General features: G+C 35.0%; 2 protein-coding genes across 2 annotated transcripts; both read right to left on the bottom strand.

The window, feature by feature from the left end:
- Positions 1-36,588: 36,588 nt before the first annotated feature.
- On the bottom strand, positions 36,589-39,288 carry LOC145682329 (uncharacterized). Its single transcript, XM_081753904.1, has one exon. The coding sequence runs from the start codon at positions 39,286-39,288 to the stop codon at positions 36,589-36,591; it is 2,700 nt and encodes an 899-aa protein (XP_081610030.1).
- Positions 39,289-39,459: 171 nt separating this feature from the next.
- LOC145682328 (uncharacterized) lies at positions 39,460-41,793 on the bottom strand. The gene has a single exon (XM_081753903.1). The coding sequence runs from the start codon at positions 41,791-41,793 to the stop codon at positions 39,460-39,462; it is 2,334 nt and encodes a 777-aa protein (XP_081610029.1).
- Between the last annotated feature and the right edge of the window lie 30,296 nt (positions 41,794-72,089).

Genomic DNA, 72,089 nt, shown 5'->3' with positions numbered 1-72,089 from the left:
AAAGAATCCTTCTAGCCCCAACTATATTCGTAAGGTAAATGGGAAACTATTTAGATTAATAGCTAGCGGACTATCTGCCTCTGCAAGTACAACGTGGAAAACTGGAAACAAAGAATCCTTCTAGCCCCAACTATATTCGTAAGGTAAATGAGAAACTATTTTGATTAATAGCTAGCGGACTTACGACCTCTGCAAGTACAACGTGGAAAACTGGAAACAAAGAATCCTTCTAGCCCCAACTATATTCGTAAGGTAAATGGGAAACTATTTAGATTAATAGCTAGCGGACTTTCTACCTCTGCAAGTACAAGGTGGAAAACAGAAAACAAGGAATCCTTCAAGCCCCAACTATATTCGTAAGGTAAATGGGAAACTATTTAGATTAATAGCTAGCGGACTTTCTACCTCTGCAAGTACAACGTGGAAAACTGGAAACAAAGAATCCTTCTAGCCCCAACTATATTCGTAAGGTAAATGAGAAACTATTTAGATTAATAGCTAGCGGACTTACTACCTCTGCAAGTAGAAGGTGGAAAACTGAAAACAAGGAATCCTTCTAGCCCCAACTATATTCGTAAGGTAAATGGGAAACTATTTAGATTAATAGCTAGCGGACTTTCTGCCTCTGCAAGTACAACGTGGAAAACTGGAAACAAAGAATCCTTCTAGCCCCAACTATATTCGTAAGGTAAATGAGAAACTATTTAGATTAATAGCTAGCGGACTTTCTACCTCTGCAAGTACAACGTGGAAAACTGGAAACAAAGAATCCTTCTAGCCCCAACTATATTCGTAAGGTAAATGGGAAACTATTTAGATTAATAGCTAGCGGACTTTCTACCTCTGCAAGTAGAAGGTGGAAAACTGGAAACAAAGAATCCTTCTAGCCCCAACTATATTCGTAAGGTAAATGGGAAACTATTTAGATTAATAGCTAGCGGACTTTCTACCTCTGCAAGTAGAAGGTGGAAAACTGGAAACAAGGAATCCTTCTAGCCCCAACTATATTCGTAAGGTAAATGGGAAACTATTTAGATTAATAGCTAGCGGACTTACTACCTCTGCAAGTACAACGTGGAAAACTGGAAACAAAGAATCCTTCTAACCCCAACTATATTCGTAAGGTAAATGGGAAACTATTTAGATTAATAGCTAGCGGACTTACTACCTCTGCAAGTACAACGTGGAAAACTGGAAACAAAGAATCCTTCTAGCCCCAACTATATTCGTAAGGTAAATTGGAAACTATTTAGATTAATAGCTAGCGGACTTTCTGCCTCTGCAAGTACAACGTGGAAAACTGGAAACAAAGAATCCTTCTAGCCCCAACTATATTCGTAAGGTAAATGGGAAACTATTTAGATTAATAGCTAGCGGACTTTCTACCTCTGCAAGTACAAGGTGGAAAACAGAAAACAAGGAATCCTTCAAGCCCCAACTATATTCGTAAGGTAAATGGGAAACTATTTAGATTAATAGCTAGCGGACTTTCTACCTCTGCAAGTACAACGTGGAAAACTGAAAACAAGGAATCCTTCTAGCCCCAACTATATTCGTAAAGTAAATGGGAAACTATTTAGATTAATAGCTAGCGGACTTTCTACCTCTGCAAGTAGAAGGTGGAAAACTGAAAACAAGGAATCCTTCTAGCCCCAACTATATTCGTAAGGTAAATGGGAAACTATTTAGATTAATAGCTAACGGACTTTCTACCTCTGCAAGTAGAAGGTGGAAAACTGAAAACAAGGAATCCTTCTAGCCCCAACTATATTCGTAAAGTAAATGGGAAACTATTTAGATTAATAGCTAGCGGACTTTCTACCTCTGCAAGTACAACGTGGAAAACTGAAAACAAGGAATCCTTCTAGCCCCAACTATATTCGTAAAGTAAATGGGAAACTATTTAGATTAATAGCTAGCGGACTTTCTACCTCTGCAAGTACAACGTGGAAAACTGAAAACAAGGAATCCTTCTAGCCCCAAATATATTCGTAAGGTAAATGGGAAACTATTTAGATTAATAGCTAGCGGACTTTCTACCTCTGCAAGTAGAAGGTGGAAAACTGAAAACAAGGAATCCTTCTAGCCCCAACTATATTCGTAAGGTAAATGGGAAACTATTTAGATTAATAGCTAACGGACTTTCTACCTCTGCAAGTACAACGTGGAAAACTGGAAACAAAGAATCCTTCTAGCCCCAACTATATTCGTAAGGTAAATGAGAAACTATTTAGATTAATAGCTAGCGGACTTTCTACCTCTGCAAGTACAACGTGGAAAACTGGAAACAAAGAATCCTTCTAGCCCCAACTATATTCGTAAGGTAAATGAGAAACTATTTAGATTAATAGCTAGCGGACTTTCTACCTCTGCAAGTACAACGTGGAAAACTGGAAACAAAGAATCCTTCTAGCCCCAACTATATTCGTAAGGTAAAATGGAAACTATTTAGATTAATAGCTAGCGGACTTTCTACCTCTGCAAGTAGAAGGTGGAAAACTGAAAACAAGGAATCCTTCTAGCCCCAACTATATTCGTAAGGTAAATGGGAAACTATTTAGATTAATAGCTAGCGGACTTACTACCTCTGCAAGTACAACGTGGAAAACTGGAAACAAAGAATCCTTCTAGCCCCAACTATATTCGTAAGGTAAATGGGAAACTATTTAGATTAATAGCTAGCGGACTTACTACCTCTGCAAGTACAACGTGGAAAACTGGAAACAAAGAATCCTTCTAGCCCCAACTATATTCGTAAGGTAAATGGGAAACTATTTAGATTAATAGCTAGCGGACTTACTACCTCTGCAAGTACAACGTGGAAAACTGGAAACAAAGAATCCTTCTAGCCCCAACTATATTCGTAAAGTAAATGGGAAACTATTTAGATTAATAGCTAGCGGACTTTCTACCTCTGCAAGTAGAAGGTGGAAAACTGGAAACAAAGAATCCTTCTAGCCCCAACTATATTCGTAAGGTAAATGAGAAACTATTTAGATTAATAGCTAGCGGACTTTCTACCTCTGCAAGTACAACGTGGAAAACTGGAAACAAAGAATCCTTCTAGCCCCTACTATATTCGTAAGGTAAATGAGAAACTATTTAGATTAATAGCTAGCGGACTTTCTACCTCTGCAAGTAGAAGGTGGAAAACTGGAAACAAAGAATCCTTCTAGCCCCAACTATATTCGTAAGGTAAATGGGAAACTATTTAGATTAATAGCTAGCGGACTTTCTACCTCTGCAAGTAGAAGGTGGAAAACTGGAAACAAAGAATCCTTCTAGCCCCAACTATATTCGTAAGGTAAATGAGAAACTATTTAGATTAATAGCTAGCGGACTTTCTACCTCTGCAAGTACAAGGTGGAAAACTGGAAACAAAGAATCCTTCTAGCCCCAACTATATTCGTAAGGTAAATGGGAAACTATTTAGATTAATAGCTAGCGGACTTTCTACCTCTGCAAGTAGAAGGTGGAAAACTGGAAACAAAGAATCCTTCTAGCCCCAACTATATTCATAAGGTAAATGGGAAACTATTTAGATTAATAGCTAGCGGACTTACTACCTCTGCAAGTAGAAGGTGGAAAACTGGAAACAAAGAATCCTTCTAGCCCCAACTATATTCATAAGGTAAATGGGAAACTATTTAGATTAATAGCTAACGGACTTTCTACCTCTGCAAGTACAACGTGGAAAACTGGAAACAAAGAATCCTTCTAGCCCCAACTATATTCGTAAGGTAAATGGGAAACTATTTAGATTAATAGCTAGCGGACTTTCTACCTCTGCAAGTAGAAGGTGGAAAACTGGAAACAAAGAATCCTTCTAGCCCCAACTATATTCGTAAGGTAAATGAGAAACTATTTAGATTAATAGCTAGCGGACTTTCTACCTCTGCAAGTACAACGTGGAAAACTGGAAACAAAGAATCCTTCTAGCCCCAACTATATTCGTAAGGTAAATGGGAAACTATTTAGATTAATAGCTAGCGGACTTTCTACCTCTGCAAGTAGAAGGTGGAAAACTGGAAACAAAGAATCCTTCTAGCCCCAACTATATTCATAAGGTAAATGGGAAACTATTTAGATTAATAGCTAGCGGACTTACTACCTCTGCAAGTAGAAGGTGGAAAACTGGAAACAAAGAATCCTTCTAGCCCCAACTATATTCATAAGGTAAATGGGAAACTATTTAGATTAATAGCTAACGGACTTACTACCTCTGCAAGTAGAAGGTGGAAAACTGGAAACAAAGAATCCTTCTAGCCCCAACTATATTCATAAGGTAAATGGGAAACTATTTAGATTAATAGCTAGCGGACTTTCTACCTCTGCAAGTAGAAGGTGGAAAACTGGAAACAAAGAATCCTTCTAGCCCCAACTATATTCGTAAGGTAAATGAGAAACTATTTAGATTAATAGCTAGCGGACTTTCTACCTCTGCAAGTACAACGTGGAAAACTGGAAACAAAGAATCCTTCTAGCCCCTACTATATTCGTAAAGTAAATGGGAAACTATTTAGATTAATAGCTAGCGGACTTTCTACCTCTGCAAGTAGAAGGTGGAAAACTGGAAACAAAGAATCCTTCTAGCCCCAACTATATTCGTAAGGTAAATGAGAAACTATTTAGATTAATAGCTAGCGGACTTTCTACCTCTGCAAGTACAACGTGGAAAACTGGAAACAAAGAATCCTTCTAGCCCCTACTATATTCGTAAGGTAAATGAGAAACTATTTAGATTAATAGCTAGCGGACTTTCTACCTCTGCAAGTAGAAGGTGGAAAACTGGAAACAAAGAATCCTTCTAGCCCCAACTATATTCGTAAGGTAAATGGGAAACTATTTAGATTAATAGCTAGCGGACTTTCTACCTCTGCAAGTAGAAGGTGGAAAACTGGAAACAAAGAATCCTTCTAGCCCCAACTATATTCGTAAGGTAAATGAGAAACTATTTAGATTAATAGCTAGCGGACTTTCTACCTCTGCAAGTACAAGGTGGAAAACTGGAAACAAAGAATCCTTCTAGCCCCAACTATATTCGTAAGGTAAATGGGAAACTATTTAGATTAATAGCTAGCGGACTTTCTACCTCTGCAAGTAGAAGGTGGAAAACTGGAAACAAAGAATCCTTCTAGCCCCAACTATATTCATAAGGTAAATGGGAAACTATTTAGATTAATAGCTAGCGGACTTACTACCTCTGCAAGTAGAAGGTGGAAAACTGGAAACAAAGAATCCTTCTAGCCCCAACTATATTCATAAGGTAAATGGGAAACTATTTAGATTAATAGCTAACGGACTTTCTACCTCTGCAAGTACAACGTGGAAAACTGGAAACAAAGAATCCTTCTAGCCCCAACTATATTCGTAAGGTAAATGGGAAACTATTTAGATTAATAGCTAGCGGACTTTCTACCTCTGCAAGTAGAAGGTGGAAAACTGGAAACAAAGAATCCTTCTAGCCCCAACTATATTCGTAAGGTAAATGAGAAACTATTTAGATTAATAGCTAGCGGACTTTCTACCTCTGCAAGTACAACGTGGAAAACTGGAAACAAAGAATCCTTCTAGCCCCAACTATATTCGTAAGGTAAATGGGAAACTATTTAGATTAATAGCTAGCGGACTTTCTACCTCTGCAAGTAGAAGGTGGAAAACTGGAAACAAAGAATCCTTCTAGCCCCAACTATATTCATAAGGTAAATGGGAAACTATTTAGATTAATAGCTAGCGGACTTACTACCTCTGCAAGTAGAAGGTGGAAAACTGGAAACAAAGAATCCTTCTAGCCCCAACTATATTCATAAGGTAAATGGGAAACTATTTAGATTAATAGCTAACGGACTTACTACCTCTGCAAGTAGAAGGTGGAAAACTGGAAACAAAGAATCCTTCTAGCCCCAACTATATTCGTAAGGTAAATGAGAAACTATTTAGATTAATAGCTAGCGGACTTTCTACCTCTGCAAGTAGAAGGTGGAAAACTGGAAACAAAGAATCCTTCTAGCCCCAACTATATTCGTAAGGTAAATGAGAAACTATTTAGATTAATAGCTAGCGGACTTTCTACCTCTGCAAGTACAACGTGGAAAACTGGAAACAAAGAATCCTTCTAGCCCCAACTATATTCGTAAGGTAAATGAGAAACTATTTAGATTAATAGCTAGCGGACTTTCTACCTCAGCAAGTACAAGGTGGAAAACTGGAAACAAATAATCCTTCTAGCCCCAACTATATTCGTAAGGTAAATGAGAAACTATTTAGATTAATAGCTAGCGGACTTTCTACCTCTGCAAGTACAACGTGGAAAACTGAAAACAAGGAATCCTTCTAGCCCCAACTATATTCGTAAAGTAAATGGGAAACTATTTAGATTAATAGCTAGCGGACTTTCTACCTCTGCAAGTAGAAGGTGGAAAACTGAAAACAAGGAATCCTTCTAGCCCCAAATATATTCGTAAGGTAAATGGGAAACTATTTAGATTAATAGCTAGCGGACTTTCTACCTCTGCAAGTAGAAGGTGGAAAACTGGAAACAAAGAATCCTTCTAGCCCCAACTATATTCGTAAGGTAAATGAGAAACTATTTAGATTAATAGCTAGCGGACTTTCTACCTCTGCAAGTAGAAGGTGGAAAACTGAAAACAAGGAATCCTTCTAGCCCCAACTATATTCGTAAGGTAAATGGGAAACTATTTAGATTAATAGCTAGCGGACTTTCTACCTCTGCAAGTAGAAGGTGGAAAACTGGAAACAAAGAATCCTTCTAGCCCCAACTATATTCATAAGGTAAATGGGAAACTATTTAGATTAATAGCTAGCGGACTTACTACCTCTGCAAGTAGAAGGTGGAAAACTGGAAACAAAGAATCCTTCTAGCCCCAACTATATTCATAAGGTAAATGGGAAACTATTTAGATTAATAGCTAACGGACTTACTACCTCTGCAAGTAGAAGGTGGAAAACTGGAAACAAAGAATCCTTCTAGCCCCAACTATATTCGTAAGGTAAATGAGAAACTATTTAGATTAATAGCTAGCGGACTTTCTACCTCTGCAAGTAGAAGGTGGAAAACTGGAAACAAAGAATCCTTCTAGCCCCAACTATATTCGTAAGGTAAATGAGAAACTATTTAGATTAATAGCTAGCGGACTTTCTACCTCTGCAAGTACAACGTGGAAAACTGGAAACAAAGAATCCTTCTAGCCCCAACTATATTCGTAAGGTAAATGAGAAACTATTTAGATTAATAGCTAGCGGACTTTCTACCTCAGCAAGTACAAGGTGGAAAACTGGAAACAAATAATCCTTCTAGCCCCAACTATATTCGTAAGGTAAATGAGAAACTATTTAGATTAATAGCTAGCGGACTTTCTACCTCTGCAAGTACAACGTGGAAAACTGGAAACAAAGAATCCTTCTAGCCCCAACTATATTCGTAAGGTAAATGGGAAACTATTTAGATTAATAGCTAGCGGACTTTCTGCCTCTGCAAGTACAACGTGGAAAACTGGAAACAAATAATCCTTCTAGCCCCAACTATATTCGTAAGGTAAATGAGAAACTATTTAGATTAATAGCTAGCGGACTTTCTACCTCTGCAAGTACAACGTGGAAAACTGGAAACAAAGAATCCTTCTAGCCCCAACTATATTCGTAAGGTAAATGGGAAACTATTTAGATTAATAGCTAGCGGACTTTCTACCTCTGCAAGTACAACGTGGAAAACTGAAAACAAAGAATCCTTTAGCCCCAACTATATTCATAAGGTAAATGGGAAACTATTTAGATTAATAGCTAACGGACTTTCTACCTCTGCAAGTACAACGTGGAAAACTGGAAACAAAGAATCCTTCTAGCCCCAACTATATTCGTAAGGTAAATGGGAAACTATTTAGATTAATAGCTAACGGACTTACTACCTCTGCAAGTAGAAGGTGGAAAACTGGAAACAAAGAATCCTTCTAGCCCCAACTATATTCATAAGGTAAATGGGAAACTATTTAGATTAATAGCTAACGGACTTTCTACCTCTGCAAGTACAACGTGGAAAACTGGAAACAAAGAATCCTTCTAGCCTCAACTATATTCGTAAGGTAAATGGGAAACTATTTAGATTAATAGCTAACGGACTTTATACCTCTGCAAGTACAACGTGGAAAACTGGAAACAAAGAATCCTTCTAGCCCCAACTATATTCGTAAGGTAAATGGGAAACTATTTAGATTAATAGCTAGCGGACTTTCTACCTCTGCAAGTAGAAGGTGGAAAACTGGAAACAAAGAATCCTTCTAGCCCCAACTATATTCGTAAGGTAAATGAGAAACTATTTAGATTAATAGCTAGCGGACTTTCTACCTCTGCAAGTACAACGTGGAAAACTGGAAACAAAGAATCCTTCTAGCCCCAACTATATTCGTAAGGTAAATGGGAAACTATTTAGAAAACTCTTAATTAGTCGCATGCGGAATTTTGTTCCGCACTTTTACATTTTTCTTTTTGTTTTCCTTACTTTCGATCGTTTGCTTTTGAAGTTTTGTCTAACTGTCTTTTAAAGTTTCATGATTAAACAACAATACATATTTGAATTGTTACCCAAACCACTAGTGAATATTTTGTTATTTATTTTGGAGTGATGCATTTTGCGGAGCGAATTTCCGCGCGAGACTAAATAAGTTACCCTTTTTTCTCCTACAAATTTTACGCTTTCTTCCAGTTTATTGTTTTTAGCCGATCACAATTAAGCGATTTGGAGACTACAAAACATATCACAAGCAAGCGCGACCACCACTATTTTTTAAAATTTATTTTACAAAAATATATTTTCAGGTGCAGTTCATTTGTAAGCAACTGAACTTATAAGCGGTTCATGTGTGCATTGTGCGCTCTGAAATTAAATACATAGAGAAGAGAGTCAGTCTTTTCTTTCAAAATGGATCATCATAAACGTAATATGGACAGAATTAGAAACATATTATATTACAAACATGTCTTATCAGGTTTAGCTATGCGTCTTATTATTCTTATTATTTGAGAAAAAGCAGAATAGTTTATTCATTGTTTAGGTATTTCTGTCTAACGTATTTTAATATTAGTTTAGGTTTTCAATGCCATAAAATAAATTAGGACGCCTATTAAAACAAATATTTTAACCAAAATTAAATAAAAATTAAAAAAAAACAAATATTACACGAGTTTTACTATGTAGTTATTATGCGGAACAAAATTCCGCACGCGACTAATTAAGTAACTGTTTTCACGCGACTAGTTAAGGGTTAATAGCTAACGGACTTTCTACCTCTGCAAGTACAACGTGGAAAACTGGAAACAAAGAATCCTTCTAGCCCCAACTATATTCGTAAGGTAAATGGGAAACTATTTAGATTAATAGCTAGCGGACTTTCTGCCTCTGCAAGTACAACGTGGAAAACTGGAAACAAAGAATCCTTCTAGCCCCAACTATATTCGTAAGGTAAATGGGAAACTATTTAGATTAATAGCTAGCGGACTTTCTGCCTCTGCAAGTACAACGTGGAAAACTGAAAACAAGGAATCCTTCTAGCCCCAACTATATTCGTAAAGTAAATGGGAAACTATTTAGATTAATAGCTAGCGGACTTTCTACCTCTGCAAGTAGAAGGTGGAAAACTGAAAACAAGGAATCCTTCTAGCCCCAACTATATTCGTAAGGTAAATGGGAAACTATTTAGATTAATAGCTAACGGACTTTCTACCTCTGCAAGTACAACGTGGAAAACTGGAAACAAAGAATCCTTCTAGCCCCAACTATATTCGTAAGGTAAATGGGAAACTATTTAGATTAATAGCTAGCGGACTTTCTGCCTCTGCAAGTACAACGTGGAAAACTGGAAACAAAGAATCCTTCTAGCCCCAACTATATTCGTAAGGTAAATGGGAAACTATTTAGATTAATAGCTAGCGGACTTACTACCTCTGCAAGTGCAACGTGGAAAACTGGAAACAAAGAATCCTTCTAGCCCCAACTATATTCGTAAGGTAAATGGGAAACTATTTAGATTAATAGATAGCGGACTTTCTGCCTCTGCAAGTACAACGTGGAAAACTGGAAACAAAGAATCCTTCTAGCCCCAACTATATTCGTAAGGTAAATGAGAAACTATTTAGATTAATAGCTAGCGGACTTTCTACCTCTGCAAGTACAACGTGGAAAACTGGAAACAAAGAATCCTTCTAGCCCCAACTATATTCGTAAGGTAAATGGGAAACTATTTAGATTAATAGCTAGCGGACTTTCTACCTCTGCAAGTAGAAGGTGGAAAACTGGAAACAAAGAATCCTTCTAGCCCCAACTATATTCATAAGGTAAATGGGAAACTATTTAGATTAATAGCTAGCGGACTTACTACCTCTGCAAGTAGAAGGTGGAAAACTGGAAACAAAGAATCCTTCTAGCCCCAACTATATTCGTAAGGTAAATGGGAAACTATTTAGATTAATAGCTAGCGGACTTTCTACCTCTGCAAGTAGAAGGTGGAAAACTGGAAACAAAGAATCCTTCTAGCCCCAACTATATTCATAAGGTAAATGGGAAACTATTTAGATTAATAGCTAGCGGACTTACTACCTCTGCAAGTAGAAGGTGGAAAACTGGAAACAAAGAATCCTTCTAGCCCCAACTATATTCATAAGGTAAATGGGAAACTATTTAGATTAATAGCTAACGGACTTTCTACCTCTGCAAGTACAACGTGGAAAACTGGAAACAAAGAATCCTTCTAGCCCCAACTATATTCGTAAGGTAAATGGGAAACTATTTAGATTAATAGCTAGCGGACTTTCTACCTCTGCAAGTAGAAGGTGGAAAACTGGAAACAAAGAATCCTTCTAGCCCCAACTATATTCGTAAGGTAAATGAGAAACTATTTAGATTAATAGCTAGCGGACTTTCTACCTCTGCAAGTACAACGTGGAAAACTGGAAACAAAGAATCCTTCTAGCCCCAACTATATTCGTAAGGTAAATGGGAAACTATTTAGATTAATAGCTAGCGGACTTTCTACCTCTGCAAGTAGAAGGTGGAAAACTGGAAACAAAGAATCCTTCTAGCCCCAACTATATTCATAAGGTAAATGGGAAACTATTTAGATTAATAGCTAGCGGACTTACTACCTCTGCAAGTAGAAGGTGGAAAACTGGAAACAAAGAATCCTTCTAGCCCCAACTATATTCATAAGGTAAATGGGAAACTATTTAGATTAATAGCTAACGGACTTACTACCTCTGCAAGTAGAAGGTGGAAAACTGGAAACAAAGAATCCTTCTAGCCCCAACTATATTCGTAAGGTAAATGAGAAACTATTTAGATTAATAGCTAGCGGACTTTCTACCTCTGCAAGTAGAAGGTGGAAAACTGGAAACAAAGAATCCTTCTAGCCCCAACTATATTCGTAAGGTAAATGAGAAACTATTTAGATTAATAGCTAGCGGACTTTCTACCTCTGCAAGTACAACGTGGAAAACTGGAAACAAAGAATCCTTCTAGCCCCAACTATATTCGTAAGGTAAATGAGAAACTATTTAGATTAATAGCTAGCGGACTTTCTACCTCAGCAAGTACAAGGTGGAAAACTGGAAACAAATAATCCTTCTAGCCCCAACTATATTCGTAAGGTAAATGAGAAACTATTTAGATTAATAGCTAGCGGACTTTCTACCTCTGCAAGTACAACGTGGAAAACTGAAAACAAGGAATCCTTCTAGCCCCAACTATATTCGTAAAGTAAATGGGAAACTATTTAGATTAATAGCTAGCGGACTTTCTACCTCTGCAAGTAGAAGGTGGAAAACTGAAAACAAGGAATCCTTCTAGCCCCAAATATATTCGTAAGGTAAATGGGAAACTATTTAGATTAATAGCTAGCGGACTTTCTACCTCTGCAAGTAGAAGGTGGAAAACTGGAAACAAAGAATCCTTCTAGCCCCAACTATATTCGTAAGGTAAATGAGAAACTATTTAGATTAATAGCTAGCGGACTTTCTACCTCTGCAAGTAGAAGGTGGAAAACTGAAAACAAGGAATCCTTCTAGCCCCAACTATATTCGTAAGGTAAATGGGAAACTATTTAGATTAATAGCTAGCGGACTTTCTACCTCTGCAAGTAGAAGGTGGAAAACTGGAAACAAAGAATCCTTCTAGCCCCAACTATATTCATAAGGTAAATGGGAAACTATTTAGATTAATAGCTAGCGGACTTACTACCTCTGCAAGTAGAAGGTGGAAAACTGGAAACAAAGAATCCTTCTAGCCCCAACTATATTCATAAGGTAAATGGGAAACTATTTAGATTAATAGCTAACGGACTTACTACCTCTGCAAGTAGAAGGTGGAAAACTGGAAACAAAGAATCCTTCTAGCCCCAACTATATTCGTAAGGTAAATGAGAAACTATTTAGATTAATAGCTAGCGGACTTTCTACCTCTGCAAGTAGAAGGTGGAAAACTGGAAACAAAGAATCCTTCTAGCCCCAACTATATTCGTAAGGTAAATGAGAAACTATTTAGATTAATAGCTAGCGGACTTTCTACCTCTGCAAGTACAACGTGGAAAACTGGAAACAAAGAATCCTTCTAGCCCCAACTATATTCGTAAGGTAAATGAGAAACTATTTAGATTAATAGCTAGCGGACTTTCTACCTCAGCAAGTACAAGGTGGAAAACTGGAAACAAATAATCCTTCTAGCCCCAACTATATTCGTAAGGTAAATGAGAAACTATTTAGATTAATAGCTAGCGGACTTTCTACCTCTGCAAGTACAACGTGGAAAACTGGAAACAAAGAATCCTTCTAGCCCCAACTATATTCGTAAGGTAAATGGGAAACTATTTAGATTAATAGCTAGCGGACTTTCTGCCTCTGCAAGTACAACGTGGAAAACTGGAAACAAATAATCCTTCTAGCCCCAACTATATTCGTAAGGTAAATGAGAAACTATTTAGATTAATAGCTAGCGGACTTTCTACCTCTGCAAGTACAACGTGGAAAACTGGAAACAAAGAATCCTTCTAGCCCCAACTATATTCGTAAGGTAAATGGGAAACTATTTAGATTAATAGCTAGCGGACTTTCTACCTCTGCAAGTACAACGTGGAAAACTGAAAACAAAGAATCCTTTAGCCCCAACTATATTCATAAGGTAAATGGGAAACTATTTAGATTAATAGCTAACGGACTTTCTACCTCTGCAAGTACAACGTGGAAAACTGGAAACAAAGAATCCTTCTAGCCCCAACTATATTCGTAAGGTAAATGGGAAACTATTTAGATTAATAGCTAACGGACTTACTACCTCTGCAAGTAGAAGGTGGAAAACTGGAAACAAAGAATCCTTCTAGCCCCAACTATATTCATAAGGTAAATGGGAAACTATTTAGATTAATAGCTAACGGACTTTCTACCTCTGCAAGTACAACGTGGAAAACTGGAAACAAAGAATCCTTCTAGCCTCAACTATATTCGTAAGGTAAATGGGAAACTATTTAGATTAATAGCTAACGGACTTTCTACCTCTGCAAGTACAACGTGGAAAACTGGAAACAAAGAATCCTTCTAGCCCCAACTATATTCGTAAGGTAAATGGGAAACTATTTAGATTAATAGCTAGCGGACTTTCTACCTCTGCAAGTAGAAGGTGGAAAACTGGAAACAAAGAATCCTTCTAGCCCCAACTATATTCGTAAGGTAAATGAGAAACTATTTAGATTAATAGCTAGCGGACTTTCTACCTCTGCAAGTACAACGTGGAAAACTGGAAACAAAGAATCCTTCTAGCCCCAACTATATTCGTAAGGTAAATGGGAAACTATTTAGAAAACTCTTAATTAGTCGCATGCGGAATTTTGTTCCGCACTTTTACATTTTTCTTTTTGTTTTCCTTACTTTCGATCGTTTGCTTTTGAAGTTTTGTCTAACTGTCTTTTAAAGTTTCATGATTAAACAACAATACATATTTGAATTGTTACCCAAACCACTAGTGAATATTTTGTTATTTATTTTGGAGTGATGCATTTTGCGGAGCGAATTTCCGCGCGAGACTAAATAAGTTACCCTTTTTTCTCCTACAAATTTTACGCTTTCTTCCAGTTTATTGTTTTTAGCCGATCACAATTAAGCGATTTGGAGACTACAAAACATATCACAAGCAAGCGCGACCACCACTATTTTTTAAAATTTATTTTACAAAAATATATTTTCAGGTGCAGTTCATTTGTAAGCAACTGAACTTATAAGCGGTTCATGTGTGCATTGTGCGCTCTGAAATTAAATACATAGAGAAGAGAGTCAGTCTTTTCTTTCAAAATGGATCATCATAAACGTAATATGGACAGAATTAGAAACATATTATATTACAAACATGTCTTATCAGGTTTAGCTATGCGTCTTATTATTCTTATTATTTGAGAAAAAGCAGAATAGTTTATTCATTGTTTAGGTATTTCTGTCTAACGTATTTTAATATTAGTTTAGGTTTTCAATGCCATAAAATAAATTAGGACGCCTATTAAAACAAATATTTTAACCAAAATTAAATAAAAATTAAAAAAAACAAATATTACACGAGTTTTACTATGTAGTTATTATGCGGAACAAAATTCCGCACGCGACTAATTAAGTAACTGTTTTCACGCGACTAGTTAAGGGTTAATAGCTAACGGACTTTCTACCTCTGCAAGTACAACGTGGAAAACTGGAAACAAAGAATCCTTCTAGCCCCAACTATATTCGTAAGGTAAATGGGAAACTATTTAGATTAATAGCTAGCGGACTTTCTGCCTCTGCAAGTACAACGTGGAAAACTGGAAACAAAGAATCCTTCTAGCCCCAACTATATTCGTAAGGTAAATGGGAAACTATTTAGATTAATAGCTAGCGGACTTTCTGCCTCTGCAAGTACAACGTGGAAAACTGAAAACAAGGAATCCTTCTAGCCCCAACTATATTCGTAAAGTAAATGGGAAACTATTTAGATTAATAGCTAGCGGACTTTCTACCTCTGCAAGTAGAAGGTGGAAAACTGAAAACAAGGAATCCTTCTAGCCCCAACTATATTCGTAAGGTAAATGGGAAACTATTTAGATTAATAGCTAACGGACTTTCTACCTCTGCAAGTACAACGTGGAAAACTGGAAACAAAGAATCCTTCTAGCCCCAACTATATTCGTAAGGTAAATGGGAAACTATTTAGATTAATAGCTAGCGGACTTTCTGCCTCTGCAAGTACAACGTGGAAAACTGGAAACAAAGAATCCTTCTAGCCCCAACTATATTCGTAAGGTAAATGGGAAACTATTTAGATTAATAGCTAGCGGACTTACTACCTCTGCAAGTGCAACGTGGAAAACTGGAAACAAAGAATCCTTCTAGCCCCAACTATATTCGTAAGGTAAATGGGAAACTATTTAGATTAATAGATAGCGGACTTTCTGCCTCTGCAAGTACAACGTGGAAAACTGGAAACAAAGAATCCTTCTAGCCCCAACTATATTCGTAAGGTAAATGAGAAACTATTTAGATTAATAGCTAGCGGACTTACTACCTCTGCAAGTACAACGTGGAAAACTGGAAACAAAGAATCCTTCTAGCCCCAACTATATTCGTAAGGTAAATGGGAAACTATTTAGATTAATAGCTAGCGGACTTTCTGCCTCTGCAAGTACAACGTGGAAAACTGGAAACAAAGAATCCTTCTAGCCCCAACTATATTCGTAAGGTAAATGGGAAACTATTTAGATTAATAGCTAACGGACTTTCTACCTCTGCAAGTAGAAGGTGGAAAACTGGAAACAAAGAATCCTTCTAGCCCCAACTATATTCGTAAGGTAAATGGGAAACTATTTAGATTAATAGCTAGCGGACTTTCTGCCTCTGCAAGTACAACGTGGAAAACTGGAAACAAAGAATCCTTCTAGCCCCAACTATATTCGTAAGGTAAATGGGAAACTATTTAGATTAATAGCTAGCGGACTTTCTACCTCTGCAAGTAGAAGGTGGAAAACTGGAAACAAGGAATCCTTCTAGCCCCAACTATATTCGTAAGGTAAATGGGAAACTATTTAGATTAATAGCTAGCGGACTTATTACCTCTGCAAGTACAACGTGGAAAACTGGAAACAAAGAATCCTTCTAACCCCAACTATATTCGTAAGGTAAATGGGAAACTATTTAGATTAATAGCTAGCGGACTTACTACCTCTGCAAGTACAACGTGGAAAACTGGAAACAAAGAATCCTTCTAGCCCCAACTATATTCGTAAGGCAAATTGGAAAGTATTTAGATTAATAGCTAGCGGACTTTCTGCCTCTGCAAGTACAACTTGGAAAACTGGAAACAAAGAATCCTTCTAGCCCCAACTATATTCGTAAGGTAAATGGGAAACTATTTAGATTAATAGCTAGCGGACTTTCTACCTCTGCAAGTACAAGGTGGAAAACTGGAAACAGGGAATCCTTCTAGCCCCAACTATATTCGTAAGGTAAATGGGAAACTATTTAGATTAATAGCTAGCGGACTTATTACCTCTGCAAGTACAACGTGGAAAACTGGAAACAAAGAATCCTTCTAACCCCAACTATATTCGTAAGGTAAATGGGAAACTATTTAGATTAATAGCTAGCGGACTTACTACCTCTGCAAGTACAACGTGGAAAACTGGAAACAAAGAATCCTTCTAGCCCCAACTATATTCGTAAGGTAAATGGGAAACTATTTAGATTAATAGCTAGCGGACTTTCTACCTCTGCAAGTACAAGGTGGAAAACTGAAAACAAGGAATCCTTCAAGCCCCAACTATATTCGTAAGGTAAATGGGAAACTATTTAGATTAATAGCTAGCGGACTTTCTACCTCTGCAAGTACAACGTGGAAAACTGAAAACAAGGAATCCTTCTAGCCCCAACTATATTCGTAAAGTAAATGGGAAACTATTTAGATTAATAGCTAGCGGACTTTCTACCTCTGCAAGTAGAAGGTGGAAAACTGAAAACAAGGAATCCTTCTAGCCCCAACTATATTCGTAAGGTAAATGGGAAACTATTTAGATTAATAGCTAACGGACTTTCTACCTCTGCAAGTAGAAGATGGAAAACTGAAAACAAGGAATCCTTCTAGCCCCAACTATATTCGTAAAGTAAATGGGAAACTATTTAGATTAATAGCTAGCGGACTTTCTACCTCTGCAAGTACAACGTGGAAAACTGAAAACAAGGAATCCTTCTAGCCTCAACTATATTCGTAAAGTAAATGGGAAACTATTTAGATTAATAGCTAGCGGACTTTCTACCTCTGCAAGTAGAAGGTGGAAAACTGAAAACAAGGAATCCTTCTAGCCCCAACTATATTCGTAAAGTAAATGGGAAACTATTTAGATTAATAGCTAGCGGACTTTCTACCTCTGCAAGTAGAAGGTGGAAAACTGAAAACAAGGAATCCTTCTAGCCCCAACTATATTCGTAAGGTAAATGGGAAACTATTTAGATTAATAGCTAACGGACTTTCTACCTCTGCAAGTACAACGTGGAAAACTGGAAACAAAGAATCCTTCTAGCCCCAACTATATTCGTAAGGTAAATGAGAAACTATTTAGATTAATAGCTAGCGGACTTTCTACCTCTGCAAGTACAACGTGGAAAACTGGAAACAAAGAAGATTACTTCACACAAGACTTCAAACAAATTCGAGAAGATCAAGAAGAGTTACAATCAAGAGTAGAAGAGATAGAACAACAAATGGTGCAATTACGATTGTACAATCAAGAACTAGAAAGCAAAGTTGATTATCTTAAAACAGTTGCAGCACCATATACAGAAGATCCAGGAAAGATACATAGGCTATTCATTATCAAGAAAAACCTTACTAAAGAACAACTTGAAAATATACTCTTTTACTATGACGAAGAAGAACGAGATCAAAAAGAAAGAATAGAACGATATAAGTATTGGGTTGGAAGAGTACAAACATGCAATTACGAAAGTAGGATTAAACAACTGAAACTTAAGTATCCAAGTATGAGTATTCTGCTTAACGTCAACGATCCAAACTCTATCAACTTATACAACAGAGCTAAAGAACGCTATGATGTTAAGATAACTTGGCACGGTTCGCATATGGACACAGATTTAAGTGATATAGATCTTGTTGACAGGTTTATTCAGTTAAAAGACATTTAAGTATAAAAATACGAGAAACTAAATATACCATTGCTTTTATGGGTTAGCCCATCAAAGTACGAAGCGTTGTATTAGAACAAACAAACCCCTAAAGCCGGTGCGGGATATCTAGCGCCGGCTACGAAGTAACTGGGGATAATAAAGATGGGTTAACAAAGAAAATAACTGGTCAATACGTAACTAAGGAATTAATTCTTATACTACGATCAAAAAATAAGCAACTCCTCATATCTAATAGCACACATTTCCAGCGCTGGAATTCCAGCTGTAGAAATTATTAGAAATTAACAACACAACGGGAAAAAGCAATGGAGCACTTTTGCTCTGTTGCTCTACATAAAAATTAAGTGGAGCAGATATGCTCCGGTAAAAATAAAGATTTTCTATATAATAAATATGAGTACTATGGATAGTTCTCTTAGTTTAAACAGTATTTGTTACGAACAGATCAAGGACAACTATTGGTATGGTCTGTTTGGTGATTTCAAGTTGATTATAGATAAGAGTACAGGATATTTCAATGCTACCAAGTTGTGTCAAGATGGTGGAAAGAAATTTTATAAATGGTTAGAAAATAAACAATCTAAAGAGTTAATTTCTTATATAAAATCATCGCAACGAATTCGTGGGGACGACTTTAAGATTGTTAAAGGTGGACAATTAGGTATTATACGAGGAACATATGTTCCGAAAGAGTTAATACTTGATATAGCAAGATGGGTTTCACCAGATTTTTATATTAAATGTAATGAAATTATTATTAATTACTTCACTCAGGAATTTAGACAGTATCAACAAGACAATGAAGAGTTGCAAAAAAGAGTAGAAGAAATAGATCAAACAATGGAGAGATTGAGAATTCAAAACGAGAGCTTAAAAGAAATTGCAGCACCATATACAGATGATGTTTCAAAAGATAATTGTCTAATCATATATAAGAAGAACAAACCTAATGATCCTTTCCCTTATTATGCTATCAGATGTCAAAAGAGAAGTCTATATAAGCCTCTTAATGAAGCAGAAGAAAAATATCCGAATCATGTAATAATATATGAAAAGTTTAGAGATCCTAACAGTATTAAGCTATTCAACCTAATGCAGCAAGAACTAGATATTCGTAAAGGTAAGGGTAATGAGTTTTGGACGTCCTTATCAGAAGAAGAATTGGTTAAAGAAATTGATTGCTTGTATGATAGGTTATTATCTGATAATTAAAGTTACAACAAGGGGACCACCAGCACTGGACCCCTTTCAAACATATATTTCCAGGGCCGAATTTTTGTTGGTTTTGTATATAATAAATATGGAGAAAGAATTTGATTTATTACATGATAGACTTAACCTTATTCATGAAGATCTTAAACTCTTAGCAGCACTACTAGAGAAGCAAATACTGTTAAAGAAGAAAGAATAGCACAACAAAAAACATCTGATTTGAGTAGTGATGATGAATATAAAAATGGTAGTGATGATTATGATGATGATGATGATGATGATGATGAGTAAATTTACAAAAATGATTTAATTTTAAATGTGTATATGTGACTTTGATGGGTTAATCCCATGAAAGTCGTGTTCTAATACAACGCATAATATGTAGACAATGGCAGGAGTGTACAATGTTAAGCGTTGTACTAGGACAAATGAAAATGAACTGAAATAACCCGGTGAAGATAAAAATTGAAGATTTTCTATAGTATAAATAAGATGAGTAATTATAACAAATTTACTGTAATAGAGCTAAGACGACAATGTAAAGAGAGGGGAATCAGAAGATATTCCCGATTAAGAAAAGCAGAACTGATAGACCTTCTTAAACAACATAACGATGAACGAAGCAGAAGGCAGATTAGAAATATATTCCCATTTAAAGAAGAAGTATTTGAAAGACGAAAACCGAAAAGACCTGAGCTAAAAGTTGAATTGAAAGAAACATCATTGAAATTTAGATTACAGACATTTAGAATAGAAAACATTGATGGATATAAAGATCCTTTGAAATTCTTAAATGCAAGTAGTAGGATTGTTAAAAATAAAATCAAGGACAGTTTTAAACTTTTCAATGCGCTTAAAGATAATATGTCATTTATTTGTAAATTTAAAAAAGAAAATACGATACAAGAACATAATTTTAAAACTTCAAATGAAATAATACTCGAATTTACAGATTTAGATGACTTTTGTAAAAAAGCTTCATACAAACTCATAAGAGAAATGGAAGAGTTTCAAAGTAAAGGATCTGGATGGATGTTACATTCTATAGACTTTTTAGAATTAAGAGTTAATAAGTATGTATCAATGAGAGGTTCTTCTTACATAGAACTTCCATACATGATTAAGAAGAGTAGAGCATTTGTTAATATAAAGAATAATGATCAAAAGTGTTTCCTATACTCAGTCATATCTGCATTATATCCAGTTAAACATTGGCAGCATGGAGACAGGGTCTCTACATATAAAAAACATGAAGATAAGTTTAAAGATGTTTTTAAAGATATCCCATTTCCTGTACAAATTACTGATATAGCCAAGTTTGAAAAGAGAACTGATATTTCCATTAGTGTATTTAGTTTTGATCATAACTATTCAATTTTTCCACTTCGAATCGCACAAGAAAAGAAAGAAAAACATATTCATCTGTTATATCTTAAAAGTGAAAAGAAAACTCATTTTTGTTGGATTAAAGACTTGTGGAAGCTTGTAGGCAGTCAAATAACTAAAGATGGTCATAAAAGATTCCTATGTGAACGATGTTTAGCTAAGCATTTTCAATCAGAAGAGTTATTAAAAGAGCATGAAAAATACTGTGGATTATATTCAGCTGCAAAAATCGTTTTACCAAAAGAATGGAATAAGGTACTTGAATTTATTAATCATAAACGATCTTTGAGAATTTCATTTACAATTATTGCTGACTTTGAATCACTATTAAAGGAAATTATTACATGCCAACCTGATCCAGAAAGATCTTATTCAAACGCATATCAAGAACATAAACCAATTAGTTTTACATACTATGTCAAAAGCTCTTTAGATTCTTATAAAAGCAAACCAGTAGAATATATAGGAGATAATGTATCAGATGTATTTGTAGAAAAATTAAAAGAAGAAGCTAATAAAATTGCAAAGATTTATGATACTTATAAACCTATGAATCGCTTTACAGAAGAAGATAGAAATATATTTGAATCATCTGAAAAATGTCATATTTGTGAAAGAACTTTTGAAGAACTTCCACGCTCATTAGAAAAGAAAATAGAGAGGTTAAATATTTTAACTAGTTATTTAAAAAAGAAAATCGAAGAAGGTTATAAACATCTAGAAGAGAAATTGTATATGAAAAAAGATGATGATGATATTGATGATATAGATGACATGTTAATGGATATAAAAGAGCAAAAGGAGGATATAGAAGTTATACTTGATGATTGTACTAAAGAATTGAAAAAGACTATAAACAATATAAAATCATGTATAACCAAAGTTGCTGATCATGATCATTTAACTGGAAAATTTAGAGGAGCTGCTCATTCTTATTGTAACATAAAATATACAAACCCAAGATTTATTCCTGTGTTCATTCATAACTTATCTGGATACGATGCACATCTATTTATAAAAAGTTTAGGAGGCGGAAAATTAGAAGAAAAGATAACTATAATACCTAACACAGAAGAAAAGTATATTACATTCTCTAAAACGATAAGATACAAGAATAAAGAAAATAAAGAACGATCAATCCAATTAAGATTTGTAGATTCGTTTAGATTTTTATCAAGAAGTCTAGCTGAATTAGCAAAAAATTTAAAACCAGAACAATTTAGAGAAACATTAAAATTCTTTCCTAAAAATGTAATTGATTTAGTAAAAAGAAAAGGTATCTATCCATATGATTATTCTCATTCACCTGAAAAACTAGATGAACCTGTTCCACTATCTAGAGATAAGTTTAAGAATAGATTAACAGGAGAAGATATAAGTGACGAGGATTATAACCATCATCTATTAATCTGTAAGATATTCAATTTGAAAACCTTAAGAGAATATACTCAATTCTACAACAAAACAGATGTACTTCAATTAACAGACATTATTGAAAACTTTAGAGATACAGCTCTTAATACATATAAATTAGATCCTGCATGGTATTTCACAAGTCCAGGCTTCTTCTGGGATGCAATGTTAAAGATGACACAACAAAAATTAGAATTGTTAACTGATTATGATAAACTGCTCTTTATAGAAAAAGGTATAAGAGGTGGAATTTCTCAATGTTCAAATAGATATGCAGTAGCTAATAATAAGTATCTAGAAAATTATAATCCTAAAGAGAAAAGTTCTTACATAATGTACATGGATGCAAATAACGAATATGGATGGGCCATGAATCATCATATGCCTTATGGAGAATTCAAATGGAAAAAGGTTATTAATGGTCTAAATGATAAATACTGGATAAATAAAATATTAGAGACAGATGATGAGTCTAATACTGGATATATACTAGAAGTCGATTTAGAGTATCCAAAAGAACTTCATAATAAACATTCAGATTTGCCATTAGCTCCTGAAAATTATATAAACAACAAGAAACTTCCAAAATTATTAACAACACTTTACGATAAAGAAAACTATATATTGCATTATCAAAATTTAAAGTTCTATGTGTCACAAGGTCTCAAAATTAAAAAGATACATAAAATATTAGAATTTTAAACAATCAGGCTGGTTAAAGAAATATATAGAATTAAATACAGAACTTAGATCGCATGCAAGGAATGATTTTGAAAAAGACTTCTATAAACTAGCGAATAATGCAGTATTTGGAAAGACTATGAAAAACGTAAGGAAGAGAGTAGATATAAGACTAGCACATAATGTAAAATTAGCAGAAAAACTAATAGCTAAACCTACTTTTAAAGATAGAACTATATTTTCCGAAGATCTAGCTGCTATTCATATGTATAAGACAAAAATTACTTTTAACAAGCCTATCTATGTTGGGATGTCTGTTCTGGATATATCTAAAATTTGTCTATATGATTTCTATTACATTGTGTTGAAGAATAAATATGGAGATAAAGTCAAACTATTAATGAGTGACACAGACTCGGTTATAGCACATATAGAAACAGAAGATGTATATGAGGATATGAAAGCTATGTATGAGCATCTAGATACATCTGATTACAAAGATAATAACAAATATGGGATAAAACAAGTTAACAAGAAAGTATTAGGAAAATTCAAAGATGAACTGAAAGGTGAAATCATAGGAAAAGTCGTAGGTCTCAAATCAAAGATGTATTCAATACAAGCACCTCAAATAGACCTCGAAGATAAAGACTTTAAAAGTAAATTTGATAAAGACGAATGTTGTAAAAAGGCAAAAGGAATAAAATCGAATATTGTTAAATCAGAAATAACTTTCAAAGATTACGAAGATTGTGTCTTAAAAGATTATGAATTATATAAAATGCAAACTACTATTAGGAGTAAAAGACATAATGTATATTCAGTAGAAGAAAACAAGCTAGCATTAAGCTCTTACGATGATAAAAGATACATATTAGAAGATGGGATACATACTCTAGCTTGGGGCCATTATTCGATAGATTTAAGGAAAGAAGATTTACTAACAAAGCTAAAAGAACTAATGGATAGCTATATCAAAGGGAGACAAGAAAAAGAAAAGCGAAGAATAGAAAGTTTAAGAAATGTTTAGATATAAGTTTAGGTGTAAAATTCTTTTATGGTTATATATCATAAAAGTAGATTGAAGATGTATCCTGTATGGGGTCAATGTGGGGAAGATGTAATTTTCGATGTGTATAATTAGATTCTATGCTGGGGGATTTCATATATAAAAAAGCCTGGTTTGAGGGGTTGGCCCCAAACTGGTTTTATGAATACTACTTATTACGTCCGGTTTCAAAATTGATTTCGGTACAAGATAAAGAGTCAACGCTTTCAAGATGAGGTTTCTTATAAGTATTACAGTATGTCATGAATAGGTTCAATTTCGTCCCATAACTCTATTTTCAAAGCGAACTTTATTCATCTTAGTCATTTTAATTTCAACATTTATTGCCTTAGAAGGAAAGTGTAACAGATAACGGGAAGCGATTGTTTACAAACGATCCAGTATCTGTAGATAACGTACGTATCATGACTATGTATAACTCTGCCAAAACTGGCCGTTGTTAAAATTCACTGTTACCTCCGGTTTCACATTTTCTGCCTACTCCTATTGAAACCGGAGCTACTGGAAAAGAGCACTAGGTATTTCGGTTTAAATATTTGTCACCATAGAAAGGAAACCGTAACAGATAGCTACAAATGCTATTTTATAATCAGTTGAGGGTCCAAAGAGGACATACGAGAACCCACCACGCTAGCAAGATCGGAAGGGCTTGAAATTTAATAGTATATCTAGTTTCTATACTGACTTCTATACACTAAGGACAGAAAGAGTATGTTTTCTTTAATCGATTCACTTTGCAAATAATAGGTTCCATCTCCTCCGTTAAACCACTATTCAATCCTCAAGTTGTTCAAATGACGTTTTCTAGTTTCAACATTTATCATTTCTGATCGAAAACAAACAAACACCATGTGCTTTAGGTTTTTTCGGTATTCTCGCTTTTTTTCATTCCACCATTTCATTCCTTTCTCATCATGCCTTTGTCCTTATGCCTAGCCGGCATATTCGTGGGACGTAAAAGAAAAGACTTTATTTCATTTTATTTTGAATGATAAGGGGTCAGTGTTTAAACGTTACCTCTGGTAGTACATCGATTCCGTGGTACGATCCCAGCTGGAGCCAACGGAGCTTTGTGGTAGACAAACTTCGTGTGCGTGGGTATCCTCGGAGTTTTCAGATTTTCTTCATTTCAACATTTCATTCATTTATCATCATAACTGTCTCCTTTTACCTTGTCGGTATAACTGTGGGATATAAGACTGACATTTCCTTTCGTTTCTTACTTCAAAACGAAAATTTTAACAGATGGCGAAACGCAGTTTTCTGTAAAATATTCATCATTTATTGCAACATAATATGACTACCCACAGCAATCTACCGGAACCGGACGTGGTTAAAATTTACGATTACTTGCAGTTTCTTCATATTTTAGTACTGTTATTGTCATAGAACAAAAATGGTTGAGCATAACGAAAAGCAGTTTCCTGCTAAGGATTTAGCATCTCAATACAATATATACTGACTATCCTCAACAATCTCAAAATACGAAGTGGGACCGCGCTGGCTCTGTTGTAAAGCTTTCGCCTCTGGTGAATGGGGTCCTTGGTTCGATTCCAATACGCGCCAAGTAAGCTTTGTGGTGGACAAAAACCAAGTGTGTGGGTTTTCTAGGGTTCCTTTCTTTTTTCCATGTTCTTCATTCCACCATTTCTTTCATTTCTCATCATCGCTGTCTCCTTTAGTATAGCCGGCGTATGTATGGGACGGAAAACTTAATGAATTTTAAAATTGTAAATCGTTCACATTTACAATTACGTCCAATTTCAGTACTGATATTCTTAATGCAAAAACGCTAAAAGCTATTAATTTCGACATTGAAAGGATATGTTCATTTTCTCCGTTGAAATTAAATTCAAACTGGAAGTGATAAAAATTAACCGTATCTAGTTTCAGCATTTATCGCCACAGAGCAAACCTGTTAATAGATAGCGAGAAGTGTTGTTTTTTAAATTATTCAACATTTTAAAACAACATAACTACAGCACTATATGATAAATGGAAGTCTTAGATTTACCATTAAGATTTGAACTTAATTTCCGTAGAGTGAAAATGGTAATAGATAGGGATGTGGACTTTTTGTAGTCGAGTTATCTTGCCAACAAAACGTTCCATCTTTCCCGTTGAAGCTCTGTTCAAATCAGAGGTGGTTAAAATTACCAGTTTCCTATTTCAACTTAAAACGAAAATTTTTATAAATAGCGCACACTGGTCCAGAATCAAATTCTACGTGGCCCAAAACGAAAAAATAGAAATACAATTCGTAGTCGCACTTTGTGCTAGAAGTGTTTCTTTATTATATACCTGAATAATTCTGTACATTTTTAAGTTTTTTTTACCTTCGTCGGATGGCGCCACGGTCGCTGAAGGAAACAGTAACGGATGACGCGTTCGCTTAGTCATGATTTTCATAGTTGTTGTGACTTGTCGTTTACGAGTGGAGTGTAAGACTTTTGCGATTTTCTTTAGTTAATAATTTCCTAAAGCTTATAATTTGTGTAATTAGTTTGCTTTTTTGTCAAGTTGCTTTAAAGGGTGGCAGAGTGATGTAAAGCAGATTTCAAATGATAAGCGGCATGGCCTTGAGTTGGCTTCACGCGGCGTCCAATTGGCTTTGAGCGGTGTTGACAATTCGCGCGCGGCAAGCAGTTCTGCACGCTGACTTCTCGCGCTACTGCGAATCTTGACAATAGCAGAGGCGCTTATTAGAAATATTGTATTAGCACATTAACTGCTCACTTTACGAAGTAGAGAAAATAATTACGAACACATACGTAAAAACTACATCTTTTTATGACAACTGGTTGTCATGATACACGCTTTGAAAGGTTTCCATAGTAAAACGAGCGTTGAGTCCCGTCTAATTTCCAGTGGATTTTTCTTCGATTTGGAAATGGAACTCAACTTTTATTAAAGGATAATTAGGGGTGTAATCAACAGGTTGTTCTAGGGGAACATTACTTTCAGGGGGAGGAAAGCTTTTCACACATTAAAAACAGAACAAATGACCTCTTTCAGAATATGAAAGCATTTTAACTCACCATGTATACTATACACATATTATGTTTTCTCGATGCTACCTTAACAATTTGCCAGACGGATCCTGACAGTACTGAAGTTGAAAACCGGATTGTAAGAGATAAATCAATAAGCTATTCATAAGAAAACAAATGCTGTTTCTAGCAGTCTGTTTATCCGACTTTGTGTTTATGTAGGTTAAAATACTAAAGGGAAAAAAACTCGAAAAAATATCAACTCAGATATTACTATGCAATAATATAGTAGTGAGATCATACGGTGAGCGTCCAGTTAGGAAAATGAGAGTATAAAGCATATAATTAATTAGGTGTTTTAATTAGGCAAGGGCGCCGATCCTGGGGGAGCTGAGGGAGCCAGGGCCCCTCATTTTATTTGTAAATGTGCAATATTAGGCATAGTTTGAATGCAAATTGTCTTAAAATCATCATATATGCTTTCTGCATCTGAATGCACCTCCCCCAATTTACAGAGAAATCAGCGTCCTTGTAATTAGGTACAGAAACGGTATTGATGATGTTTTCTTTTTCTTTTTTTCAAAAATCGTAATTTATTATAAACGTTCCTAATTTGCATTAACCATTAAATAAGTTTGCTAAACTTATACCAGATGAATCTCATTTCGGGGCTGGAAATAGTTTGGAAAGTCAAGGCCCTCTTTTCCCCCGTTTCTACACCCTTGAGAATAGTAAGCGATCGAATTAAATAACAAGCCTCTGCAATCTGATTCATATATATATATATATATATATATATATATATATATATATATTCGATTCCCGGCGGGAGCTCATGTGGAAGAACAGAAGGTATGGGACATTCGTAATATTGTTTTGAAATTGCCTTCATACAAGATTCTTCCTTCTTCGACAGAAGAAACGCAGTATGATTTTTTTCTTCTTCGTTTCAATACCTTACGTATGTGTGGCCAATTACGTACTCCTTCTTTACTCCTCTAGCAGGGATGCAAAAGCACCAGGCGTCTGAGTGGTGTCATAAATTATTGTAACCCAAAACAAACTCGACCATATCGTGTTGCTTACGAATCAGATGGATTGTTGTTGTGAGACCTCCATCAAGTATAAGAGTATGTTATTATAGGAACAGACATGGAAGCAAAGGAGCTGTTGTAGGAACGCAACTTCTCTTCTAGCATAAACAGAATTCATCAGTGCCTGGGTTGCTTTCTTTCGTGGTAGTTCATTTGTTCTCCAAAATTATAGTTGACAATGTCTTTAAGGAAACCCAGTACAAGTGTGGAATTTTCTTTTTTTTTTAAAAAAAAAAAAAAAGTGCTACGAACTGAAGCTCGAAGAATTATTTTTTGTGTTTACAATTTTTGGAACTCATAATAAAAAAATTACAAGAGTCAGATTCAGACAATGGCGAAATATTAATTGACATAGACGATAGTGATAGTAGTGTTGAAGACGAACGGTTAGCAGTTCCACTGGAATAAGTTAATAGGTATGTTATTCAATTGCTATATATACTTTTAGGATACACAGCCAAAATCTTTGAGTTTGCTGGAATAGCATATTTACATTGTGAATAATGTTGCCAATGTATGTGTAATAATCTCAACTTGTGGAAGAGCGAGAAGGGAAAGGGGAGTCCGAAATACGGCAACACCGCGCGGTATATCGCACAGCATTGGCTACTGCCCGTGATGCTTTACATCTGAAAAACACTTTAAACATCTAGGGCCAATGCATTTTTTAAGAAATTGCTACTGGGTATCCAGGCACTAAAGGACCCTTGACACACAGCAAAATTCAAACGCACAAAGTTTTTAAAGTGCATTTTTGTATAATCTACACTTTTGAAATAATGACGTATAAAATGGCGTATTTGTCAGACTTCTGCTAACCACTTCATTTCCGATTCAACACATCGCCATCAACAGGAGCACTGCTTTTCCTATGAAAATAGAATGCATGCAGTGTATTGGGGATTTTGGCATTAGATACTGTTAGGACTAGTGATGGGTAAATTACCGGGAAGATATTTTTCGGGAATATTCCCGGGAAAATTCCCCAAAATGAGTATTTTCCGGAAGTTTATGTACAATCACAAAGAAAATTGCATTCTATTACTATATTATGATTTCAAAGATAAATTCGTTTTTATATCACAGTATGTTATTACTGTTGTCTCTATAGGAGTCTTTAAAATGTATATTCTGAAAGATTTTATGTTATTTTATTAATATTCTATTATATTTAGAAAGTACGGATAAATGATATTTATTTATAATATGTCCTATGAAAGTAAATATGTTTCAAAAATGGACACATTCATAGGAAGTCCAGGTACTTTTGAAAGGTTAAACAGTTTAAATTTACATGTAAATGGCTTTTCTAAACTTGACACTACTACTGATATTATAAACATATTACATTTTTAAATGTTATGAACAATTTTGTCAACATTTGCGCATAAATATGTATGTTCACAATATTTGCAAGATACTTTCTTATCTTTATAATTTGGCATGTAATATTGCCACACACGACCTTTCTTCCTGCCCATTTCTGGAAATTTCATGCGTTAATTCACATATAAGAGAAGTCTGAGTCCGAGTACCCCTTCAGAAATTCGAGTCAGAGAGAGGAGACAGACCGACGTCTATTACTAACGGTGGTTCAGGATTTATTAATAGTACTTCATCTCTATTTCTACATAATTCTACATCACTGTATAAAATGGTTCCTTTTCATCATTTGTAAATTAGTACTTTGCTACTTTTGGCTATTAGTTAGCATAGGGACGCCAGCTTTTTCTCACCTACTTTTTTGCGATATTCTATTCCTATGCGGTTGTTTTATGGTTTCATACGTTAAATTACGTTACCAACATTAAATTCAGACAGCATTACAGAGCGAGCGTTAGCGAGTGAAGGCGGGTTAGAGCCCCGCATGGCATATCGTTTTCTATCTTCGTTACCAAGTTTTCTATCTACAATTCACTTTCTTTTCTCACATAAATCACTTCCACTTGCTTTTACGGTTTGTACAAATCTCCTACTGCCCTAAAAAATGTGTTCGATACTTTCTTGACTACTTGAACACCACTATCAACTCATTTCTTCCGTAAATCATCCTACGTTTTGCTAGTTTTGGCCCTCAATACTAAACAATTACCTTACTTTTTAGTGCAAATGGAAATGGAACTTTAAAAAATCATATTATTAGTTATATAAAGTACAGTCAAAGAATTTTAAATTTTTTAACCTCCAAATTCTTTAAAACCTAAAAGTAAATCATAATATATTAAAGTAAAGTAATTAGTCATATGGTTCTTATAATTTGGGAGATAAAGTACACAAATGGAAATAAATTCCTTAGGGAAAAACCCGGGAATATTCCCATTTTTAAAATTCCTTCCCACCAGGAATATTCCCACTGCCCATCGCTAGTTAGGACAGTCCATTAATTATGTAACGCTACAGAGCATGAGAAAGGTTTACAATTTGTTACTCTTTATAACATAAGGGATTCTTTTTAACAATTTAACTGTCGACATTTCGTACCATCTCACTGATCCCAAAGAAAAACGAAAATTGTCTGGCAATATTTAAGAAAACGCGCTGAAGAGAAAACAGAAAAATACACAATTCTGAGTATTAGAGGTTCTAATGTCTGAGAATCAGGGAAAAAATAGGAGGGGCTCAAAGGTAAGCAGCGAGAAATTTAGAAAAAAACTATTTTAGTAGGGGATTCTCTTAGGAATACTTCGTGTTTAGAAATCTCAAAGTTTTAAGGGCAGGGGCTTGAAGGTTATGAGTAACATTTGATTCGTTTTCTATAGAAATCCTAAAATTTCGGAGGAGCTCAGCCCTTTCCCCGCAGCCGTAAATCCGCCATTGAAACTAATTGTGGAACAAATTGGGTCAAAATTGTTAAAAATAGCGCTTTATACTTAATGGACAATCCAACTTTCTTACAAGTTTGTGCCATCTATTAATTATGTAAGAAAATTTGCCTGAACAAATCTCAATTACCGATATTGCCTATAACAGACACGAAATGTTTGGTTGTCATGAAATTTTAGGCCAGAATAAAGCAAGTAAGGTTAAAGAGAACAATTTTTGAGAAGACTGGAATTGGGCGATAATGAGAATTGGGAATCTCTGAAAAACGAACCAAACTGCGAATGCACGAGTGTAGCTTAAGAATAGCTTAAAGCTAGTCTCAACTGTCTCTAAAATACCAACTTCAAAATTATGTATGCATAGTCAATGTACTCAATATAACTCAACCTAAGCACAAAATCAAAGTTGTTTTTATGAAAGTTTATAACTTAATATGCGTCGCATCAAATGAATATAAACAATGTAGTGCATAGTAAATCGGTGTGATGGTAGGATGTGAGAAAAAAGTCAGTTATACTAAAGAATAAAATACAATCTGACTTTGAAGTTAAAATCGTCTGTGATCGCTTCTTCTCAATAAAACGGAAATGGATTCTAGGAAACTCGATATTGAATTGTCTCCAAAAAACATAAAAGCAGCAAACAAAACAAACAAGGAAGCATAACTAATTCTGTCGCTCTAGTTCCTTCCTATTAACAACCTCCTCCTCTTCAATAGATAGGTTAGCTTAGGCTCAAATATGTTCTAACACGTGGGCCTACCTTATAGATGACAGACGACAATCCTGGCTTTGACTTCACGTAGCTACATTAATCATTCGGCGTGAGTAAGTAATTTTCACTAAAAACCCATCGGCGTCGACACTCTGAATCAGCAGCTCCTTCTTGCTCTACATCTCGCCGTTTTTGATGTAAGTGGCTGTCGTCGCAACGCAAAGTGTTCCAAAAGTGTTGTAAAGGTTCTTTTCTCTATATTTTATCAGAAATAATGAGTCTTAATTGTAACGAAGCAAACCAGTATTGTAAGCTAAGGATAAGTAGTAATTCCATTTCATGAAAATTAAGTATCCAAATAGCGGCCATCGGCGTCGACACTCTGAATCAGCAGCTCCTTCTTGCTCTACATCTCGCCGTTTTTGATGTAAGTGGCTGTCGTCGCAACGCAAAGTGTTCCAAAAGTGTTGTAAAGGTTCTTTTCTCTATATTTTATCAGAAATAATGAGTCTTAATTGTAACGAAGCAAACCAGTATTGTAAGCTAAGGATAAGTAGTAATTCCATTTCATGAAAATTAAGTATCCAAATAGCAACTTCCTTTCTTCTGTTATTTTCTCTCAGAGACTATTCAAAAGGTACATAATCCTAACATCATTTGGACCGTTACTCATGTGAGAGTTCGGCTTCAACCTTTCTACCTCTTTAGTCCATTAACTTTCTCTAAATTAGAGTAGAATGAAAGTGCTAACATCTCGAGGTAGACCAATGCGTAGGCGAAACGAAGAAAAGATATTTTACACCTATATACAGAATACAAACTAATACATATATTCACAAAACCAAAGTATATTGAAGTAATTTTAAATTTACAGTAATTCAAGTAATTTATTGTTAAGTACTCTTCCAGTAGACCTAATTAAAAAAATATTAAGTGCACTGGGTATCCAAACTCCTGGGCCTGGGTATCCAAGTGCTGGGCCTAGGTATCCATTTGGATACAAAAAGGTAGCTTAAAAAATGCCCTGTCTAGAGCCGTATGCAGAGTCATTTTGAAGTATGATTAGCTCAATCCTAAGGGTATGACTAAGGTATTTTTTATCAAAAGTGTATTCAGAGTATCTTATTTGCACATAGTAGAGGACTCAGTTAGTAACACGATACTAATTAATTTAGAGCAGTCTGGACCCTAGTTTAGCCACAGTTTAGCATGGTAAATTGTATTCAAAATGGCGTGTGAAGTTGTGCTGCGTGAATAGAGCGGGAGCTGATGCAGAACAATTATACAAGATTGGTATTGATTTTTATGGTCAAGTGCTTCAAGAATTAATAAAAATGTTCAATTGCGCTGGTGGCAAAATGTATATATATATATATATAGGTTTCCCTGAAACAAACCACTAAATTGTAAACAAACGAGTTAGAACAATTTGCCCATTTGTTGTGACAGTCTACCAGATGTTAGCAATTTGTAATGATGGTAGTGTATTCTAGAAGGTGCTGGTCAGTTTTAGGCACATCACATCTTGCAAAACTTAGAGATTTGGTTTAGGTACACTGCATTTTCCAAATTTGCAGGTGATGTTGAACACTGAACGGGTAGAGGAACAATTTCTGCAAATGACATATAAATAATACAGTTGATTTTAAGTTCGGAAGTGTATGCCGCCGCATGGTAACTTTACTTTGGGCAAGGCAGTGATATCCTGTGAGTACATAGTATTTCCGAACGAGCGTTAGCGAGTGAAGGCGGGTTAGAGTCCTGGAGGGCACGTTGTTTTCTCTTTCCTTCTTGGGAACTGTAACTATAATTGCGAGAACCAGTTCAGATAACTTGGTTATTGTCACTGCCTTGCCTAAAGTAAAGACTTGCCGGTAGCATTACTAGTTTAAAATTAAAGTGCGGTGCAGTTTTACTATACGGATCCACATATTGTAAAATGTACAACAAAAAAAAAAAGAAAAATTGGGGAACTCTTTAACTTGCCCATTTTATGACGAGAACAGAATCTAAATCCCTGCGGGGCTTCTAATCCGTTCCTAATCCTACTCCTATTACTACTTATACTACGGTATGGATCCGTATAGTAAAACTGTACGTAAAGTGCTGTAATACGGTTAAGATAAGTAAGTGCATATAAAAAGGACGCGATTATTTGAGCAGACGGTTCTACCTAATTTTGACATATTTCGTACATTTTGACGTTAGGTTTGAACTTTGTATTTCTTTTAGCCAAGCATGAGCTGTATGAGAAACTCCATTACTACTTGGAGATTGTTTACAGGAGGGCTCAGAAAGTGTGGACATGCGACAAGAACTAGTGCATAAAATGAACCAACTTGTGGTAGGTAACCACTAAAATCTACGAGGTAAGAGTGCACTTTGTGTAGAACATCCATAAGAACCAATACTTAACCCTTAAATACTCCCGCGGGATGTACACTCCCCCCCCAACAGGTAAATTTTGTGTTGCTAGCCAGAAGTCATGAAGAAAAATGAAGTCTTTGATTTTTACGTCCCACTTTTATGACGGCTAAGCTAGAGGAGACGGTAATGGTGAGAAATGAAGAAAGTGGAAGGACATTGGAGAAGCCCGAAGAAACTCACCACGCACACGGTGTTTGTCCACCACAAATTTCACTTGGCGGGAGTTGGGATCGAGCCAGTTACCCCATGCACCAAGGTGAACGCTCTACCAGTGAGCCACTGCGGCTTTCCCCTGATGGAAGAATTGAACAAAATGTCTCAAAACGAGTACAAAAAATCCAATTGTAGCAAATACTTTTAAAAACTTGTCTAGAGTTATGCTACATTGTCTTAATTATGGGGGTCTGTTGAACCCCCGAGAGAGTACTGCTGTCACAAAAAAGGGTGCGTGTACTTACCGGTTAAAGAGCCCTGCGGGGCTTTCGCTCAGCTATGTTTTCTGAAATAAACAGTACTTGTGATCTTATATTTACAAGATTGGGAGAGAAACTAGATATCCAAAATCACTTCCTCTACACAAAGTGTACTCTTACCAACCACGAATAGTATCTAACCGAGTCAGAGCAGGAGCGCAGCACGGGGACCAAGCTTTAGTGTGGTGGTGCGCCCATAGGGAGCTGGCACGTCAGCGATGAGGGGATAGGCATAAACGAGGATGGTGCAAGAACACACACATATGACATTTTCACTCGCACTCAAAATTAATTTCAATATGCTGTGCACAGTGTTTACTTATATTCACAGCCCCATTCCAAAAAAAAAAAAAAGGTTCTTCTCGAGGGAACCCAAAAGGACTGTATTAGACATTATTTTCTGACATTGTAGTACTTTTGCACAGTATACAATAGCTGTAGTTTTATTTTACAAGTGAGCGTTACTTAGTGTCAAACCACTAGAAGCGTCATAGAAACTGTCACTGAGAAAACCCTCGTGCTTCCACTATCTACGCTTGCGCGCATACTCATCATCGCTGACACGTGTGCCCCGTACGAAGCACTCCAGCGCTTTCACGGGAGTGCAGCATAATCGCTCTGCCTTGATTCGATTCAATACTGTTGTAGTTTTTTATACGCCACCCAGCAATGAGTGGTTGTATTTTTTGCACTGTAGTTTTATGGCTTATGACCGGACGCTGTATTTATATGCAAATCGTGAAAGAATTGTAATTTTTAACAATTACATTTGGCAGCTCACTTGAAGTTCATCTAAAATAATGAGTGGGGTATTGTCATGTCAGCTAGCGCAAATATTAGGACAATGCACACTCCAGATGCGCATCGATTAATAGGGCCACTTTAAAAAGGTGTGGAGAGTAGGGTAGGGTAAAATAGACTAAGATATTGATAAGTAGAGTAGGGGGATTATGAACGGGTTAGCTTAAGGTTAGTGGAGTTTGGATCCATTTTCATAAAATTAATAGTGTAATTTCTCGATTCTGAGTGAGTATACTAGCTGAAGCGGGCATTGTAAAGTTAACCCAAGAAAACTTCTGAAATAATTATAACGTTTCAACATTTATTTCGAGTGGTGTCCATATACTTAGGCAATGCACTCCATTTTTCATATCGGTATGATACTGGTACCCAGTATGTCAATAACTAAAAAATTCAATACCGGCATTAGAAACATGGTTAGCACATGTAAGCATAAGGTTAAAAGAAGGGAGTACCACTTCTTTTTTTGGGCCATTGGTTATCCAGTTGTCACATTTTACAGTGCAGAAGCATTACAAAAAAAGTTATATTTTGTACATTTGTGCCTATTATTTCTTGTTTGTATAGTTTCACACGCCAGAATGAGATGTACTATTCGTTTTATTTTTATTAAAATTATTATCTAATTACCGATAACGAAGGCAGTAGTTAATCTATGAATATTAATTTTATTTAAATATTATTTGAAATCTAAGGTAATAAAATTGGACGGGTTGGTACTATGTCATGGTTTACATTTTATTCTACCTGTGCTGGCATACAACAGAAGATACTTTTACACAAATTAAAAACGTTAAATCAAGATACATATTATGGGATGTCATAAATTAGTTTCATTAAATTTAATTTGTAATTGCACCAATTACTTTCATTAATAACAAACGCGTTAAAGACAACATCCTCAAATTACTATTTTTGATTGAGAAGTAGAGAGGTTTTAAAAATTCATGTGATGTTAGTCAAAAAGACAATTAAAAGTTGTTGTTACAGTCTATAAAAGCAATTCGTGTTTAAGAATCAAACCACAACTTTCCATGTTTTGTTTATTTTCCATTAAACGTCACACATTACTATATCATTCTACAAACAAGACCAAAAACCATACAAATTGACTGAATGTCTTCAAAAATTACAAATGTTACCGGTACACAGAACTTCAACCTTTTCTCTAGCTTCTGCAGAACTACTACGTCTCATTACAGTCAAATGTTTTTTAAACTCTTCACAATGTTGGCAGATCAAACTCCACATCCTCCCACCTTTTGATTTATGACAAATAAATCAAAACAAAATCACACTAAGTATCGTACAGGTATCTTCACCTTTAGACGTTTCCTTGTTGTGACAACACGGTCACCCTTTTCTTCAATTTTACCTGAAGTCAAGTTTTTAGACGGACATTCCTCTTCATCTTTCGCTTGCACAACACTTCCTTCAGTTTGAACAAAACTCACTTCCAAGGGGTACAACCGCTGAACAGGTCTTATAATTTCTCCACTCTCAGTCTCAATCCTAGCCACTCTTACAATATCATCCTTCCCAGGGAACACCTTTGTAATTTTTCCTAAAGACCAGTCTAGTCTTCTCTTATTGTCACTTCCAACAAGTACAACGTCTCCTTCTTTTATTTCTCGACAAGTTTTCTTTCCGGTTTGCTTCAGTACTAACTGACTTAAATACTCACTACGAAATCTATCTCTCAATTGTGTTCTTATGTGCTGCAATCTTCTAAATCTTTTTGACTTGTCAATTGTCTCTATATGATCCAGATCAGGTACTCCTATCTCCAAATTATCTTGTAAAAACATAGCTGGAGTAATGGGTGTGAGATCATTTGAATCTTCTGACAAATAAGTCAACGGACGTGCATTGATAACTGCTTCTATGTCACACAACACTGTACTCAATTCTTCATAACTTAAAGACGCTCTACCCATCGTTCTACGAAGAAGCTTCTTGATCAATTTTATAATTCGCTCCCACCATCCACCCCACCAAGCAGCGGTAGGTGGAATGAACTTCCACTGAATTCTTTCTACTGATGAGTACAAAGAAATTTGTTCCCAGTCGATTAACTTAAAGAGATTATCTGCACCGACAAAATTCGTTCCATTATCAGAATAAATTACCTTTGGCCTTCCGCGCCTGTCAATAAATCTCCTAAATGCTGACAAAAAACTAGAGGTCGATAAAGACAGTACCAGTTCTAAATGCACCGCACGATAAACGGCACAAGTAAACAAGACAATCCAACATCTTTTCCCATATTGAAGGAAGAGAGGCCCAGCTAAATCTACTCCGGTTATTTCGAAAACTAATGCATCTTTAACTCTGTCTTCTGGCAAGGAAGCTGGTGTGACATTAATATTTTTTGCATCGTACCTTTTACATTTAACACATCTTCGAACAACAGAACTTATAGTTTTTCTCCCACGAAGAATCCAAAACTTTTCACGCAACTTTGTCAATAGTACTTGAACTCCAGCATGAGATGATTTCAAATGTTCCTTCAATATCAACATCTTCACAACTTCATGCTCAGGTGGTAATACAATAGAGCTCCGAAAATCATCTTCATCGAGTCTACGTGCAATTTTAGTCTTTAACCTAATCAAACCTTCACCATCAACAAAAGTATACAATTGTTTCAAACGATCTGGTTCACTAACAAAACATTCTTTCTGGATAGTTCTCATTATAACTTTCTCAGCTGATTCTATTTCAAATACCAATAGCTCACCGGTTGACCTTTCACTTTCTTTTGAACGACAATTATGGATAAAACGCAAGATCCATGCAACCATACGTATTAATTTCTCATAATTTGAAAAATATTGCATATACCACTTTGGCTCATTTGCAACACTTAATGAAACAACTGTTCTCAATTTTTCATTATTTACTTCAAGCGCATTTGGTTTCATATCAGTTTTCGGCCAGAATTCTTCCGTCTGCCGTAACCAGTCAGGTCCTTCCCACCATTTACTCTTCAGTAACGCTGCAGCATTGCAGCCTCTTGAGGGTAGGTCAGCTGCGTTCAAATTTTTCGGTACATGTCTCCAACACTTTACATCGGAGAGAGCTCGAATTTCCTTCACTCTATTCATTACAAACACTCCCCAAGGTTCATCATTTTTTATCCAGTAAAGCGCTACCAAAGAATCAGTCCAATAGAACACAGGAATGTCTAAACTTAAACTCTCAATCACAGACACAGCAAGTCTAACTCTGATACAACAGGCCATTAACTCTAAACGTGGAATAGTTGACTTTTTCAATGGCGCAACACGTGCTTTGCTGAATAGCAACTGGACATTAACTTCTCCATTGCATTCACTTCTCAAAAACACGACAGATGCATATGCATTTTTACTAGAATCACAAAAAACATGTAACGTCCAAGAGTTCCTTGTAACATCTTGTGCAAACTGTATAGGAATCTTTATTTCGGCCATCATCGCCAGTTCTTTATACCACCTGTCGAATTTCCTGGAAATTTCTGAAGAAACTGGTGTGTCCCAAGAGTTGTTATTTTCCCAGCTTTCTTGAAGTAACAATTTTGGAATCAACTTCACTGGTGACAGAAATCCTAGAGGGTCAAATAACTTATGAGCAGTAGATAAAATAACTCGTTTGGACACTGGCCCTTCTACTCTGCCTAAATTCTTTGTATCACACAATAAAGTGTCTGTACATGTGTCCCATAACATACCTAGAACTGGAGTGTAAACATCATTACTGCCTATAGAAGAACCACTATATACCCATCCTCGTAAATCGAATTTACCTTCACTGAGCAGCGTCTTTGATTTTTCGATTAAAGCAAACATTTCGTCTTCGTTGTCAACAGACGTGACACAATTATCGACATAAAGGCATTGTTTCAATTTACTAGCTATTTCTTCATATTCACGGAGAGCATTTTCTAAATGGTAATTAAGCACGGCTCCCAACAGAAAGGAACTGCAATTCACGCCAAAAAGAAATCGCATATGTCTAAAAGTTTTAAACTTCCTTTCGTCAAAATTCTCCCACCAAAGAAATCTTAAATAATCACGATCGTTTTTTATTTACCGAAATTTGCAGGAAAGCTTTTCTAATGTCCGATATAATCCCTATCTTTTTCTCTCTAAACCTATGCATAAGTGACGGAATTTCTTCAATTAAGTTTGGGCCCTTCTCCAGTCATTCAATGAATATGCACCCTTTGTTTTGGAAGACGCATCAAAAACTGGCCTGATTGGGGTAGTGGAATTCTCTTTTATCACTGCCCTATGTGGTAAATAGTAACTTCGATTGTCCAGCTCCTCCTCCGGTACTTCTTCTATGATTCCTTCTTCCAACCAGTTTCGGAAGACGTTGTCATAGTCTTCGTATCTTCCTTCTTGCCACAGCTTCTCGGTCATCTTCACACATCTCTTTTCAGCTATTTCCTTGTTGTCATGTAGTTCCATAGGTTCTTCCTTCCACGGCAATTTAACTTCGTAACGACCATCTGAATTCACGCACAAAGTTTCTTCAAAATGTCTTAAAATTACTTCATGGTTTTCGTTCTTAGTCTTAACTTCTATTGGGTCAGTGATGCCTAACGTATCTAATTTCCACAAATCCGTAATACGGTCACTGATTGACAATAAAGTGATCACAACATTGGCAGACATACCATAACATCTTTTGGACGGTAACTTACCCATTATCGTCCATCCAAACATTGTTCTAACAGCAAATAGTCCTGACTCTAACTTTAACATATCTACTGTTAAAAATTCACTAGCCATATCCGCACCGATTAACAGTTCTATTTCTCCCGTACTATCTAAATCGGACAGCCAAATTTTTCTCTTCTTAATTTCTTTTAACCACGGTCCACGTTTAAGAGAAGGTATCTCACCGCAAATCACTGGTTTCTCTAAAACTTCCATCCTACACGAATGATTGTCATTAACATCAGCTACAAGTATACTATATTTGTTAAGGGACTCCTTTAGTGTTTTGACACCACCAAACAAACTATGTTCTAAAGTTTCAGTACATATTGGTTGACAACCCAGTACTTCCACTACTCGCTTAGAGACATATGATCTCTGTGAACCACTATCATAAAGTGCACGCACTACACATTCTTTCCCGTTTGTTTTCAATTTTAACTTGAGTGTTTGTAGGAGAAACTCATCCCTACCATTTTGATTCGTAAGTGTTACGTTATGCTGTTCTGAATTTTGTTTTGTTTTGTTTTCTAATTTTTCCGAGCACAAAACCGAAAAATGTTTTCCCTTACACAAAAAACAAACAATATTAAACGTACAGTTCTTGGCAGTATGTTTTTGAGGTTTCAAACACCGAAAACAACACTTTTGCTGCATTAAAAGTTTCTTTTTCTCTTCTAGGTTCATACTTTTGGCCTTTTCACACTTTTGTGGTAAATGATACGCTTCACAAAAAACACACTGTTTGTCCTCTTTTACCTGATTTTGTCCAGAAAACAGATTATTAACAGTAGGCACCCTTTTTTCTTCTTTATTCTTTTTAAAATTCACCATGGAAGTTTGTTTCACTTTAAACCCTGCTTGAGCTAACGCAATGCGTTCTTCTCCCTCCACTTCATTTCTCAGAAACTGTAACAACTGCTTTAGTTTCTCACTATACGTATTTGCATTACTATCACTTACACTGGCAGTCGCTGTATGCCTTAACCAAACCCTCAAAATTTCATCGGGCAAACAAGATTCTACCAAGGGGAATAACATAGCTGCATATTTTTCACTAGTCATACCTATTGATTCTAGCGCACGTAAATATGACTCAAGTTTATCATATAAGGAATACAAGTTTAACTTATTTTTGTCATTCGAAACATTCTGTATAACAAGTCCTAACAGTTCACGTATGTAGTACTCTATCAACAATTCTTCTCGACCAAAACGATTGCATAAACTTTCTATAGCTTTATCGTAATTATCGGCAGTGGGTGGATAACTGTTCACTACGTCCCATGCTCTGTTACCGGTACTAATTGCTTGTAGCAGGTATTGGAACTTGTCGTCTTTCTTGATTTCATCATCGTTATGAATTCGCTTGAACTGGCTCCAGAAACTTATCCACTCACTTATTTCCCCACTGAAAGTTTTCAACTCAATTTTCGGTAATTTAAGTTTCTTTTTACCTGTATGACCACCTGAACTGCTAGAAGGAGCTACTTTTTTCAAAATGTTCTCATGTTTTACACGCGCTTCGTCGAACATTTCCCGGTAACTTTCCACGTTGTTGTACTCTTCCATGTAACGTGCTTCACTTTTTTTGCTTGTATCACTAAGCAACAGTTCAAGGATATTTTCATCATAAGTTGACAATTCGGTTATAAGTCTCTCCAACTTCGTAAAATATAACTTGACACTTTCCACATTTACATTGTCCTTTTCACATTCAGCCACTAAGCTATTATAAGCCTTTGAAAACGATATCTGCACCGGTTTCCTAGCCTTTACTAATTTATCCATGATTCGTCCTTTTTTCCCGCCTCACGCTGGTGTGCCAAAATGTTACAGTCTATAAAAGCAATTCGTGTTTAAGAATCAAACCACAACTTTCCATCTTTTGTCTATTTTCCATTAAACGTCACACATTACTATATCATTCTACAAACAAGACCAAAACCATACAAATTGACTGAATGTCTTCAAAAATTACAAATGTTACCGGTACACAGAACTTCAACCTTTTCTCTAGCTTCTGCAGAACTACTACGTCTCATTACAGTCAAATGTTTTTTAAACTCTTCACAATGTTGCCAGATCAAACTCCACAGTTGTTGCTAAATAGGTATTTCATTCGAGTAGTTTCGTGAATCTCTTAGGAAGGAAGATTTTTATGAAATGAATGGGCTTATTCTCAGAAGATGCATATGCGAATTCGAGAAGGATAACAGGACAGAAAGGCCAATATATATAGGTGTAGAATTCTATTTAAGTTTTTATATTGCAGTAAATTTTACTTGATAAGTATTTTCTGCAAAACTGTACCTGAGTAATACACGAAGTACAATCATAGGTAGGAATGATAATTTTACTATCCTGTGAAGTTTAAAATTAACTATATACGTAGAGATAGAAGGTAGATTTTGATATGAAGTGATTTATTTTCTTTGTTTTCTTGAGTTGACTTCATTTTGAATTTAACGTCCCTTTCTGCACCGAGGCTTTATGAGACGGGACCTACTGATTAACGTGGAATCCGGACCACATGAGCTCCCGCCGGGATTTTTCTGTTTTCTGTTTAGTTGATAATGTCTTTACTATAATTTCATATGTTAGAATAGATTAGTTACTTCAGAAAACTTTTACTTACGTTTAAATGCTGCTTTTTTTAAAAAATATTTTTTCTAGCATCGAATTTCTGGCCCAGCTATTAAAGAAACAAATTGCTCGTCGTTTGCGAAGAGAGAGAGACAGAAAGGAAGGAAAGAAGTGCTGACGTGAGCGTCCTGAGGTAAAATTGAAATAATTACAATATTATAGTTTGCTTTCGAGGATTTATTCATATGAAATTTGCTTTTAGTTCATTTGCATAGATATTTATATAAAATGATCCGTCTGATTCAATACAAAACACTATAACGAGTTCTTTTCTTAAGGCAGAATATGTGTAACCTTACACGTGTTAGAGATAGATAGAGAATCTGTGGGCCTTATGCAGAGTCATTTTGACGCGTGATTAGTGCAATACTAAAGCGTTCGACTAACATATGTTGCCTGCAGTAGTCAGGCATTTAGTATGACGCTAATTATACGTTAAAAGGACTCTGCATAAGGCCCTGTATATCTTTTATGAGCATTTAAAAAAAGAAAATGTCGGGGCTTCGGTGGCTCAGTGGTAGAGCGTTCATCTCTGGTGCTTGGGGTTCCGGGTTCGTTTCCAGCCCCCGCAAAGTGAACTTTGTGGTGGACAAACATCGTGTGTGTGGGTTTTCTCCCGTTTTGTCCCACTCTTCATTCCACCATTTCGTTCATTCATCATTCATCATAACCGTCTCCTTTAGCATAACCGGCATAATCGTGGGACGTAAAACTCAAATATTTCATTTCATTTTTTCAAAAAGAAAATGAAATGAATAATTCTTACTATCATGTAGAAAGATCTTTGGCATTTGGATCCTGTTCAATGGAATGTTGTATCACTTTGTATACAAAACCTGCTGCAATTTGTAACGTAATGATGTTCGCCAAATTATGAATTAAATATTGGTAAGAATGGGTAATTACTTTAATATAGATCAGTGCATCATCTCAATTTCTTTTTGCTCACGTTTGGTATTATTATCATTCATAAATTTCTTGTAATTTTCTAGTTATTTTGTTCATCTTTTATCGATTGTTGTGTTATTTATTATCATTATCATCGCTAAGGAGGAAAACATGTTTTTGCAACTTCATTGGGAGATTGTAGTGACGGAAAATGAAGTGAGGATCCGACTTTGGATGTGTGTTTATTTAATTTTTGGATAAGTTCTGTAATGATTGTCGTCGCTGCTTTTCAAAGAACAAAGTCAGTTGGGAATCCTTTTTGATGCTGCTATTAATAGAAAATGCACCACTTTTTAGGGTTTCTTGCTGTACTTTGTTGTTTTCGTCATCGTTGGAGGCAGAGATCTTCGATATCACAGCGAGATGTTTTTCATTTATTTATTATTAATATTTTTTGTAAGATTCAATAATTTTATATGGATTACAGATTGTTTTCTTATGCTTAGGGGCCACAGTAGCTCAGTGGTAGAGCGCACAGATGTGGTATTACGACATATAAATGTAAAATGATTTACTTTTTTTTTTAATGTATAGGTCTATTTATATTTGCTGCTGTAGTATTTATGACCATATTTTATTTTACTTCTGATATTTATTTTTCGTTATGTAATATTTGTTGACATATTATTTGATTGTTAATTTCGTTACTGTTGATATGTTTGATGTATTTCCAAATTATATGTTTGTTATTATTAATACTGGGTGAGAATAATGTGATAGACAGCTGTTTTTTGTTTAATTATATACATAAAGCATCAATTATCAAAAACAATTGGAGACTAGTGGTGTTTGGATAACCAATCGTTTACGAAAAAAAAAAACTTCTATCCGTGTCATAGAATAAAGAGGGAACAAAAAGACACAACTTTACATGAAGTAGTTTATTAAAGTAGACCTACAATTTAGCAAAGGGACTTGAAACTTTTAGTGTGCTTCAGAGCTGACACTCTTCTATTTATTTTTTTCCCTCTAAATCTCATACGTGTTTTAAAGACAGCATCATATTCTTCTTGTTTCTAACCACTTCATAGCCGTTTCAAGGCAGTAAATTTGGCGATTGAAAAAGAATTGTTAAAATTCGAATAACAAGAAAGAATATTCGAATAAATTTGAAGGCACTACACTGGAATGCTTTCAGTTAACCGTTGTTTTGGGTGATCGATGCTCTACTGCATTATATTGTCACTTATTTACATCTATCTATCTATCTATATATTTCATTGCTTTTAAAATATACAGCTTCTTTGGAATTTAAGAGACATTTTTTTTTAATTTTAAAGTCTTAATTTTGTCGTTTACGTTCCATGGCAAATGGTGATTGGTTTAGATAAGGTATGCCACTGAAATTTAAAGAATGTAAAATGTATGAGTGGACTGAGAATTAAAGCCTGGCCTCCTTTTCACTATAACGGTGGGTTAACTACTACATTACACTACCGCTTCTTGGTCATCCAAACATATTTCCTCTTGTAGATAAATCACCAAATGAAGTGTATCACAACGTTGTGCTTGTAGAGCGCAGCACGTATGTCAATGAACACTTGTTCAACTCATGTATGTTACATGTACATCTAGTAAAACAGAGAATGTTGTTATGCTTAATACTACTCTTGGCATCCAAAACAGTCTACAACTAGCTGGAAATTGAAGCATGCAAAATTCTGCATCATGTTCAGTGGAATATCGAATTGCTCATCAGGCGAAAGCTGCTGCAGTTCCTTGGAAGGTTATGGTGACGGAACACAGAGTTTAGATTTGGCCTGTGTGCAAAGTAGGATATGTGCTGGTTTGCACAAGTTGAGAGATTGTCGCCACTGCTTCTCGAAGAACACTAAGCCAGTTGGAAATCCTTTCAGATGATGCTATTATTAAAACATGCACCATCTCCTAGGATTTTTTGCTGTGCTTTGTTATTGTCATCGATTTTGAGGCAAGAACTTTTGAAATGACAAAGAGAGATGTTTATTTACCAGTGCTAAGTTTACGAAACTTCAGTTAAAATCTATTGTTCATAATGTTTCTTTACTGCCTCCATATTGATATATAAATTACACATTATTTTGTTATGCTGATGGGCACTGTAGCTCAACAGCATAGCACTGAGCTGATACTAAGACATGCATACATGTGGAGCAACTTGGTATTTTGTAAAATTTATTTGTCCATTTATATTTGTTGCTGTAATATTCATGACTGCATTATATTATTTTATTTTCGATAGATATGTTATTGGTAATGTTTTTGTTATTTAACATTTAATTTTTTGTTATTTAACACTTATTGCTATATTATTAGTCTTCCAAACTATGCTATGCATAAGGTCGCAAGTCTTATAGAATGTCTTTGTTCGTTCGTCCGTCCATCGACAGGTATCACAGAAAAATTGGAGGATGGTTTCAACCTTAATCATAGATCGAAAACTGTAAAAAAAAAAAAAAAAAAAAAAAAAAGCGAGAAGCGGTTTATGCAAACGATTCAACATCTCAATGAAACATAATTATCAACAATACTCTACCAAAACCAGAAGTACTTCAAATTTACTATTACTTCCGATAGAACAAAAACGGTAACGGATATTGAGATGCTGTTTTATACAATAGATTCAGCTTCTCACGAATAGTATCTGTCTCCTCCATTAACCAACTATTAAACTGGAAGTGGTTCTAATTAACCATTTCCGATTTCAACATTCATCGCAAGAGAAAAAGTATAGTAGAAAGTGAAAAACGGTGTTCTGCAATTGAGTCAGGGCCTCCAAGACAATGTATCATCACACTACTAAAACCGGAAGTTGAAATTTACTTTTAGATCCGGTTTCAATACTGATTTACACAGAGCAAAAACGGTAAGAGATCGATATGTGGATTTTTTCAATTGTTTCAGCTTACCTGGAATAGGTTCAATCTTTTCCGTTAACTTTCGGTTCAAAGCGGAAGTGTTTCAGATTTATAATTTCCGATTTCAACATTTGTCGCCATTGAACAAAAACAGTAGGATATAGCGAGTAATGGCTTTTTGGTATGGATTCCGGTTCTGAGGAACAGGTTGGATCTTAAACCTTATTAATCTAATGCATCCAGCAGTTATAGAGTTACTACTTCAAATTTGAGTATTGAATTCCCATAGGGGGCCGCGGTGGCTCAGTAGTAGAGTGTTCACCGCCTGTGCTTGGGGTCCCTGGTTCGATCCCAGCTCGCGCCGTGTGGATTTTGTTGTGGACAAACACCGTGCTCGTGGGTTTTCTCAGGGTTCTCCTGTTTCTTCCCACTTTCTTCATTCCACCATTTCATTCATTTCTCATTATCACCGTCTCCTTTGGCATAACCGTGGGACGTTAAACTTAAGGATTTCATTTTAGAATTCCCATAGGTTGATAGTCTATCGAAGGGGCACAGTGAGAACGAAATTCTCTTATTAGTTTCGTTACTATTGTTATATTTGATGTATTTCCAATTTATATATTTATTATTAATAATATTGGGTGAGAATCGTGTGATAGGCCGCTAGCTCTGATTTTAATTTTTTGTTAGTTTAATTATATATTTACTATTTATTCATTAATATATAATTAAGTTTTCATTACATTTAAAAAAACGTGCAAGGTGTTTGAATTTGTATTTGTTGATTAGAAACTTGAAGTCTGTCCTTTTAATATTACGAGAAAGTTATGTCGTTTACATTACATGAACAAATGGTGATTTACTTAGATATTCCGTATCTGCTACAATTAATTAAATGAGATATTATTGAAGATAATTTTGCCACTGCCGATGTGATTTCTCAGTTGCAAAACTCTGGAGTCTCCACTGGATGAGGGATGCTGAAAATTACGGAAAAGTATTTGGTATTCATGGCTATGTTTGTACAGAGACAATGTATGCCATCTAGTTACGCGATTTCAATGCAAAGGAGCAATTCTAGAGTGATAGAAATTTCTCCTAATTACAAGATCCCTTATTTATGTGATAAATGAATATACCTGTAATGCTATTTGAAGTTTAATGTTCCTTTTCTGCTACAGCTATTATGAGATTGTAGACCTACAGCTTAAAGTACGATTTGAGTTGCATCTGCAGGGTCCACCAGAAGAGAAAGCAATGTTTAAAGTTTATATTTCATGAATTTAAATTATTTTAAAACTTGTGCGTATGGAATGCGTTAGGGTATTAATTAGTATTCATGTTACATGTAACGAACAAAACAAGTCTTGAATACAATGTCCTGCATTTGGCAACAATCTCTACACACTTCTAGAACTTCGGTTACAAATTATCGATTACTGTATATTTGAAGGGGATCTTCTCTATATGTCTTTGGATTATTTGTTTCGGTAGTGGAACATCCCTTGATGGTATAGGCTAAACATTTAACTTTATAAACATATGTAAAAGGAAATAGTCACGAGCGAAAATATCCAGGGATCGCGCAGGCCAAGACAAGTTACCATATTTTGGGACGATGTGATTGGAAACACTCCTGACACCGTCTGTGAATATTTAACCTCGTTTTGTTGAAACCATATTTCCCCGCTAATTTTACAGAAAGTTGCCTCCTGTGACTTCAAGAATGTATTTAACATCGCTATATAGTTCAAAGATGTACAGACAATAATCCCTAAGTAAGAAATAGGTAGAACATTACATCTTTCTTTTTCACTATATAAGGGTCCTTGATAAAGTTTCTCAGGTTAATCTTTCACCAGTACCGAGTATTTTGCTTATTCACGTATATTCGATAAGTGAAAACGGGCCTCTTGTTATGAATAGGATCTGTTTCCCCCCAACATTTGTAGTAATATTTGGCAAAATTTGACTCTGTTTACATAATTCTTGGTTAAGGCATGTATCTGCATTCCATCCTAGGGATGGGATTCCGTAATTACAAATGCGTCTTTCACTTGCGGCGGATATTTCAATGTATGTAGCTTGACGAGTTCAAGAGCATTGCAGACTGTGCTGGTTGGCTTGTCTCATTGCAATAATGTTCTTAGGTATCCTGAGGCTTTTCCAATAGAGCGGACTCTATTTCTTTGATATCCGTTGTATGATCTGCAGGAACTGGATTGTCGTGGTGAAATGCGAACTGTTGAGCTTGAGTTGAATTGTCATTCCTGTGATATATATTAATAATCAAAGCACGTCGTTTGCCTACCCCTTTCCGCATTCCGACTTAATGTTTTTGGATTGTAATGCAATGTCAGTGATCTAAGCTTCCCACATACACACTTGTACAATACCTAACTACAATTGCACGAATTTAGAAATCTTGACTGAACAACTCCGGAAATTATAAATGGATATTTTGGCATCCTGATTGAGAGCTTTCTTACGATTTTTTTGTACGATATATATGGTGCATATTGATAACAAATCTAAAGTAATTTTGTATGAATATGGTTACGTAGTGGTGACATGGTGACTTAGTGGCAATTCCTCATCTCTGACGCCAGGAGTCCCTGGTTCAATCTCAGACCATATATGTTTGTGGTGGATAACATCTGTTCGTGGGTTTTCTGGCGATCCTTTTGTTTCTTCCAATATCCTCGTTTCACCCATTCTTTCATAATCATCCATTTTCATGGATCGTCTGTCTTGCTTAGCCTATAGAGCGTAACGCTGAACGTAAAACTAAAATCATACTTATTGTACTCACTTTTAATTTATGATGTAGTTAAATGATACTTAAAATTTATCTTACAAAATCCATAAAATTTAGTAAATAATACGGTAATATTACACCTTATTTTAACATCTTATTAAACTTATACAGGTAGCAAATATCCTCTAGAAATATGGTTAGAATTCCTTATGAGAACGAACTAAACGAAAGTATAATATAAGATGTACATAAAAGATTTTACTTCAACTGTACTAGTTCAGTTACCATACGGTACTGTTGCTGATTTTCAGTACTAGCTACTATCACCTTCTTCTGAGCTAAGTACCTAGAAGTACTATAAGTTTTTTTTTAAGGTTAGAAATGTAAAGGATTTTCTATTGAAATGTGTATATACTCTTACTTTTATTCAAACTCTAAAATCTTGATGTCAGTTTTTATTGCGAATACGTGTCCATGTTGACAATGAAATTTAGAAATGTCGTATATTTTTCTTTGTCTTTCCGGTACCTAATAATCACTGGTTAAGAGTAATACGGTGTGTGTAAAGACTCATAACTATGTTTAATATGTGAATTACTGGCTTTGTAAATTATGAAGAATTTAATTTCTTAGTTGAGATGATAAAAAAGCGCTAATCACTTTTTACATAGCACATGAAACATTTTGTTTCAAAAACTGTAAAAGTGTTTATTTTTATATATTTATTCCCAATGAATATTTCATATACACTAGAAGTGTGTTGTTAAATAACATTAAATAATTACTAGTGTAGTCACTCACGAATAAATGTACAAATTATGTTTTACGCATTTCTTGTTGATTATTTGTGTATTTTGTCTCAATTTGTTGTGGAATTCTAAGTAAAATAGTATAGTGCAATTTGAATGAATTTGAAGACGTATAGCATACTTTTACTACTTTCCTTTATTTGACTGGTAGCGTTCGAATTTGTGGTTGTAAACATTAGACTAAATCAGTAAATAGCTTATTGCTCAACCAACTAATGCTTTAATGTGTAAATGCTTAAAAGAACAGCAGTGATTTATGATAATTTCTTGATTTATAAGGAGTGTATATGTTAGTCAAATCAACTCTTATGTCGAAGGGATGTAAATGTCAATTGCGGTTTCACTGCTATTCCATAACGTAACAAGTGTACGGATTTTCTTTTAATTGTTATTATTTTTCATCATTTAATTCAATACATTTCAGTAAATGATGTGTTGTTGATAGAATGAATATTAACTATGAGAATTGTCAATTATGGATAGAATGATAGGCAAGTCTGATATTAAAGTTTGCTAGGTTTCTGAATTTGTCCAGAAACTTCGCGTTAAAACAAAATTCCGAGATGGCTCCTAACTTAGATTTTTTCTATTTATTCAGTACAGTAGACTTCCGATAATCCGGCATGTTTAAGACCTGGTCAACATACCGCGGTCACTATACACTAAATCCTAGACTGAAAACAGCTAGCTATTATATGATATTTGGCACCAAATATTGTTACCGGGAACGATATGATAATAATTTCAACTCTAATAACCAAAACCTATTTCTAATTCTACATTTTAAAAGACAGCGGACTGCTACAGAATTACTGTAGGCCAATAGCTTGTATACTAACAAGATTTTCATTTAAAAGATTCTCTACTGTCCTTTTTTTCTACAAACAATTTCCTTTTTTTTTAGAAAACATATTCCTTATAATATAAAAATAATGAGTTCGGCATAATTATTGATTATTCTGCAAATTGATTACTGTACCGTACTGATTCACAATAAATAACTCAGCATTCTAACAGTACGCACCGAACATTTCTAATTAGTCTTGAATCACGTCGAACGCGAGTGTTTGAAGACGTGGTCGCTTGATGTGACTCGTGTACATGCATTTACAGCTAAAGGTAAAAATTAAAATCTGAATCATGCCGGTGGCGGACCATCGGGCATTCCGGACTAACGAAAGTCTATTGTAGTTAGTATTTATAGTATAAGTTAAAACTGAGTCAGGATTGCAAGCGAAAAAAAAAATATAATTTTGCAAGGCGAAACTACCAAGTTTGATCTTTCGTGTGTCTATGTAGTAGGGAATTATGGATAACGGGGATTGAGGCCAATCTTCGGTTTTCTTTTGTTCTTATTACTTCATTCTTATCATGCCAGAACAGCGATTCTCAATCTTTAAACTACAAGTGACCAGTGGACCTAAAGCTCTCGTATCAATATGTACTAAGAGCTCTTAGCTTTAACCTTTTGGATGACACTAGCATGTGAACATGACATTTCAGATATAGCATTATAGCATTAAATACTATTTAATGATAATCTTTATATCCATGTTGTGTGTGAATACGCTTGGCATCAAACAAAAGCAATGTGCTTGTTCAATATTAAAGATGGATAGTGTTCTAGAGGTCAGTATGGAAAACCCAGATTCTGTTCCTAGGAGTACAAATTATTCTGACTTAATATATAAGCTATAGGTCCATGTCGTATGTTGGCTTGCTTGTCAATTAACACTCAAATTTTAGAAAGTGGATATACTGATTTTGTTTCTGAAGTAACACGCCTTTGTTTGTTTGTTTATTTCTATTTCTTAAATCCGTGAAGTGTTAATATTCCTCGGTACCTTCCAGATAATATTGAAAAACATTGTACTATAATATTGGGTACATGCATTATTGTATTAAGCTGTTGAGTAAAATGTTTAGAACTCTATTTTCTCAAGTAAAGCTGTAATAATTTGCTCTATTTCTGTGGATTCTTTTAATAAACTATTCTAACATTTTCTTTTTTTCTTTTGGTTATATGTCCCTCTTCTATCTTCTCGCATAAAACATAGTTTAAATATACTTTTAAATTGTTGAAATTCTGAATAAACATACAAAGTGTCTCAAAAGTCCTCTAACATAAGGTCTCTGTTATTATCAGAGTTAAAACAATATGTAAGAGGGAAAACAGTCTCCAAACTTGATGTTTCTAATCTAAAGCCAGCTCCCGCCAAGTGAACTTTGTGGTGGACAAACACCGTGTGCGTGGGTTTCCTCGGGGTTCTCTCGTTTCCTCCCTCTTTCTTCATTCCACCATTTCATTCATTTCTCCTTATCACCTTCTTATTTAGCCTAGCCGGCATAACCGTGGGAAGTAAAACTGAAAGATATTTTTTTCAATCTAAAGACAAGGAAGTTTTTAAATCGGACGAGCCGCTTGTGCTGTACACTCTTTATGTGCCCAATGTTAAATGAAAATGCAATGTTGCAATTTACTTAGACTCACAACATATGTGAATGAAGTTAGTTTAAAATGAGGACTGACCATCGTCATGTTAACGTAAAAGAGAATAACTAAATTCACTTCTGTTGTGGGACCAGGTAAATAGCAACGTTGCACTTTCATTTAACATTGAGCGCATAAAGAGTGTACATCCCAAACGGCTCGTCCGATTTTTTTAAAAAAAAATCCTTTACTTTGGATTGAAAACGTCATATTTGGAGACGATTTTCACTCTTACATTTTGTTGTACGAGGTACCCTATGTCAGGGGACTTTGGGACACCCTGTATATACTTATATGTGGATACAACAAAATATTACAGTTGTTTATTTTTTGGAATGTTAATAATATATGGGATTCAGCACTAGCAAAAATGATTTTTCATTCTATCTCTTTCAGCAACAAAATTCACACAGAACAGCACAAAATAATATCACATCATCCATGTTCACCAAAGAGTAAGTCAAAGCCCCAATTGTACATTAATTTGATCTTTATTATAATTCCATTAATCACTTCTGTTACTTATATGAAAATGAAATGATAGCTAAATAACTGTACACATTAAATAAATGTAGTCTTGTTCAAAGTCCTTTGAATTACCGACTCTGCAAAGCCCTGGACTCTAATCCAGGTTAGGATTTAGATTTCTGGGCTTTCGGCATCTAAGGCCATTTAGCCCTTCACGTTTTGAGGGATGACGTGCCTCGGCGAGCACACAATCCGGGGAAAGGGAAAGAAGGAAACGACCTGGGACATATAAGTGAGGTACCACCCCGGTATTTGCCTAGTGTAAATGAGGAAAACCTCATTTAGGGTGGCTGGCCTGAAAAAGCGTTTTCCACTTTTTCGACCGAGTGCCCCCACCGGGAATAGAACCCGGGACCACTCTAATCCAGTGATTTCTAAGCAGTAGGTTGCGCAGTCCCACAAAGCACGTCGCGAAGTTTTAGAATTGAACAATCAAGAAAGCACCATTTTCTAAAATTATAAAAAGATATGCTTTCCGTTAGTGGTCGAATCCGAAAGGGCTATGTTCTTTGAGGTGTAAATGACTAACATTTTAAATCCTATCTGATGGAGAAGCGCTACATAGAAGTAATGGTGCTCATACAGGATTCTCAACGACCTAAAAACCCGGAAAGTTGAATTAGTCTTCTCGTAAAAAGTCCTGGAAAAGTCAAAGAATTTCATGACAAGCTTAAAAATCTAGAATTTTCAGGGAATTTTTCTTTCTCAGAACTTATTTCTCTATTTGCCTTACCCGGCTATTTGGTATATTAGTATGGGATATTTTAGAAAACAAATTAGTTTGTTTTGAAAAACTTCTCTACCTACACACACAGTATAGCTCTGGAAAACTATAAATCGTGACCTTGAAAAGTCAGGAAATTAGTGCTCGCCATCAAGTGGGATATCTCTCATTAAGAACACAAGATGCAATAGGATTTATGTACGAGATGTGGGAGAAGAGATTTCCTGCTGTTGGCCTAGCTTTGAAGAAACAATTTAATACTACAATAGAAGCAGTTAGTGGTGCCCGCAAGCGGAGTCTAATGGTGGGCGGTAAAGTGGTAGTAGCCGTCCGTAACACAATTATTGAAAACCATTTTAGCTTTTTAATCAACTTTGTTTTACAATAGGCTAACACGCAAAAGATCAATGTTTTGTCGCAGTAAAATTTAATTTTGTTCCATTCCCATCCTTCATGTAATGTTTCAACAATTTTTTTTTTCGAGTCTTACTTGTTGATTGTTTGATAAAGGTTTAGTGCGGATGTAGCATCGTGGCTATTTGTCCCCTTCCAATCAACTCGATTCCTCCAAACACAGACTGCCGCAAAATAGAAAATAGACAACAATAAATAGAAAAAAATATAACAGCAAATGGACAATGTGGAACAATAATAACAAACAGGGTACATGAGGAACAAAAAATAAATATTCAACAATAACAACAAAGAAAAACAACAGAACAGTACAAGAAATACGATCAATATTGAGTATAAAGAATACATATAACAGTGAAAAGCAAGAAGGCAGAGTAAAATAATAATCTTTTACTGTCATTTACTTTTGTTCCACTTTTATTATGTTATATTGGGGACGGGGACATCGAGGCCACCGTTCCCCGTCACGACAAACACAGCTACACAAACACGAACGGCCATAAACAAAATGTACCCAGAAAACAACACCCACAACCCATTAGATTATAACATGTTTATCCTGGTGTAACCAGTCGCCAGAGCCTCGTTAGCCTGCATTACAATGAATGCAGTTTCCAGGGTGCACTACGAGGAAGTGAGGTTGGCATTTGGGCACCCACAATGGAGCGCCCCTTACACCCCGAGTCTTACTCGTATTGATGTGTAGGTGAGGCAGTCACTTTTACACAAAGATTTTTATATTCATTTGGAAAAACAAACATTTTTAAAACATTATTATTATCATTAATATTCGTTTATGTTTGGAATAATAGAAGCTATGCAAACACTGTTTTCATAACGTTTCACCTCTTACGCAGAATTCTACCGGCAGTAAAACACAACCTTGACGCGTCATAACAGAAAAGTTTCAATTATACTCCAATGATTTGTTCCATGCAAAAATGGATAATGTTAAGATATTTTTAAAATACAGTATACATTAAAGTGATTATTTTCTTCCTTTGTATCAGATCTAATTTTATTGATGACTGTTACAGTATTATTTTAAATTTATATTATTATCTCTTATATTACTTTGGTTCTCGATGTTAAACATTGAACAGTTATATAAACATTTACATCCACTGAAGGCAAAAACAAGTTGGCATGTTCTTTGTCGTATTGCAATTTCTAAATTGTATACAGAAACAACGGTGATTCAGTCGTACAATGCCCATTTCTGGCACCTGAGGGCCTGGTTTCATCCCAGCTTCTGTCAAGTTGTTACTGTACCCTCTCTTGCCACCTCTCTTGTTTCCTTGTTAGGCAATAGTAGATAGGAACTACATGTGGCAAACTTCATCCGAAGAAATACTAGGTTTATTTAGACCGCACTATGCCTCGCAGAAGGAAACTAATTTGGGGAAGAGAGGATCGTAAACTTTAATTAGTTCAAATAGTCTGAACAAAGATGAATTATTTGGGGGAAAAATGTAGGACTAATTATATACTAACGGTGGACTAATTTTGATAGTGACCATCTATTATTCTTCACCATCTTCGTCAGTGAGCGAATTAAGTGTAATTAAATCTTGATATACCTACATATTTTTATTTATTTATTTTTATACCTTTTAGTTTACCCTCAGGAAGTGGACGAAATACTTTTGGAAGGAGTTTCCCTTAGGCAAATATCCGCACTAAATAACTCCATTATATCTCATGATTCATATTAATAAGTAAACACATATATATTAACACATTGGTATGCCATAGATATTCAAATTAAAATAAACATGTAAACAAGATCGATAAGTTTAATTTAAATGGTTCATTTTGCTATTCATTCCCAGAACATTAATCATTGGAACTAAATAACAGAAACAAAAGCAATACGAAAGAAATGAAAATTAAAAAAAAAACATTTTAAGACTTACCATATATATATTAATGAAGAAGTATAAAACTAACGAATAATAGAAGCCAAATATTATTAAGGTCATTTCAGTAGATCTTCAGTTTAATCCATCCAAACGATAATATTGAACTTCAAAATTCACTGCACTAATTGCTTTCTTAAGTTTTTTTTTAAGGTAAGATGAGTGGACACGTTCCTTTCTCTTAAAACCATCACTAGAAGGAACACTGTATGTAAAGAACGTACACAATCACAAACGACGTGGACGTCGCTTGTAAGGTCATAACGAACTGGTACCTAGTTTAAAATATGCTATATATGTTCAGGTTCCAGACCAAAACGACAATCTACTCCGGTTGTAGACCTTTCAGTCAGAAACATGTTGTATTATAGTCTATAATTCACGTTTATATGAGTTTTTTTTGGATAAACACAATTGGGTATTCACCAAGTCATCATTTTTACATCGTACGATAATCCACAAATTCAGTATGCAATTATAACTCGAGCCTGACACGTGTGTTTGAGGCACAAAACAGAACACCGTATTTGGTATAGATATAATAGACAATATTTAGTGAATAAACACTCAATTTAGATTTCATGTAATATAGTAAATAAATTTACGATGGACTCCCAAAACTGTTATATGTATATACATACGCGATGTAACTCAGAATTGTTACAAACAATATCTAACAACGTCGACTAAAATATATATATTCCTGCTTTTTTTCAGCTGGGAGTAATTGATAAGCGTTTTCATACTCGTTGGATCATGCACATTGGTATTTGAACAGGACATATCGTAATCAAAAGCATTAGCAGAATTTATTATTCACTCAACTTACAAAGGAAATGACTATTTGTGAATAATACTTAAAATACTTTATTATGTAGGTTACAAACTGTGTATTCTCGTTTGCCAACAAATGGCACGACACGTTTATTTAAATAGCAGTTGAGTAGCATATAAAAAAAAAGAAACAGTATAAACGATAAAATATTTCAACTAACGGATATAGATACAAGCTACAATATTATTTATTTTATTCCTCAACACTTTAAAACTCTACTTTGGTATAATACTAAATTTTAGAGGTAAGTATAGTAACCATAAAAAAATCCCTTTTATTACAAAAGGTTTTGAACTCGCACAGCCTGGTGGTGGTTTTATATAATAAAACGGGATGTCACTATAAAAAAATTAATGATTCAGCAAATGGAACTTCTTATCCATCGAATTATAGCTAGGAAAACTAGAAAAGACTCCACGTAGGCAGATGACAAGAATTAAAACTTCGCTTGACGTTGAAAGACTTACGACAATGTTCGCAGATACTTCAGAGAGAAGAAAACTCATTTATACCGAATTGGCAACGCGTGCCATCAGTCAGTAATCCGCTGGCACAAACTTTATTTATTAGTCATAGCTATGTCTTAGTGAGAAAATATACTTTCATACCTCTTGTTTAAACCAATCGCATATGTACCCAAATGACCAATAAACGAATTCTCGAGCCATCTTAAGCAAAACGTGCCGTTTTCTGGTGTAGTTTTATTAATTATTTGGTTAAGAGCTTCTTTATTTGAATTAATGTAGTAAACAATCTCCACAATACCAGTATGCAGGGCTGAATATCAATTAAGTGCTGCCTTACATTATGAATAGACAATGTCATACATTATAGGAAAACAACTCCATAAACACATATTCAATACAGGAATATACTCATCGACGACTAAATACTCATAAAATTTCTCACTTCAATATCATTACCGGCAGCACATATTACAAATATATATATATCTATCCTAAGAAACTTAAGCCCTTAACATCCAAAATATATTCATATAATATCAAAATACAAAAGAAAATCTGTTTACAAATATGTATATTTATTAATGAAAGGAAACGGCATCGATAACTTTACAATTAGAGCATAATAGGCCAACATGATCATTTTTGCCATTATATAAAAAGAAGTAATACTGATAACATATGCATAGCTCGTATGTAAATTCTTATGATCACTGGATAGCGATAAGAAATGATCACAATAGACATCTTAAATGGATATAATGTTGTGCGTTCATTACAGTACTTAATTATATATATATATATATATATATATATATATATATATATATATATATATATATATATATATGTATGTATGTATATTCTCACTAATACAGATTAGCATATTCTTATTAAGATATTCTTGACTCCCTTCTCTAAAATATTTACAGTTAATGATCTTGATGTCAAAATATTTGAACAAATATGACGCTACTGTTTACGATGGAAGAGCCTTTTCTATCAGATCTCAAAATTAGTTATTCAGTATTTATTCTATCTATAATATATTTTCAACTACGACGTAATCGACCAAAAAAAAGAGAAAAATAAAAAAAAAATATTACTAAAGGTTTCAATTTTGTGAAGCGCCCACAAAATACCAAAAGACCGGAGCCACTACGGCTCGTGAGGCCATGAACCCTCTTATGGACTTTTAGCTGTCCACGCCGTAACGTATTATCGCCTTTATTGTAATAATTATATTAGCTCACACCACCAGATCGCGGAGAAGGGGAGGGAGAGAGAATGTGAAAATGTTTCAAAATAAATGTAAGCATATATCACTGTGATCTGCATAGTACATAATAAAATAAATAGAACAGCGATTTGTAGAAACACTTTTCTGTTTCGAGAGTTTATATATATGTACCATCATTCCAGTATGAGTGGAAAAGGAAAACACACCAAATCGGGTGCTTAAGGAAATTCCTAGTGATGCGTAAGGCTTATCAGAGCGGAGCGAGAGCATGAAATCTTACAACAGAGCTACATCACGCTGGAAAGTTAGCTGTTATTTAACGGTGTTTGGTCACCTCAACGGGTGAACTTTGTGCTAGCTTTGTGCTACATGATTAGTGGTTCGGCTTTCAAATTTACTCACAATCCATCATTAGGCATTTATTATACACCAAAAAGAAGAAGTTTCATTAGCCATATTTAAAATATAATAAACTCAAAAGTCACGTTTACATCTATTGCCTCTGTAAACTTGTCAGATTGCATAAATATTCCGTTTCATTCCTCTAAAGCACTTGAGTTTAATAATAATACCGATTTATCCCTATGAAGTTAATGTTACAATGGCCTGTTTCGTTCACCAAAGTTATAGGTACCATATACTTATCATTTCCCGGAAATTCAATTTATCTTTAAACTGCAACTGCAAGCTTCCCTTGTTTTCCGAGTTGCTTAATTTGCTAAAATACAACTTACTTGAAAATGCTGCATCCGCTGTTTTCTCTCTCGGTGACAAATTTTATTACTTTTTTTTTCAAAAGTCGCCCTACCTCGTTATTACACAATAATAACTTGTTTCTCTTCTAGCACTCACGATGTTATTTTATTAGTTACAATAATATCAATTTTTAAAAGTGTTGTCCACTTATAATTTTCTCACATAATTACGAGGAAAAATTTTATATTATGCTCTCTTTTCTCTTTTTCTTCTTCTTCGATACAAATGTATCTCTCCAATACAAATTATCTCTCGCTCCGTTCCGCACCCTTTGATGCACACTTGTGATTTTAGATATTTATAACGTTGGCTCACCAACAAATATAGTTAATATTATAATACAAAATAAATTTAAATTAATTATCATTTGCAATATTTATAATTCTTAAAGCAAAATTATAAACGAAACCGTAACACTACCATCTCAGGTGCGCAAAATATGGGCAAAAATTTCTATGGGGCTATACAAAACATTAATATGTGGCATGTACGTCACAAAGTGAATTTTGTGGTGGACAAATATCATATGCATGAGTTTTCTCAAGGTTTTCCCATTTCCATTTACTACCACTCGTCATTTTTCCATTATCATCCATCTCATTATTACCATCATCTTAGTCTCGATGTTTAATTCTGGATATTAAGCCTAAACAAACATGTGTATGAAGTCAGCAATATCATTTTGAAAAGATGAAATAAAAGTTATATATTAAAAGAAAGACTTTTTTGTTTTATATAAACAAGTATCCTGTAGGCTTAAAGATTGTATGTCTTATCAAGAGTGCATATACAAATATTATATGTGATGTATAGACGAAACAACCAACTTTAGATAATCGTCTTCTGTGAAAATGTAATTATATACAAGGAGCGAAAAAATGGACCGGGAAACTTTCCATGTGCTCTGATCTCAAGTGAAGGAATGTATAGGTATTCAGGTAGTATAGCAGTTAACTCAAGAGCATGGGAAGTTGGAGACCCGGTTCGATTCTGTTCAGTCGTTCATTGCTTTATTTTCTACTTAATTTAATTTTCACCTATATGGGTAGGACATTATTGATTGTTTCGTCAATTTATGACACGTAATATGAACTCAACCGTCAGAGGTCTTCAAAATGTGGAAACAGGGGCGTTATTTAGGGGGGGCAGGGAAGGGCATTTGCCCTCCCTGAGTTTGAGATGTATATATATTTTATCAATAGAATAATAGTAAATTAGTGAAAAACGCGAAATTTTACTTATATCAAAGGGTTTTGCCCCCCCCAAGCAAAATCTGAAATGACGCTCCTGGTTGTCAAAGAGCATCAATTATACAATCCAGGCTGAGCACAAACTTCAAACATGACGGAATGTGTAGTCGTTCAAGGAGCAAACTAGATAGCATAGTTGTTAAAGTACGGTAAAACGGAGACCTAGATTTGGCTCTTGGTTTATTCATGTTATGTAGGCTTGTAATTATTTCGTAAGTCATAAGAAAATACTACACCATTCCACACAGTAAGCTGTTTGTTGTTTTATATTTCCACAGATTTAGGGTTTTCAGGCTGAGACTCTTTCTTTTTTGTGTCCTTACCCATTTTTATTCTAGTTTACATTTTTCTCGGTACACCGGATGAGTGGGGCGTTTGCGCACCCTATTGAAAGTGCGCTTTTTTTTGTGACAAATTCAACCCTTAGTCTCACTCATGACACAAAATATAGATATATTTAATATTGTGAATTATCAATTTTGAGTTCACGGATGAAAACTTACATATATGAGCAGTTCTCCTTTCTGTTTATGGGTTTTCCTACATTTCTTCAAGAATATTACCTAACTTTGAGATGAAGTGTCCCATCCATGATACTCAATATGCTTGTCTATTCATGCCTGTTTGGCGCAGGAGACTTCTACCTATTAGATTAGACGTTCCCCCTCCCCTAGTATTCACTTATTTCACTTTCTGGATGTTCGATAAAGAATAAACAGAAAATAATAAAGCATAACTTAACACATGTTCACTACGCAAGTTAAGTTTATCAGTAACATTGCACCAAGTAGTTCCCTCCGCTCGACAAGTAATTCTATGCTCATAACCGCTTAGACAAAACATAAGCACAACTTGAGCTCTTCATAAATATTATGAAGCACACAAACGAGCAAATTATCCATTTTTTCCCAGTAAATTTTCAAAATTTTGCTAAAAACGAACGATTAACATCGGAATTTAACCAACAACAATAATAATCTTCATCATAAATATTTGATATCTTTGTATAAAAGGCAAGATTCTGTACGAGACGAGCGAATTATAGTTTCATGCCCGGTATATTTACAAAGGTGGAGTGAGTATTTTAGAGTAATTCCGAGCATTTCATTATCACGTGTTTTACTACATGTTAAAGACTAAGCCCATAACTTACAAAAGCCATTTATTTCGCTAAGCGTCGCCAACTAATGAACATGATAATACTGATGAATAGGATAATTTAGGTTAGACATCATTTGGTTCCTTCCACTTACTTGTTTGGACTAGCGGGGCTTATTGGAACTCTACCCTTATAAAAGATTGCACTTAAAATTATGAGGGCATTACTCGAGCAGACGGCTCTACCAAATTTTCACACATCTATTGCATTTTCCGGTTCCTTCTTGCACAGCATGCACTAAATGAGGAGCTAATGCATAAACCACGATAATTTTACGCTCTTTATCGCACAATTCTTTGTAATAGAATCATATATAGCATTACATGCATCGCAAATGCCCATTGCTAACACGAACAAAATATTCCCGCCGTTTATTTCCACCTTTTTCGCGCCCTTGTACTCTTCCGCTTCAGTAAATAGTTACACTTAGAATACGTTCCTTACCATTCAAAATATATTTCAATATGATATCCACTGACTGAAATTACTTATATTCCCACTCCTCTTCTTTTACGAAAAGTGTTTGACATCGTATTTTACCTATAAATTTTGTTTTTGGTAGAGCCGTCTGCTCGAGTGAACCTATTATGAGCGTCTGAATATCATTTTTCAATTGAAATAAATGTCTGACACTACTGTAATTAGTGTAAAACAATTAAGTTACATTACGAAAATAGAGGCAATTAACGGTGCTGGTGTAGTTTTGGCGCACCACGTTTTGGAAGATTTACAGGTAAAGATATTTTGCATGAAAAGACATGTTTAGAAGTAACATATTTCTGCGCGACAGAATTAAATACAAACGTTAAGTTCCCAAGTTGGTCGTCAGTTCCTAGCAAAATTTTGAAAATTTATAGGGATGAAATGTATAAATTGCTCGTTTGTGTCCTTGTTAATATACAAAGAGAGCGAAGGTTGTATTTATATATAAAAGTGATTCTAAACATGGAACAATTTGGGAATCGAAGGGAACTATTTGGCGCAAGGTTACTGTATGGTAGGATTGTGAGAAAGTAATAAGGATTTGTCTTATACACATGGCTGCAGGTTTACAGACACGTTCCCCTGGATGTCAATTTAGAGTTTCTGAAACAATGCAGTGATAATCAGAAAAATCTATTAACAGTATGCTGAAGTAATCGCTTACTATACCTAAGAATAAATTGCAGAGTGTAAGATAACCAAATAACTGCAAATAAACGAGAAGAAAGTTATACATTTGAATGTAACAGCAAGTAACATAACCAACATGGCTATTAACCCGCCTTCACTCGCTCGGTATTATTATCTTATTTGGTAATTAAGCTTTGGTCAAGTAAATTAAACTGAAAAACTGACGATTTTTAAATTTTCGTACTCTTTATTACCCTTTGGCCAAAAACTAGAGAGATATGACCAACTTCGGAATAAATCCAATACAAAATAGATGTATTTAAGGTTTACAAGTATAGGATTATTAGTGTAAAAATAATTACAAGTGCTTTACGACGGATAATTAAGTGTATAGGAAAGACGATTCTGTTAGATTGTATCTATTACGGTACAGCTTTGCGTATTACGGTACTCTTCGCCCCCGAATAGTATAGGTTTGCACTATTTTATTTAAGGGTTCAGAAAGTTCGTTCCCGCGACAATCGTTCAAGGAAAGCCCGATGCGGTATACCGTAATGGTACAGATCCGGACGGAATCACCTGGAAGGAGCCCTAAGGTGCGTTGTAGAAAATAGATGAGAGCATCACCTACTTTCATGGATTGAGCATAAGTAATTCAACAACCACGTTCTCGTCTCGTCATGCAATCTGTGAAAGAAAGAACTGACAAAATTACATATTATTGTGCCATTTATTGGAAATGAATAAACGTACCTGAGATAAATAAGTTTTTCTTTACATTTGTTGCCCCAATTACGTAATGAATTCGTAAGTATACTTTTAATTACACACTTCAAAAGTTTTAGTCCGCCATGGCTCGTCTTTGGTTGTGATCACATTTTAAGTAGAAACACTATATCCGACGAATCCACTCGCAAAAACCGTCCTTTCTTCCAATTCGAAGAATTTAATAAACAGTCATTCCAGGTAGACGCGATGACAACATTATATTGTGATTTCTGTTGAAGAGTTGACTTATTTCTACATTTTTTTGTGTTGGTCGCTGATCATGCTTCCATTACCTGCAAATGCAACTTGCCAAGTCCATTGTTTCACTTTTAATCTCGATCACGTTCCCTTGTCATTATAAAGTATTACTTGGGGCTGAGTTACTTTAACAACGACTTACGTAAAACCACTAGAACATTCATATTATCAATACTATTTTTACTGATCGTTTATGCACATTCGAGGATAACGATGGATTTTCTAGACCACATGACAACTTATACTCTCTTTAAACAATATCTGGGGTCGAGATCGAAACTTGATCAGTAAAAAACAGCTTAATCATGCTTCACACACACACTAACACACTGAAATCTAACTATTCCACTTCAAAAACTCCATTCTTTCCTTTTCCTTTTCTTCTACCCTCTTTTAGCACCACCTGGCGGCAGCACAATCAATGAGAAGCATATACCACACAAAACGTACAAATCCAGATGAACGTCACATAATACACTAACGCAGAATTTGCGTTTAAGCGAAAAATATATTGACCAAAATTTTGGTACAGTTACATTGGCGGTCGAAAGGAATGCACGTGCACCATTGAATAATGGTAAAGGTCCAAGAATCCTGACTGTAATTTCACTTCAATAATCATCACTGTTTCAATGTCAAGATGAATACTAGTTCACTAGGGATTTTATAAGAACTTTCGTCGGGTTCTACTTCATCAGATGAAAAAGTTTCATTTAACGTAGAAAAATGACAAATGCGTGGGGCATTTATACGCATACATAAAAATTTATGGGGCTTTTATATATATATATAAAGTCTTTTTTGGCACTATTACTAAGTTAGACAATTATACGTGCATGACTCACAATTGATATACAAATAATTCTCATGATATACCTTTAATATTTGAATTACAATATTGCTATATGCAGTGGCGGCGATTGGACGTTAAAAGTGGGGGGGCAAGATATGATCTGAATATGTGTATATCAATGTTACTGTTCCTGGTTGTTTCTAACACTTTGTTTGACAAAAAGGTTGTATAACTAATAGGATACCATCCTTTTCAGTTAAAACACCGTATATCGTGTTTCATATTTAATTAGGTAAATTGACAAGAGCAACGCACATAGGTACTAACCCTTGATTCCTTGCTCATGAACATCTTAAAATTCTGTCAGAAAAATTGTGTGATAAAATTATTTAATAATATATTTGTAAAACAAATAAATAGAAAGGATATTATTAATCACACTAATGAATAATGAGGCTTGTTCTGTAGAAGTTATATTGAAACTGGGGATTAATGAACAACTTACATTTTTAATTCCACACTTGTCATTAAAGGTATGTTATTACTCTTAGAAAATGAAAGACAGTAAATACTACAAGCATCTGCTACGATGCAATTGTGATATTAATTCCTTTGAATTGCAATTAAAACGCAATTCCTGTAGCTGTCTTAACTCCACGGGAAGACAAATAACCAATACACACTTACGCAACGACAAATATTATATGGTACCATCTTTTTTCTATGCACCAGTAATATATGCAAAAAATTTACATTTCCAAATGAAACTATATACATTATCCATGTTAAATTATCGCTTTTTAAAGGTAAATTATTGAATTTCAGTCAATCAGCTACAGCATCATCCCTTTTTATCCTAGGATCATGGTTAGTACCTCATTCTCTTCAAAATAGAACAACCTTTCAAACGGTTCCATTTACGTTTTCCTATCGTGTACCTAACAATGGGAAATTTTGAGGGAAATCTGGATTTTTTCAAACTTTGATCCCCTCTGGACCCCCTTTGTTAAGGCACAGATCCCAAATTCAACTGAAAAGTACGAAGGGGTGTACTAAATGTATATAAAAAAAAATTCAAGCTTGTATCTTGAAAACTAAGTGCGAGAAAATGTTTACAAATGAGCTAAGAACATTCCCACAATGCCCCAGATGACCCGGATATAATATAGAATTTTTCTGAAACATATCTATTTATCCTATGATCATTGTTCGTACATCATTCTTTTTAGAATAGAAAATATTTTCAAACGGTACCACTCACATGTTTCCATCATGTACCTGAGGTGCGAAAATCATGAAAAAATGGATTATTTGTTTAAAAAATATTCCTTCTTTGTACTTTTTGACCCTCTGTACCCCCTGTTTTAACGCAGAGATCTGAAATAAATCTGAAAAATACTAAGGGGTGCACTAAATGTGTGTGCAAAATTTCAATCTTCTAGGTGCAAAAGTAAGCCCGCCAAAAATAGTATCTCTACAATACTCCAGATTCCCGTATAAAAAGGATCTAAGGTAACAATTCCCTGAGAAATCCCTATTTATACTAAAATGATGGTTCGTACATCATTCTTTTTGGAACAGAACAGCCTTTCAAACAGCACCATTCACATGTCTCCATCATGTATCTGAGGAGGGAAAATCGCGAAAAAAGGGACCTTTGTTAAAAATATATCCATTTTTTACCTTTTGTCTCCTCTGGACACCCCTGTTTTTTAGCAAAAATCTCGAAAATATTAAGGGGTGCACTGAATGTGTGTGCAAAATTTCAATCTTCTAGGTACAAAAGTAAGGCCTGCAAAAAGTAATGAAAAGTCATAAAAATATTTTTGTTATGACGCCATCACACTCTACGTCTCGACGCAGAAAGGCGTGAAACCATACGTAACGTGTTCTACAATGCCTCCAGACTTGAGAAAAAAAGAAGTTAAAAGCCTTTTTGGTAACATTTTTAAATCGAATAATGAAGATTCAAGCCTATCACCGAAAAAAATATAATTTAAAAGAGTTAAGTGGTCACTTCAAAAAAGTGGGGGGGGGGCAACTGCCCCCCTAATCGCCGCCCATGGCTATATGCGCTCTTATTATTAAAAATAACACAAACATTATACGAAATCATGGCATTATTTAAAGGTAAAATATTCCCATTACTTACTTTACGATATTATGCAAAAACTATAGAACATAAACAAATAATCATTAGGAATTACTTAACTTTTCAACAAATAGATAAAACAAATATTATTTGAATCATATATTTCAATATTCCACAAGAGGAAATAAACAAACTTATTCTACACATATTATACTTAAAATTGCACAAATGACGAAGCGTACGTGCACTTTTTACGCTATTCTGACAAAAAGTTACGAAAAACAAAATAGTTATTCACAAATACAAGGATTACACATCATTTAAATATACAAAGTACATACAATAAATTTATTGCCACTCTTTTCTATTGTTACAATAACAGTGAGGCCGGATAGAAGTAAGTCTGCCACACTTTTACGCTAAAAAGCGCCTATCCACTTAAATTTATAAGTCTCCCTTCCCCATTATACATTCATAATTTCATCCCACCCCTTTGGAATGGCAACAAGACCTTCTTGTGAGGTAGGAATATAAAACAACATAGAAAAATGAACCCAAAGGTTAAAAATAAATGAGGGGGGGGGAGTTACCATTCATAATTCAATACTCGTGTTACAGTATTCCACTGACACACAAAAACTTACTCTCAATCTAATAAAATTAGAGTTTATCATCGTTTACATTTGTAATAATACATGAATGCTAAACAACTCACCTTATACACTTGGTGGTTTAATATCTTATTGTTAGTTTCGATAACTTATCGCAAAGCATCAAGAAGATAATACGATAATTAATGTAAACGAGTTTTTAACTTATATTTCCTTTACATATGGATACTAATAAACAACATATTAGTATTTAGAAAACAATCATGTCCGTAACCTTTTTTTTTTACACGTCATGTCTGTTTAGCTTAGCATTCAGCAAATGATTTAAAGCTAATATGAGAGTACGATACCGACAATCTAGCTTATCATTTAAGTATTGATATGTATCACATTTCAAAAGCTCTTTCAATAACAACTCAACATTGAACTTATTACTTTCGCTCTCATTGAAAACAGATAAACTAACTTTCGTTATGTTAAAAGAATTCAGATTTACCAAAGTTTCAGGTTCACAAGAATCCAATTTCTCACTACTTTCTTTTACAGAATCAAATTCTTTTTCGTGAATATGTTTTTTGGCTAATTCTAACCAGATGTTCCTAGTTTTCTGAGTGGGTCTCCACACTCTCATACGATCAATAGAATGCACACCACAAGATTCTCCGGTTAAAGGATCTACAAGCTCGAATACTTTATCTGAAATTTTATTTTTACAAAACAGTGGACCTTTATAAAGCATGAAAAATTTACGAATCTTTTTGTCTACTGCTGAACTCAAATGTGATTGCAGCAAGAATACCAAATCATTTTCTTTTATTTTATATTTTCTTTCTTTGGATGCATTATATTTCTCGTTTCTTTTTCTAACTTTTTCACTTCTACGGTAGTCAGCGATTATGAGTTTATTTTCCCAATTCACAGGTTCACTTTCATCATAGCTTTCGTTCGTTACAATGCCAAAATGCTTCAACACAGAATAGTTTGCTTTTACATTTAAATGAAGGCTAGCGGGGCTGACACCTAAACTACTACACACAGAATAATTTAACAAAATGACAATCTGAGGTATGTATCTCTATGACAACGATTACAAAAATAATTTTAAAATTTCGACAATTCCAAAATCATTGCAAATATCACATATTCCAAATAATCAGTCCGGCGGAAGGTAATAATTTATTCAACCTACACCTACTTTCGGTTTCTCTAACTCAGGAACAATTTTGTACGGCTTCATTTGCCAAAACATCAAGTACGTAAAATCACAAATAATTAAGTGGTTTCTAATTATAGCTTTACTTTCAGAACACACCTTATTTATACATGCACTTTGTTTTTCAACACTGCATATGGCAACATTGCATAAAATATTGCACTTCCTTTTGCATTTCAACACACTAAACTGCTTGACTTTCACTTTATTAGCATTAAATTTTGCATGTTTTAACTTTTTATTCATTATGGCAACACTGCGTCGATACTTGGGTCGCATACCAAGTTGTGAATTAAAACACTGATTCATGTTAGAAGATTGATTCACTAAATTTTGAACTATACCACAATCTTCACAATTTCTTCCTGACTTTCGAAAACTTTTAACACGCTTTACTAGCATTTTTCGAAATTTTAATCGATCACTAATTTGACTTTTCATTTTAAATCGGTTTTTTGGTGCACCTGCATGTTTGGGTTTTTTCATTGTAATGACGCAATTAACATACGGTTTTTTATTAACAAGCATTTTAGACCTACATTTCGTTTTGCATTTATTTTTATTTTTAATTTTGGTTCTCACCAGTACGCGTGAATTACTCAATAGCCTGACGGACGTTTTTTGAAAAACTTTACATTTCTTACCATTTACAAATGATCTACGGTCTGCACCTAATGTACTAGCTGATTCAATACTTAATGGTCTACCATGATCGCTAGATTTCAAACTACTGTCATTCGTGGAAAAACTTTCGGAAGACAATTCAGAGACATAAACGGAACCATTTTTGCGTGTACCATGCTCTATCATTACACTACGATAGTATTCAAATCTACTTTTAAGATTGGAACGCAGGACCTTGTTTGAGAATTTACGAAAGTTATGCAATAAGCGGAATAATTTCTTCACTCTTTTACGGACTTTATGCAACTTTTGTTTATTTTTCTTACTCTTTTTCCTGCAAGCTAGTAAATGAATGCGCTTTTTGACGAGTTTGCTACACATATGTTTTACGCTACTGAAAATTTTACGACAAACTAGACTCTTTTCTTTCCATGAGACAAAGTTGTTACTACAATTGGGAAGCTTACTGAACTCTAAACAGTTACCTTCGATTTTTGAATGTACAGACATCGTGCATATGAGTACGAAGAAAGTTATTTGCTTAAATTGCTTAACTTGTACTTGACTGACAACTAACTCACAACAGTACAGATTACTTTCAACATAACCTAGCTTAACAATCGTTACATTAACAAAGTAAAAGCAACTGGTGCGAACGGGGATACATTCTAATTCATTAAGCGGTACACTACCTAAGATACTTTTAAATGTTTGCGATAACAAGCTACCAACGCGCATTGAGGTCTCTTTGCCTCGAATTTCATTATAATAAACGACATTAGTGCTGTTTTTCGCTAAACGGTATGCACACTGCTCGTGAATGTTATTCAACCCTTCACATAACACACAATTTTCTCTTACCTGTCGCTTTTCAACTATTTTCAGACTAGGTGTGTCTGCTACTGCAATCTGACAGCAAGAACTTTCGTCAATAACTGGACTAGGAGTGTTCGCATATCCTTTATCTGTACAAGTATTAGCAACTACAACACTATCTACTTCATTACTTTCTTTCTCTTGTGACTCAAACTTATTGTCTAACAGTATCGAAAATCGTTTAACACTATCTGAACCTGCACGATTGATTTTGTCTACGCTTCTTTCTAAGCTCTTTATCAATTTAACAGAGGATTCCTGCAAATTTAATACCCCAATTGTAATACCGTCAAAACATTTTTCTAACTGTTGTTTCGTTTCAATATGACATTTTTCTACTTGTTGGTGGATTTCCTTGTTTGTCTCATTAATAACATCATTGAGCTGTCGCTTAGTATCATTAATACCTTCAAGCAAAGTTTGCTAACTTAAATTTTCACTTTCTGCCATGACTACAAGTTACAAATATACAAACACAATAAACACCAATGATATCTTCAAGTTAGCGCATATAGTATATCATGAGAAATGAAACCTGTCAAATATTACAACACCTAGATCTCCTCCCAGATGCTACTTCAGTTACGAATCAGTTAATAATATGGTGAATTATTATTAATTGATCCGTCCCTGGAGGGAAACGCCATTCTATTACGGTATCGGGGCTCGATCCGTGTACCTTCCTGATTAGGACTTTTGGCCCTGTGAAAGGCTTAGCCATTCTATTACGATCCTGGGTTCGATTCTTGTCTGTCCCTGTTCGGCAAGGCCATTCTATTACGGTACAGCTTTGCGCTGCTCAGCACGCACCATCCTTAACCGGCCACCGCGGAGAACTCTCTACTCTTCGCCCCCGAATAGTATAGTTTTGCACTATTTTATTTAAGGGTTCAGAAAGTTCGTTCCCGCGACAATCGTTCAAGGAAAGCCCGATGCGGTATACCGTAATGGTACAGATCCGGACGGAATCACCTGGAAGGAGCCCTAAGGTGCGTTGTAGAAAATAGATGAGAACATCACCTACTTTCATGGATTGAACATAAGTAATTCAACAACCACGTTCTCGTCTCGTCATGCAATCTGTGAAAGAAAGAACTGACAAAATTACATATTATTGTGCCATTTATTGGAAATGAATAAACGTACCTGAGATAAATAAGTTTTTCTTTACATTTGTTGCCCCAATTACGTAATGAATTCGTAAGTATACTTTTAATTACTCACTTCAAAAGTTTTAGTCCGCCATGGCTCGTCTTTGGTTGTGATCACATTTTAAGTAGAAACACTATATCCGACGAATCCACTCGCAAAAACCGTCCTTTCTTCCAATTCGAAGAATTTAATAAACAGTCATTCCAGGTAGACGCGATGACAACATTATATTGTGATTTCTGTTAAAGAGTTGACTTATTTCTACATTTTTTTGTGTTGGTCGCTGATCATGCGTCCATTACCTTCAAATGCAATTTGCCAAGTCCTTTGTTTCACTCTTAATCTCGATCACGTTCCCTTGTCATTATAAAGTATTACTTGGGGCTGAGTTACTTTAACAACGACTTACGTAAAACCACTAGAACATTCATATTATCAATACTATTTTTACTGATCGTTTATGCACATTCGAGGATAACGATGGATTTTCTAGACCACATGACAACTTATACTCTCTTTAAACAATATCTGGGGTTGAGATCGAAACTTGATAAGTAAAAAACAGCTTAATCATGCTTCACACACACACTAACACACTGAAAACTAACTATTCCACTTCAAAAACTCCATTCATTCCTTTTCCTTTTCTTCTACCCTCTTTTAGCACCACCTGGCGGCAGCACAATCAATGAGAAGGATATACCACACAAAACGTACAAATCCAGATGAACGTCACATAATACACTAACGCAGAATTTGCGTTTAAGCGAAAAATATATTGACCAAAATTTTGGTACAGTTACATA

This window comes from Thermobia domestica, chromosome 3, assembly GCF_964235325.1.
Source record: "Thermobia domestica chromosome 3, izTheDome1.hap1.1, whole genome shotgun sequence".
NCBI classification, from domain to species: Eukaryota; Metazoa; Arthropoda; class Insecta; order Zygentoma; family Lepismatidae; genus Thermobia; species Thermobia domestica.
This window is presented reverse-complemented; position numbering and strand designations above follow the sequence as displayed.

What these genes read in the sequence shown, in the direction of transcription:
- LOC145682329 (XM_081753904.1), bottom strand. Translation starts at nt 39,288, where the DNA reads ATGCGATTTCTTTTTGGCGTGAATTGCAGTTCCTTTCTGTTGGGAGCC.
- LOC145682328 (XM_081753903.1), bottom strand. Translation starts at nt 41,793, where the DNA reads ATGGATAAATTAGTAAAGGCTAGGAAACCGGTGCAGATATCGTTTTCA.